At 46.8% G+C, this 71,446-nt stretch overlaps 6 protein-coding genes across 7 annotated transcripts; 4 read left to right on the top strand and 2 right to left on the bottom strand.

Annotated features, from left to right (window-relative positions):
- Positions 1–11,408: 11,408 nt before the first annotated feature.
- LOC112902901 (CCR4-NOT transcription complex subunit 11-like) lies at positions 11,409–25,289 on the bottom strand. 2 transcript variants are annotated; one of them, XM_025972093.1, is made up of 12 exons: positions 24,961–25,289; positions 23,079–23,183; positions 22,011–22,094; positions 20,967–21,020; positions 20,724–20,863; positions 20,488–20,614; positions 20,266–20,403; positions 14,186–14,257; positions 14,036–14,109; positions 13,803–13,944; positions 13,142–13,220; positions 11,409–12,004 (listed from the first exon to the last, which is right to left on the bottom strand). In XM_025972093.1, the coding sequence occupies exons 1-12, from the start codon at positions 25,222–25,224 to the stop codon at positions 11,907–11,909; spliced, it is 1,377 nt and encodes a 458-aa protein (XP_025827878.1). In that variant the 5' UTR covers positions 25,225–25,289; the 3' UTR covers positions 11,409–11,906. The 2 variants fall into 2 exon arrangements, with proteins under 2 accessions (XP_025827878.1, XP_025827879.1); XM_025972094.1 differs by lacking the exon at positions 23,079–23,183.
- A 3,610-nt stretch (positions 25,290–28,899) lies between these two features.
- Positions 28,900–30,350, top strand: LOC112903479 (probable carboxylesterase 18). The gene has a single exon (XM_025972748.1). The coding sequence runs from the start codon at positions 28,997–28,999 to the stop codon at positions 30,035–30,037; it is 1,041 nt and encodes a 346-aa protein (XP_025828533.1). The 5' UTR covers positions 28,900–28,996; the 3' UTR covers positions 30,038–30,350.
- A 1,671-nt stretch (positions 30,351–32,021) lies between these two features.
- Positions 32,022–32,553, top strand: LOC112903572. Its single transcript, XM_025972825.1, has 2 exons — positions 32,022–32,240; positions 32,314–32,553. The coding sequence occupies exons 1-2, from the start codon at positions 32,022–32,024 to the stop codon at positions 32,551–32,553; spliced, it is 459 nt and encodes a 152-aa protein (XP_025828610.1).
- Positions 32,554–39,829: 7,276 nt separating this feature from the next.
- LOC112903009 (probable carboxylesterase 18) lies at positions 39,830–41,130 on the top strand. The gene has a single exon (XM_025972216.1). It carries the CDS (start codon positions 39,849–39,851, stop codon positions 40,908–40,910), a length of 1,062 nt encoding a protein of 353 aa, XP_025828001.1. The 5' UTR covers positions 39,830–39,848; the 3' UTR covers positions 40,911–41,130.
- Positions 41,131–44,323: 3,193 nt separating this feature from the next.
- LOC112903469 (probable carboxylesterase 18) lies at positions 44,324–45,420 on the bottom strand. Its single transcript, XM_025972740.1, has one exon. It carries the CDS (start codon positions 45,418–45,420, stop codon positions 44,392–44,394), a length of 1,029 nt encoding a protein of 342 aa, XP_025828525.1. The 3' UTR covers positions 44,324–44,391.
- An 890-nt stretch (positions 45,421–46,310) lies between these two features.
- Positions 46,311–47,243, top strand: LOC112903573. The gene is made up of 2 exons (XM_025972826.1): positions 46,311–46,946; positions 47,229–47,243. Exons 1-2 carry the CDS (start codon positions 46,311–46,313, stop codon positions 47,241–47,243), a joined length of 651 nt encoding a protein of 216 aa, XP_025828611.1.
- The last annotated feature ends 24,203 nt before the right edge of the window (positions 47,244–71,446 follow it).

Here is a 71,446-nt window from a genome sequence, read left to right on the forward strand (position 1 = left end):
ATGGCCAAATCGGACCGAGAACAATGTATTCAGGACCTTGGATAGGCAGCATACTTGTACATTCATTTTGTTGTCGTGGAACTTCAAGTGAGTACTTTGACTCTATTTTCATCCCTTCAATTTGATAATAAGTATATCCAACATTTAATCTATATATGTGTATCAACAGCTATCACCGGATCTTGCTCAGTATCGAGATTAATTGAGCTCGAGTTGTGGTGTTCGACAGAAAGAGGACGCTAATAACATAATATCAAAACTTCATAGACATCCTCTAGAAGGCATGGGCTCACTTCATCAAAAAGCACATAGGAGTCGTAAACACGCTGTGTGATCTTTATATCAAGACAGGCTTTCCGATATGAATACAATTCGCACATCTAGTGTCATTTCTTTAAACACCATGAATATTTCATAACTCATCTATATATAGTGTATGAGATAGGCGGAAGGAAACAACTTACATGGCTATTACGTATGTGAGTGGATCCACAACTTTACCGGCCTAAAGAAAATGACACAAAAAGATTTCGATGTACGTATCAAATTAATAACAATTTCTTGCATTTAATTACGTACACGTATGAATTTAAAATAATATTGTTTGTATGTGACAGCTTTGGAAAATGAAAGAAAATCTCATCGAACCGGAAAGAGTTAGGGCAATTCAAGAATCACTCAATGGATTTCTAATGGATGAGGTGATAAATTCCGCCGGTGAATTTTATGCCGATTATAGGATAAGCATAGGTTAATTGGATGAAAATAAGAAAGACGATGAACACAATGAACAGGAGTAATATTTAAAGTACTTGTAATGAAATAACTTATGTGGCTACTTGTAATATTTGATCCCAAATGTATATATATTATAATTAATATATATGTTGTCTTTGCTATGCAAGATATGAATACAAATATGAATCAAAACTAAAAAGGAAAAAAATAAGCAAACAATAAAAAAGATGAACTTAGTACCAGCCGGTACTAAACTGCCCCCCCCCCAACCACCCTGCGTGGCGAGCAATTTAGTACTGGCTGGTTTTACCAGCTGATATTAAATGCGGCATTTAGTACCGGGCATTGGGCTCGGTACTAAATGCATGCTACTTTAACCGCTCAAGCTCTACCGGGTGGGGAACCGGTACTAACCCGGATTCCCGCCCGGTACTAATGCTCGGATCTGTAGCTGTGAGCATAAGCATGACAGCAATTAGTTTAAGTACTTATCTCTTATTATACAACCAATCAAGGGCAATGCGATCCACTACATTGGTGGACGGCTACGCGTGCTTCAGTCTTGCATGGCACACACAAAGGGGAAAAAATAAAGGTGAGGACACAACTCAATTGAAGCATCCGTTTCAAGAGGTCATCACAAATGATGTACTTTTGGGCGGAAAACCAATAATAAAGTGCACCATCGATCCTCTCAATTACTCTGAGAAATCTTCTTTTTGCAGTAAAAAAAATCAAATCCTGCTGCTACTCTCTTTTTTGTTCCTGAACAGGGGCATTTTTTGTTCTACACGAAGAGTGAAAATAGAAATTAAAAACATTTTTTCCACAATCTTCCATCTTAGGAATGGGTGGAAATGATATTACCGTGCAAGGGACAGAGAGGAATGGGTGCTGCCTGCTTGCCGCCAGGTTGCCGGTGAAGGACACGACGCCTGTCTGCAAATTAGACGGCATTTCGTTGAGGCCCTTGACCATGTGCCTCCCATGCATGTGAGACGTAATAGCAGGAGCTGATGGAGGCAACTGCGCAGCTAGCGAATGGTTTTGTCGTCACTCGTCACTAATTGAAGGAGCAGAATGCAAACCAAAAATTCGTCAAGCAGGATTAGAAGGCGTAAAGATGATTATGTGTGTTGGTTTTGTGTTGTCCGTCCTCTATATTTTTCTGCTTTTCCTTCTGTAAAAATAGGAAAAGATTCATTTACTACTCTTACCAATTCATTTTGTCCATTTAATTCCACGAATAAAATGTAGACTTATTTTACTCTCTTAAACTATTTCAATTGATCCAATCTATCTCTAATGGATTTCTTCTTTTTATCCGTGTACAAGTTGAGTTTTAAGTTCAAATTTTGCGAGATGATTTGTAACATGATATCCTAGGTATAAAAATACTTTAGAAATTTTTCACGATTACTTTTCATACAATTTTGTATCATTAGCATCAATTTCAGTATTAAATATTGCTAACCTATGAAAATAATTATTTTTCTTTATTCGGAGTAAGTCGAGCCTAAATTTCATTATTAAATATTACTATACTCTTTAGAGTAAGTCAGAGCCTAAATTCGGAGGGTACAGTGAACAAAGTGGATTTTTGAGGGTAATAAAATGGACATGTTCAATAAAAATATAATTGCCAAACGGCGGTGAATAGAAGTAATGATGACATGAAAAATGAAACAAGAGCACTTTTCTTGCTGCCATTGTTGACTCTTATGTTCATGAACAATAAGTGAATTATTCATCTTTACACCTCATATTAGACTTTTGAGATCAACCGGCTAGTAGATGCAGCTTAATATGGAAATGGTTATTGTTGTGATTTTTGTTGCGATTGCCCCTGACACTGATGCTATACTGATGCCGCTATTGCTGCTCTAGAACCAAAGCGAGATGATTGATTGCAATTGTGGCAATGGATGAGGAGTGCGGGTTGAAGGTCACTGTGACCTCCATAAAGTGAGGGTCAAAGTGCACCTCGATAATGGAGGGAAATAGCTTTGCCTACTTCTGCTTGAACCGGGCCACCATCAGGAGCGGATCTAGCACCGGGGCGGATGGGGCTCGAGCCCTTCCTACCGTTGCTTGAAGCATAGAGCCCCTCCAAAGCCTCTCCTACAAATTACGCCATTGAAGCTTGAAAGGAGGGGCTAGAGGTAGAAGATGAAGGGCAGAAGCCCTTCTAATGTTTTTTTCTAGATCCGCCTCCCCCCACGAAGGAAAATATCTCATTTAGGCCGTGCCAAACGCACAAATTATGGTCTCATCTCCTTTCAGGTCTAGTCACATTTATAGTACTAAGGTATCAGACCCACCAACACAGCCCTGTGAATCGCATAGTCGCACATTCACCCATCCTAACAATCTTAGATGACATCCTTTTTTACTACTAGCACAGGCAGATGGCTCATCCATGACCCCACAGATAACCTAGTCATTGGTACCTATGCCGGTTATAGGCAAGGTTTTCATCATCACAATCGCTCTTTTTTCATTATGTAATGACGATTCGGCACTCCTTTGGAGTGCAACCTCATGGTCTAGTAGTGGGAAATCTTGTGTATGGTTACAACTTGATTTTCCTTGTTTAATTTTCTAACACGGTTAGCGAACGGCTTTAAGATCTGTTTGGTTTCTGACCTACGGCGCCACACCGCGCCGCACATTCCGCACCGCAAGTGTGGCGGCTGAATCGGCCGCCGCACCTTAGGCTAAAAAGCAAACACGCCTTTAGATCACCTGATGAAGACGTATGTGTGGAGGTTTTTGTTAGTTAACATCACTTTTTCTAGACCATGAAAATCTTGGACATGATGCTTCAGAATGAGTGGGAGTCAACTGCCACGGAGTATAGTCAAATCTAAGTAGCTCATGCCCCCTTGCTCTTTGAAACCACTCCAAGAGCACAATCCTAACACCTATCAACTCTCTGTGCAGCTCGCCGACCTTCTCCTCGAACTCCGCGACCGCATCCTCCAGCTCGTCGCACCGCCTCCTTGCTGCCGCAGCGACTGTCTCTGGGCATCGCTGCCCGCCGGCGACGGCGCATCTCACCGCCCGCCCCGCGGCCGCCGCGGCGTCGAGCTCGGCCATGCACGGCACGCCCTCCTTCCTCCGCCGGTCGTACTCCTCCTTGACGTGCTTCTGCACCTCCTGGAGCGCGCACTCCCACTGCGCCGCGGCCTTGCCGCCGCCGGCGTGGCCGGACACGTTGCGGCGAGGCCGGAACGTCAGCGCCGCGCCCAGCGCGCCGACGGCGAGCAGCGCGAGAGCGCGCGCGCCGGACAGCGCCTCCTCGCCGCCGGACCGGTGCCCACCGGCGGGCTGCCTGCCGCTCAGCACCGCCCTCTCGCCGAGCTTGCGCAGGTTGGAGCCGCACTTGGCGAGCTCGGCGCCGCACCGCCGCTCCACGGCCTCGCACTCCGCGAACGCCGCCGCGGCGCGGCGCGCGGCCGCCTCGCCGCCGTGGCCTTCGAGCCAGTGCAGCGCGATGCGCGTGGCGGCGACGTAGCCCCTGAGCGCGCCCAGCCGGTCCCGGAGGCCGGCGCACGCGTCGAGCAGCTCCGCGGTGTCGTCGGCGCACTCGTCGATGGTCCTCCGGTCAATGCCGGCGCCGCCACCCAACGCGACGACGAGGCGCCTCTGCGCGGCGACGGCGACGCTGAGCGCGCGGGCGAGCCATGCGGCGCTGGTGCAGGGCGCGAGCGGGTCGGCGCGCAGCTCGTCGAGCTCGGCTGCGAGCCAGCGGTCGTAGGCGGACCGGACCGGCGGCCACGGGGCCACCGCCGGCGACGGCGCGAGCCGCGTGGATAGGCGCGAGGAGAAGGACCGGAGGAGCGTTGCGGGCTTTTTCATGGCTGCTGGCGCGCTGCGGCGACGGCGGCGCGTCTCGCCTTGGCCTCCTTCCGGCCGGCCTTCCTCGGTGAGGTGCTTCAGAGATGTTGATGTGCGTGCTGCTGTAGGAGGGCCTGGTCACCCCTCTTTATATCTGTGCTCTGTGCCTGTGTGCTTGTGGTTCGAATTGTAAATGATTGGAACTTAGAACCTCTCTCGCGCAACATTAGTATCTATGTACTCATACACGTATGTCATGCTCCTCATATCCTTTTGGAAGAGGGATACATGGAAGATGTTTCATATCATAAGACAACAAAAGATAGAACACAGTTCATCTGATACTCTCTTATATCATGTCGTGGGATTCACAGTTAGAAACAAGGGGCTTTACGGAGAATTAGAATGCTTCTACATGGCATATATTGTCCTTGCGGGGGATATGATGATATTTAATTTTCAGATCCACCGTCTGATAAGATCCACTATATCCACAATGATCAGTCAATAGCTCTTTCGACACAGCCACACGACTACACTATGTGCTTATAATTCCTTCACGAGGATATGCGCGCGTGGCTCTACCAAATTCCACCACTGAAGCCCCTCTCCATCGGGATCAGAGCTCAAGATCGTTGCCCCTTGCTGCTCCTAACCCTAGCCGAATAATTGGCGAGGGCGTAGGCCGGGCGTATGTGGAAGGCATGCATGGACGCAGGCTACCTGTGCCTCGCCAAACGGCGGCGTGCCCTGGTGGCGCGAGCTTGCAATGGGAGGCCACCACGAGTGCACGGCCCCGTTGGGCGCGATCTGGCGCCAATCATGACCCCTGCACACGTCGCACAAAAGCTCTACTCGACTGTTCGTCATGTGCCATCAGTGTTTGGACTGAGATGATGGTGTTGGAAATTAGAAAATACTGCAAGGTCCAGATGTAGTAGCTTGCATTATTGGGAGCTTCTCGATCGAGGTAGTACTACCCTTCTTCTTTTTCAGAAAAGAAAAAAAAACATTGTGAGATAGAGTCAGCACAGGTCGATAGGTGTAGGATAGCGATCGATGGATTGTTGGTTTTAAATGTGACGGAGATCTGCATGCATGTGAGCAGGATCCACTGATCAAAAGTTGGTCGATCGTGTTCTTTAGCTCTTTTTCTTAAATTTTTTGAGAGGCTGAGCTCCTGCCTTATGTTCAAGTGGCAGGAAAAAAAACTTGAAGATATCGCCTTTTGTAAGGCTGACTCCTGCCTTGTGTTCATAGCCAGGACGCAGCAGTTGGGCTTCAATGCATGCTAGTCACAATCACTAGATCACGGATTATTGTTGATCCCTGCGTATTTTCTTTTAATTTGCTTCTTTAATTTGGAGTGTGTGATGGGGTCGCGTGAGCGCTCTACTATGCGTGGCGAAATATAGGTGTGTCGAGAACAACTAGGAACATTACACACTCGATCCGTGTGGCATTCAGTATTTGGCATGGCGAAGTTGCCAACTACGTACTTGAGTGCCAAATTTTGGTCTGGAAACCTGAACAGCAAGTGATACTATACGACCAAAATTTTTAGCACTCAAATTTTGGGGAGAATGCCTGTGCTAGCTATAGGCAAACGACGACATTGCAGGACATGGGTCGATGTTTACAGAATGTGGAGCATGACCTGTAGTATTATATATCTTTACTTGGTCCATGAGGATTCAGGAGGGTAGCAAGTGGTGGTAACTTGCTAATAATTAAAGGAACTCAACTAGTGTAAAATAGCCAAGTTCAAAAAACATTTGAACAGCATTTAGCCAAATTACACTTTCCTGAAAACATAATGCAAAGGGCCCTCGATCTACAAATGAAGAAATAAAAAATAAGGATGAGAGGGAAGAGAGGGGTAATGCATAGCATGATTACTTGTGTTTGAGAACTAAAAAATTGTTGGTGTTTGAACAAGGGATCACTCTGATTTTATAAACTTGGAATCGAATTGTCACTATCCAAACAATCTTCAGCGCGCGGGTGCACTTGGAGGCCGGGGCATGTCAAGGAAATGAAAATATCGATTACCCTTACCCATCTCTAACTGAAGCTCTTCATTTAACATATAGTTGTTCCACTGTTGACCCTGTCCCCTCCACTGAAACAAGAACATATGGGAGGACAACTCACCCCATATATAATTAAACTCAGACAGATGCAACCGTAATCAACGTGATCGTTACTTAACACCACCGCGATTAACCTAACATCTCTGCCCTACTTTATTCGACATTAACCACTAACCAGAAGCTATACCACTGCACTTAGCAAGGCATGATTATTATTTTATTTTGCTTCGAGTGCACAACCTTTTCAACACCCTATCATGTGCTTTGGGGATCGGAGCGTGGCGGCAGGATGGTGACCGCTAGATTCTTGGGTGCTCCTTGGTCTCCTGGCAAAGGACCAAGATCAACCCCAGCCACCTTTTTTTGGTTATGTCCCATGCATGCATCCTGCTCTAGAGTGCATCAACAAAGGATGTAATTATGTATGGGATTGCATTGTGATGGTTGTGCGTACATTTGCGATCAATTTGTTGATAGGGTACCGGCACTTTGAGTGAACAACAAGGTGACCACGTATGTCCCTAAGAACTGCACCATTTAGAAATGGAGGTATTCGTTTTGCTGTTCTTCAGTCTCCAAAAGAATCCAACGTGAACAGCAAAGGATGGGAACGCGAGATCTGCAGCAGATTGTCCTAACTGGTGTAGCAGCTGTAGGCGTCTCATCTGACTGGAATTCATGTGGCTGCAAGTTCCAATATTGTTGCGCCAGTTACATCGATCCAAGTGGATGGCTGTTCAATCAAGTTAGTTATACTCGTTATGCATCTCAAGTTGTGCATGGAAAAATGATTCAGTGAATTATTGGTGTATTTTATTCTGCCAAAGCTCAGCTTGATGTATTTTTAACTATTTTGAAAAGGAAGATTAGAAGTTCAATTATTTGAAGAAGAATTTTGATGGTTCAAAAAATAATGGAATTTGTTTAAAAAATCGACGTGGCGGATTCCTGAGCAATTTAGTGGTTATATTGTGCAAGTGTTTCCGTGCCCATACGGCCAAATGTGCCCTTTTCATTTCTTAAGCATCACATCATACAAAAGAGTTGCACCATTCTAGCTAGGCTTGACCAGGTTGGCGATCCAAGATCAAAACGTTTTTTAATATATAAAAAAAGGAAAGGTCATTTCACAACCCAAACAATAGAATTCTTCTTGATGTCCATTCTCAAAAGAGAGAACATTTTTCTTCAACATGAAAAATTATATATAGTTTTATAAAATTAGTATCCGAAGTTGCACGGCTCATTATTGTCATCTCTACTACTTGCATTGTCAATTTCTAACACAAGCAAACTCTATGAGCGCAACCACGATTCCTGCTGGAGTATTCCTTCTAAGCCCTGACATGCCAAGGCAGCCTACCTGTAATGGCCCCTAACAGCGCTAACAATCCAAGACAGTATGCCTACACTGATACTTTCACCATTGCCCAACACCCGGTCTGCAGACGAACAATTCAACATAGAACCAAAACTAGATCAACACTTCTCATCCAAAGGTAGGAACTTAACACCCAACATCCGACAACCAGATAAAGAACAAAAGCACTGATCAAGTAAGTAAAGCAGAGCCGCGAGTATACAACCGCGCTATCGCCTAACAATGGTTAATGTAATTAAGTATTGATGAGTAAATCTAACAGCGAGATTTCTGCAGATGCTGCTGCTGCGCACATGGAGATGGCTGCTTTGTGGTGTTTGACCAACTGTCCTTGGCATCTTTGCTGCCAATTATGCGTTGAACTATGTAATAGTGGCATATCAGCTTATGTGATTAGGAACTAAAGAGATCACTTCCAGAGAAAATTAATGGTGAGGATTTTCATATATCAAATTCCTATAACCATTTCTTCACAGCCAACCAGCAGCGCGAATTCGCCATTTTCACAAAACACGTTGTGCTTGGAAACCAATATATACTTCCAACACAAAGTTCAATCCAAATTTGACTAAATTTTGAGCTAACCATGTCCATGGAAAATATTCCGATTGGAAAAAAAATAAAGTTTGACTTACGGAGGATATTAAAATTCAATTTCTGACAGGAGAACTTGAGAAGCGTGCACTGGAGTTATTGAGCTTCCGGCTGCAACTGAAATTTTAGAACTCCAGGCAAGGGGCGACGGAGAAAATACAATATGGTGTGCGTACTAATAAAGTGAGGATGGAGGCGCAAACAGAATATTAGACTAGAAGAAGATGTAAAGTAGAATGTGAGTCTGAAAAATAAATTCGGCAATGAACATGATAAAAAGGAGATGTGCACGAAGAAATAGGGAACCCTAGAGCCGCAAATTTAGCAGATCAGATAGTGCTAGCAAGTGTCCAGGAGAACCATAACTCACAAACTTGATTTTTCTTTTACGGATTTAATTTTCAGTCTTTGTTGGTTCTCTTCCTGACCTTGTTCACACAATCAAGGTTGTCAAAATTGAAAATTTAAATTGGATCAGAGGACTTTAAGTAGGATCATAATAATAGGATTTTAAACATAAAAGCATTGAAACGTAAATTCTACTGACTAGAATACCAAGCCCCTAAATTCCGGACATATAATTGCATATCGGGAATTGGTAACTAAGCATATAATGGGATCCGACATGTGTGGCCCCACATGTCTGCTCAACTAAACTGTCACATGGGTCCCATTCGGACGTCTTTTTTTCATCATTTTTTTTTGGGCACGGATGGGGCATCCTGTGGTCATTATTCTTAATTCCCCAAACCATTGCAGCCGCATTTCGCCATGTGCCACGCATTAGGATCGATGGTTACTCGCCCTAAATCAAGATCCATTTGATGATCCTGCACCGTACAAGTTCATCATGACTGCATAAAATTAGGCTTGCTTCAACGGACGTTTATCCATGCATTGCCTTTGGGAAGCAACACAAAGAATAATAGATCTGTTTATAACACTTCTTTCTATAATATACTTAAAGTTGTTGTCGAGCGAAAGTAGCAAAAGCCCTGGTCCAAAGGAATTCTTGCTATTCTGTTAACTTTGTTAGGTTTCTTGAACCCAAAGTGCATTCAATAATCAATACTGATTTTTTTGAATTTTTGCTATGGCCACTATTTGGGGAAGATGCAGTATTTTCTTTCTTCTACTAATTCTTATTACTATAAGCTAGTTGCTGAAACAAGCAATGGTGTAGAATTTAAGAACCATAGAAATCATTAATTATTGAGAAGCAACTCGCAGTTTTAAGCAGATGAAAATGTCCAAGGAAGCTTTTTTCTAAAAAAATATATGTATTTCTGGAGAAGTGTAGAACCTCTCTCTTTGATAGTAGGCGCACACTAGTACTTCAAGTAGCAAGTGCAAGTGCAAGCAGCCCAGGCATATGCATGGGAGACATGATACAGTTGATAATGAATTAAGCTACTGAATAAAGCGATAAGATCGATCAAATCCACCTTACCTTTTGGTCGCTACTGGAAGTGCCTGTATTCTGTACCGTCAACTTGCACGCTGATGCATTGAACCCGATCTTAAGCACTGACAGATTAAGCAAGACAGCAATTGGTTTGGGTCATGTTCTGTTGTGTGCTCTCTTGTGTGTTATGCAACTAATCAAGGGGCACTTGTTGGCGGTTATGCTCTGCTTTGGCCTCTTGCAGGGAACACAAAGCATTTCTGCTCTGACGAATTTTGTTGCTGTTCAGGCAGCCAGAAAAGAGCCTGAAACATGCAACCTGTCGCGATGTTTCTCTCCAGTTCTTTGGCGGCCCAACTTGGCCATGTGTGGACCGAACGATGCAAGAGGCCAAGCACTAGATCAGGCGGCATGATGTGCTAGTTCCACTCCTGGACAGAAAATAAGTTACAGCGAGATGTCTTTGTAAAATTGCAGTGAAACATGTCCAACCGGATTGAGTTCTCGATTTGGCACAAGTACTCGTATTTTTCTAGATTTATTCTAGAATTTAACTGATGGTATTCTTTCAGTGGTGAGAGGTGTGCCCGTCGACAAAGCTCCTATAGTAACTCCGTTAATCTTGAGATCTTGTGCAGTCTCTCGAAGATTTTTATATAGGTAGAGTTACATGTATGTATTCGTACGAGTGAGTGTGCGCAAGTATATATAAGCGTCTATATTCCGCAAAAATGCAGTGAAATGTTACCCTCATTCTCCTCTTGAACTGGAGCAGCTCTTTTTGTTATTTTTCAGACGTTTTCACATTCTCGGGGCGAGGCTAGAAAAACATTTCTGTTTTCTCACAAATTTCCGTCTTTGAGGTTTGACTAGAATCTGTGTGACCATAAACGGCAGGAATATTACCGTGCTGCGAAACACAGGGAATGGGTGCTGCCTGCTTGCCGCCCGGGTGCCGGTGAGCGGCACGACGCATGTCTTCGTATCGAACGGCATCTCTGGTGGGTAGCTTCGCCCTGTCTCACCATCCGATGAATGAGTGGAGGTAACTGCGGCGGCGCCAGATCGCCCTAGTCGACTCCAATACCGTTGATCACCGTCCATGTTCTGAAGACCGACCACCGATGTTTTCGAAACTTTGGGACCCATAATTTCAAATTTTGAAGAGCAAGAAACGCATCTCATGAATTACCAATATTGAACCATGGTGATGACCAGATACGGCTTTGCTCTGCATCTGAATCCCTATCACTCCTTCAGCTGGCAGTACTCCAATCACTGTTAACCTGTCTCTCAAACATGTTATGCAGATAATAGCTGCCCCACCTGTATGTAATCTGATCTTGAGTCCATCATGTACTCGGACAGTGATGTTGAAAACTTAAGAGGTATTACGAATTCAAGAGCAAGGTTCAAACAATTTCAATGAGACTAGAAGATGCACGGTGGAGCATGTATAACAGACTAACCTAACCTGGTTGTCTTGAGTTCATCTGACCACTTCCCCATTCCGAGTCAGCTATGGGGCTTCCCCTTGTTGCCTGATACACGAAAAAGGGAAGCCCCCCACAACTTCGCGCCGCATGCATAATACATCACATGACGTCGCAACACCGCCAACAGAACTAGTTCTACCTACGAACCCAACATGTCAAATCCTATGCGATTTTTCCCCGCCTTTCTGAGATGAAGGGACGGCAGCTTGACGACCTGATACATCAAGCGAAAGCTATGCTCTACGAAGTCCAGACCTATGCAATATTAGCAGTTTAGCAACCAAAACACGGCCACGGATGTACACAATGGAAAATTTTGTTTAGAGAACCGAATCCCCCAGCAGATCACACAGCGTTCTTCATTCTAGAGATTTGAGGAGCCTGAACAGCCCCGCCGCCTCTCTTATTCGTGAGAAGGCGATGCAAAATGCTTGCACCTCGACGAAGAGATCTTGCACTGTACAAAATGAAGCATTCAGAAAAGATGTCATTGTCTGCACAGTATGGAATTTCAGTCTCAATCAATAACGGAATAAGTAATGCACAAATGATTAGAAGCCTAACAAATCAATAGTCTCTCAAATGAAGGGAAAAAAACAATGTGTGCAGCATTCTTCTACGTAACAGCTCAAGGAATCAGTTTTCACTGAAAACCGGTTAAACCAGTCATATTCTGTGAGGAGCCAGTTCAGGGCACAAATGATACACTCATCTATCTGTTTTTGTGGAATAGATTTTAGCAAGTCAAATTATCAAAAAGTGAAAAGGAAAATCAAATTTAAATCAGTCGGTTTTGGGGAACAGATTTATAACTGTACTTCTATGATTGTTCCAAAGTTTCAGAAGGTAACATAATTCGCTGTGCATACACTCAGTATAATTTAAAATTTCCACATATAATGAGTATGCACGTTTATATCCTTTTGCAACCTTCCTACATAAGGACCAAAACAACTTCGAATTTCTGGTAAGTGACAACAACCACGAAGCACCTCCTAACTACTCCCTCCATCCTGGAATATAAGGAATGTTGGCACTTAAAATTTGTACACAAATATACAGAATTGTGGGCATATTAGGAAACCACATCTTAACTCATTCTTAAAAAACACCCTTCATGCCTTTTAAGGGCTGGTCTATCCCTTGATTTCAGCCTATTGCTGGTTTAGACTGGATTAAATGAGGGCGCATGAGCCGTCTCTTATTCTCCTTATACCCCAGGATTGAGGGAGTACTAAGTTATATACAGAGAGAAATAAAAAAAATTAAAAATGTTAAATCTGGACACAGGTTTTCAACAGCCATGGAGTTGATTACCAATTTAGAATGAGAAAGGAACCGATGAAAATCAGTTTCATCAAAGAAAAGCTCAGAGTGCTATCTTCATGAAAGCTCGTTATTATTTTTCCCAGTGGACAAAGTATGATGATTCGTGAAGCGTTACCATACTACTAATATAGGTAAAAGTATAGAACTGAGTGGCTTGCAGAGAACATGCAAGTTCTAAATAAAGTACAACTAAAGACATCTTAATCATTTGGTCCTGTACAGCACAAATAGGGGCAGTACAAGAATTGCACATGGATGCACTCACCATTTATTATCTTGTTTCGAATGAGGCTCTGTAGAAAAACACATACTAATCTCACTAGCCTGTTTTGCATATACTTGTCCTGCAAACAATGCCAATTAAGAAGCATTATCAACATTCTAGAAATTAAATAAAGTGCCATGCGGAATTTCAGTTTTCATTCAAATAGCCAACAGAGACAAAAGTGGGCCCTCAAGTTAGCATGTGCAAGAAGAAAATGGTAAATAGGAAAATGAAATACACTGGCATAGTACATTGGAAGGAGCAAATAGATGGCTGTCTCAATAGACAAATTCAAACTTGAAATTAAAATATTAGAGTACCATACAACACTTTGTAGACAGTATCATGAACTTAATTATTTATTCAAAAAATATCATGTTGATTTGGTCCTGAAACCAGAAATTAATGGCATAACTCCACCTGGAGGTGGTTGCACCTGGTATCGTGAGAAGAATGAATATTTCATAATATGCAATACTTTTGATTTGCATAACAAATGAAATTCATGTCCTTGGAGCAATCAGAATTTGATTGAGGACAAGTAGGGATCAATCCGATAATTCTTTTAGCAGTCCCGAACTCATGCTGGAATCATGTTACCATAATTATCGAGAGATACTGATCCACCAGAAAAGATGACATGCATGATTAAGAACCAAACCTTAATGTCTTCACATGATCGAATACAGTTTGAGATGTAGTCATGAATGAATCCTGGCGGTAAAACAACTGCAGTAGTGAGCCTGTTTACTACTTCCATTGAATGCAAACTCATTTCCATATGGACAAGAACATCAAAGTATCTGTCAAACAATAAGGCAAGTATGAAACATGATGTACAGAAAAGCAAAATAGTTACAAAGACAAAGAATAAAAAAAAATAATTATGCATACGCATCCATGTCTGGAGAGTTGATTAGCTTTGAAAGAACTTCGACAGCTATACATGGATTATGTTCAACAAGGTCCTGAAAAAAAGAAATTTGTCAGATCAACAACAAAGCATGCAAAGGATTCAGCATGTTGTCAGAAGCGAGTACATACAGGGAGCTTCTGTGGTGTCATCCCACAGTGATAGACTAGCTTCCAGTCCATTCCCAAATCTAAAACAATTGTCTGCAAGAAGTAATAAATTCATTAGAGATGTAAAATGATCAAAATGGCACAATATAATACAAGTGTATGATTGAGGCCACTATAGAGCATCTGCTGTTACATGCACGCCCAGGTAAAAAATTCAATGATCTACAACAAACCGCACATAGCCAGCTACTACCACTATAGTACAAAAATGTTCAGGTTTATTTATGATTTATTTACTTTGTATTCCATGTTTCCAAAGATAGCACTCATATTTTGTGTTCCAAGTCCTATCACTGACTTTCCTATCTAGAGGTTTCATTTTCAGTTTCCCTTTTTTAGCATCAAAGCTGGTTTCATTTCATCATTCAAGAAACAGTGTAACAAGAAAGCTAATGGTTAACCAATCACTCAAAATGGATGAACAAAGGCTGTAGACATGCTCATAGGCAGCACCTAGGAATGATTAAACACCCAGCGATACACTCATCTGGCACCCAAGAAAGACGGAGATAAGTTCAAGTAGACTTAAAGCTTTTTCTGTATCTTCTTAAGAATCTGCAATTCTCAGTAGCTTAAATAACTATGCAATTAGAGTATCATCATATCTCTAAAAGGGGTAATGGATCTCTAACTGAATATGTTACTGAAATAGATGACAAGAAGTTACTCTTTCAACTTGCTACTGCTGTAAGCGTGGCTCATGAATGCATCTGTACTATTTCTGCCTCCCACGGAGACATCTAGACCTCAAGCTAGAAGTCAAGATGTAGGTGTCCAAACTGTGAACTGACTCCCTCTAATAACCAGCAGCCCTTACCACTAGACCTAATTTCCGCGTTCCCACAGTTCACCAAAGAATGAAGTGACGCACCTCAATCAGTGTTGGAAAAGCCTTGCAAAAGCCGAATTCAACAAATCCAAGAACAAACCTACGAGGTTAACTCCAATCCTGGACTTTGATGGGTATTAATTTCTTTTGTACTTTTGAGTATCTGGAGACTATTGCGGGGTTGAGGCCATACATTGAATTTTAGTTGATTTCTTTTCTTTTGTGTATCTAGTGCAAAGTTGATATTCATGCATGGAGACTTGTCTTTTCTTATGTTGGTAAGTAACAAAAGCTTGCTTTTCATTTAGTAGTCATATAAAACCTTCTACTTTTACCTCCAATCCATTTCGGCTTTCAATATGTATTTGCTTTGTCTTTGCTCAGCCAATCATGGCAATCTCATGACTAAAGTGAGGCCTCATTGCAATAACGATGGCATCACGGAAAGCTGTGAAACAAGAGATGTGTTGGTACCAGCAACGCTCATGAGAAAGCCAATGAATCACATGCATACGGCTCAAGCGGAATGCACAGAGGACAATGAGGCCTGAGGATCCTCCACACACTGACACACATACTATGCAAGAGAGAAAATAGACATCGGCAAATGGTTCTCATAATCCAACTTTTGTTGTAACTTTGTTTGCTAAGTCTAACACCTACAAAAGGTTTTGCAGAATCGTAGATTCTAAATCAAATCAAAGACTCGATGGTCGCATCACAAGTTGGAGGATCAATGTAGAATATAAGACTCAATATGATTCTACCAAAACATACACTTCGCAGTTTATGGTAATATCCCAAGAGTAATTTGGCACCAAGATTAATAAATGTGAACAATTTATCCATGTCTTATGTTGTTGGCTTGATAGTCCACCACCATCAAGCCCACCACCAACCCTTGATGTAATATACCCTAAACTCTTTGTTACACCCAATTCATGAATGTTAATTAGCTTCTTTCCCTAAGTATCTTCACTATTGATCGCCTGTTGTCGGCCACAATGTTGAACTAATGATTAGCAAATTTAGTGGCCCACGCCACCTCATTTGTCAACTCTTTTCTCCTATGCATGAAGACTCTAATGTTGTCCATCTCCCTAATCATATTCTCAAACCATGTGTTTGGTTCATGGGGTGAACTGGGATGGGTCAATCCCACTTTTGCTAGTGTATGGTTAGGGGCGAGGTGGGATAGGTTGATCCTGCATGCCATGCGGGACGTGCCTATCCGCCAAAAATGAGGGATCGGACTCGTCCCACTTGGGACGTGGCGCGATCGAGTGGGAATCTAGCGAGTGTGGCCAGCATGGGCGGCAACGAGCACCAGGGGAGGAAGAGGAGGGCGAGCCCGTGGCAGCATGGGCACGACACGGCAGCACATGGAGCTCGTCGCCGGTACTCGCAAAATGGTCGGAGCTATGGTGCTCAAGGGCGTACAGAAAGCACACGTAGGTAGAGGCGGCGTTCGGCAGCCAAATCCGGCACTGATATCGAGTCCCATCTAAATTCTTTCCTCTCACACCTCTTCACCATCAATTGATTCCATTTGATCCCATTGAAGCATCAATTCATGGGTGAGCTCGCCAAAATTTCAAATCTTGCCACCCTCATGTTGCCAGAATTCCATGTAATGATCAATGCATTTTTTGGATTCTATATTATCTGCATGTCTAGATCCTAGCAAGAAAATATCCCTCATTTTTTAGGTAATTGAAGTGGGATTGACGAATAATTGCCATGGCGACGATACGGGGAGCGGTGGCACAGCTCTCGTGGATTCACCTCAAAAAAGAATTTGGCACAAGCTCATGCAAGTCCCAAGAACACTACGATTGAAGCAATATGTGCATAATCACACCGCCCTTCTCATGTTCTCTAAATCAACCACTTGGATTCACCTCAAAAAGAGTTTAGTGCGGACTCATGCAAGTCCAGCGAAAAACTACGATTGAAGAATATCACGATTCCACCCTATTCTTCGACTTGGAACACAACTCTATTGTGATGTATCAGGTACGACTCGAATCTTTCTAAGGAATGTAGGTCCATTCTCATTTTTCACAAGCCTATCCATCATCTCTCATCTTGTCCCCAGCAAGCTAGTAACATAGACACGGCCAGCGAAATCACAAGTAAAGTTGAAGATGAAGGGCCACTATCCTAGCACCTTCTCATTGTTGAGGACGAGCGATGTACCTACGGAGGAGGCCGGCATGCCAAAGCAAAATCATGGATGGACGTGGGCATCGCAGTGGCGCCGCCAACAAAGGCAAACAAATGCGATGACGGCTTGTAGCACCACCTCCTACATTGGCCCGAGGAGGACCGCATAGATAAAGGGAAGATGATGTAGCAAACATCATGGTTATATGTGACAAATTGACTGGTTTCCATACTATAGATGGCATCCATGATGGCTCTAGAGGCTGCTCCAGTGGACATGGGTTCATGAGGGAATATGGAAGAGGATGTAAGAAGATCAAGAAAATGAGAGGAATTTGTTGGCCCCATTTTTTGGGGAAATTTAAGCACATCAACGATGCAAATAAAGTCTAAGCGATGCCTTGGCTTTGACCATAGTCACAGAAAATAGGGTCGAAGGCACCGTCCTCGATCCGGGAACGTCGATCCCATCCCGAGAACTCGGGGTCATTTTCGTTCCCGCCTTATAAAAACCTCTTGCAAGGAGCGTCCACGTTCCTCAACCTTGTTCCTCAACCCATCGACCCAGCAACTTTTGTGACTATGCCTTTGACCTTGTGTACACAACAGGAAAATGATGCTTCAACGGGAATGAGTTGACCATCTTGGGTTTACATGGAGATATGGATGTGTGCTTGAGGGGACGATGTGGCATTGCAAGAGCTAGCTGAATAGGAAGAAAACAACATGTGTTGACACCGCTCACAAAGAAAGACTACGTTGAGAGCTCATAGGTCTCCACAACATAAAGCCACACACCACATGGATGGAGTAACTATAGGCGACGGGTTATCTTTAACAGCCATGAGAGCATAAGGGATCGATGATTGAGGCATAAGAGGAAGATGACCTAGTGAGATTGACTTGTAGCCCCTTGGTCTTTAAATATATTATCTACCACTAAATGTGAGCTGACATGAAAACATGGCTCCCAAAATGGTAAAGACACTCAACAAACCAGCTTACGAGTGAAAACTATACAATAATGATAGTTTGAGGCTGTATCATGTCCTTTTTAGGGTTAGATGGCCAAAATTGTACTTCAACAGCTATTGTATGGCCAAATCAGACTTCTTCCTATACAAGAGGCTAACTTTTCTCTTATGCGGACCAACCTCAGATTGTCCTGTCTATGAATACCCAACAACTATGCTAAGTAAACAAAATAGAGTATTAAATTTGGTAACAGTAATAAATCACTATAATTATGTCCACAATGTTTATCTTTTGTAAGTTTATTGTTGTTTGGAACCCGATGAATGGGTTGGCCCGCTACCATGTTTCCGATTGCGCCTGCTGTAGACCTTGCCGAGGAATGCACCCTTAGGAGGTATATTTATACATTTCTGTTATGGCATATATACTTAATATTAGCATTAAACAAACTTGAGCACTATAGTATTTCCAATAATATACTGCATAAGATGAGCATTCAAACAATATGTAGTACCATCCTTCAAAATGTGAGTGCAGCATTTGCAACGCAACTTTTAAAAGCCAAGCATAATACAGTGCAACAAGCTCAAACACTTTTCTTGGAGGTTGATTTTGAATAATGCAATAACTTTGATCTTTTTAACCAGAGTTGAGCATCTTGCACCCAAATACCGCATCTATCACTATCTGCTAGCACAAAACTTCACTAACACATTTCAGTGTAAAAACAATGCATCAATGCATTATATGGGATTCAAAGTAAAAAAGCAGGGTGTTTTGCACTTGATATCAAAAGCAAAAACGAAAATGCTATTGTTTAGTCTATTTTCCTACAAGAACATCCATCAAGAGTCCTAGTTGCTTTATGGGAGTCCCTCATTTTTTTATTAATGTGTTTAGGCTTGTATTTCTAAGAGAACTATACAGGCTCATTTTTAAGACTGGTTTCAAGCAGAACTAAGATTCCTGAACTATCAGTTAATGAAAATAAAAAAATATACAGTAAAAAGAAATACATGAAATTCATATGAACTAAACAGTACAAAATATATTTTGAAAAACATGATCTTTTCTGCTTCCTTTATACAAGCAATTCAGTTCCTCCTTTTTAAACAAAGTAGTTAATAGGATCAAATCAACAAATTATATACTTCCATAATTTGGCATAATTGAGCTGGGATGGGGAATCACCACATCACCTTCTATACTCTTGTAGAGAAAAATATGCAATTAGATCTAGAGACCTAACCTCTTGCGTGCAATCAACCATTTGACATTCCCTACTGTCCTTGTGCCCAGACTGCTCCAGTTGCCCCTCATATCATCACAAGTCACCTCGGGTTGAGACTAGTTGCATTGGCCAACCATTGGTTGCCCTAAGTGTTTGGTTGCCAAGTTGCCTAGGTGTACAATGCATTTGCACACCGTTACTTGTCTTCTTAGCAATCACACACTACCATATTACACTAGCAGCTCCCTTGGTGGCATTCACCGTCCATAACCAACACTTACACAACCAACATTCAGCAACACCTCAATAGTTAGTGCTTTCACCAACCATGACCACCAATTAAACAACCAACAGTCAGCAACACCTCGATAGTTAGTGAAGGGCTTGGGATTATAGCAACAACGACAGCTTACTATGAGAGCCTCTAGGAGAGATGGAGAATGGACCGCAGCAAGAAAGAAGAGAAAAACAGTGAGGAAAAAAAAGGAATATAACAAATTTGTTGACATGTGTGACCCTATGCTCATTGTATCTTTATCCTAAACATATCAAAGCACTTGGTACCTCAAAAGCCAAAACAAGTGAGCCAAGGGATAAGTAACATCAGCATTGACAAGTATTCAGGGTAGACTTACATTGCAAGGATAGTTGCAGGGCACATATAAGACCTTTCCCAAATAAAAAGGGATCTACTAAAGAAATAGTTTTACGGGCTTAGTTCTATTTTTCTAAAAAAATATAAACAAAGGGATGAAACAAGGCACAGAACAAAAATTCAATGGTAAAATATTCAGATCTCTAACAAATGCACGCTTTTGAGAATAAGATTGCAGAAAGAACCTCTTGTTGGGAAGGTGCAAGTGGACCTTTGCAAGCTTTTTCAACCAACTCTCTGATCACAGCCCCTCGGCTAGTGTCTGCACACATGCTACCATCCCATAGCAGTTCATGGTTGTTGTCTTGGTTCAGCCACTGTAACTGTACATTCATAGATAAATGCATATATATGTTCAGAAATAAAAATGGCATATGAATAAACAACTCTTATGTGTGCAACCTTACCTCCCCTTCAAGAATTTCAAGTCTTGGTGGAGGGGGTCGTATCCATTGAGGAGTCAATCCTTTGAGTGATGTTTGTTGAAGTAAACTAGCAATCATGTTATCTCTATTTGGTTTGATTGGTGACATCCTATAAATAATGAAAAAGTTTTGGTTCATAACCAAACCAATAGAAGTAAAATGAACTCCAAGCTATGGCCCTCAAAAGTCATTGCAAGAAGGTAGTTGAGTATACATACTCTGCTGAACTCCCACAGCTTTGAAAAACATCTGGGTCAGGAATAGCACTTCTGACAGTGGCATCTCTGAAACTACTCTGCAGGGATGATGCAGCATCACGGGAGCAATGCTTCTCAAGCTGCTCTCTTGGCAATAAAACCTATAAAATAGATGCCCCTCTGAACAATTAGTCCAACATGCACTGGACATAATTTGCGTGTATCCACTAGGTTTCATAATTATATGAAGGTACAACCATTTACCTGAGATGCATAATCAGATCCATTCAAGTAATCTACAGCAGACTGCTTCAGAACCTGTACATAGGCAGAGTTATTATACAGTGCCATGTGTAGAATGTATAAAATGAGAATTACCTTACAAACTTGTGGAAGTACATCTTTCAGTAAAGTACGAATTGAGAACTACCTCATAAACTTAGCGAAGCAGATCTACCATTTTCTGATGTATCTCAGCAAGGTGACAAGAAACTAATGCTTAATCGTTTAGTATCTAAGTCCACTTACAAACCCCATAACATAGAAACCAAACATCCTAACCCCTAAGCTTCTAATGCCAGAATACCTCAATCCCAAACATAGGAAGTCTTGCCAACTGGACTGTAATATTATCTGGTTTTTTGCTACAGGCAATAAAATGTGGATAACTCAAGAAGAGGCTAGCAGAGCAATATAGCAAAACAGCTCTCAGTTCTAAAACCAATCAGGAATTGGCAGCTGCAACTGTGAGCCATCCAATACAGCATGATACCATTACCATCAATTATGTAATCAAACATATCTATTCCTTGATATGTCCTGAGCATCTCAGTACTCCATTCAAAGTTATAAGGCACGCGTGCATTTCAATATTTGCTTGTTTTGACAAACAATTGGACAAATTATGCATAAGTTTTGTGATACAGAAATATAACACTAGATTTTCATAATCAATCTAAATTTGTAACACCATGGTTTTATATTTAGTGACAATTATTGCAAGGAATAATCTTCACCAATGTTCAATTTAATGCCTTACAAAAATGGAAGGAGGGCATAACCTCCTAACTGGATTTCATCTTAAAGGTCCTACATCATGAAACTTTCAAAATATATATGAAAACAAGATGAATTATTTACATATGCATATCAGAGCACAACTATATTTTAGGGAAGGAAGGCATATCGCCGTGTTCCATCACTATCCTGCGCTATATCTCAGCACTTATGCAGCCTAATTTCATGTAAAGTTTCCAAAATAAGCACAAGTAATTTGACAATTACACAAGACTTATAACAAGAAAATACCTCATTACTGTCCCCATTAGTCGAACTTAACAAAAGTTGGAGAAACACCCGTTCTGCTTTCTCAGAGGTTTCATCACATGCAGCCTGCAAGAAACAAAGAAAAAAAGGTCTTGAACGACTCCAAATATTATATGCTTTATGTAACACTTAAGAAAGCAGATAGATATGCAAAACGTTGGATCATGCTATTGCTGTTGTACATGAGAAACACAGCAACGGTAACTTGACTTCTTATGGGCAAAAGATCATAATCATAAAAGCATGATGATAAACAAAAGGATGACATAGCCAATTTTCAGAACTGCGGTAAGATATTATGCCAATCCGTGTACCATTACATCACACCTCTAAACTTAAGACACTCTAACAGGTTCACCTAGCTAAAGATAAAGTGTGTACCACAGTACCATACACATCATGAAAGTAAGGTAACAAGTTTATAGAAGGCCCTATGAGAAGGAAGGCAAATACTAAGTAAATTGCAAGACATCGACCCTTTGGATAGTGATACCAATCAACAGAACATAAAAGAAGAGTGATCTTTTTTATTACTAATTTACGGTAAGACCCTGGATTCCCTTGTTGCCCAGCCCTCTATTCCTTTTAAGCTGTTAGGAAGAATTATTTTGCTATGAAAAAACTGGATGGCATTCACTTGCGCGTATGTTATTTCGATAGATAAGAATAAATGAGACTACAGCTTAGACCTGGGTCTGTTAAAACTTTAGCTCAACTGCCAATTGCAACTGGCCAAATATAATGTACTGAAAAAACAATAACTGAATGTAAGATTACAATGTCAGCTATTTTTCATCAGAATATCAGCAAGGATTCAGTAATCTCTTGGTTAAGCAAGATTAAAGTTAGGCCTGGAGTTATTAGACACAAAATGGAATATCATGGGCAACTGAAAAGTGGGTGATTTATGGAGTAGTTTACAGATAATTTTTCGCTGTTGAATGTTTGGCAATGATTTTTCCCATTTAGTTAGCTTTAGTTAATGCAGATGGCAAAGAATTTTACAACTTGAAAATGAATCACAAAGGAATAGACAAGTTTACAGCTTACATTTAGTAAAAGAGGAACAAATGGATTTGCCAACTGTGAGGAATAACCTTGATGTAGAATTGCAAATGCAATTAAACGCTCAGCTGGTTGAAGCATCATCTTGTCCTGATAAGAGGAAAAAAACTAACATAATTGAAGCCTGGTTTTTTCTTGCTAAGAGAATAAACCCAAGAAAGAATAGAGCATCAAATGGAATAATGAACTGCCTGCCTGCATATTTTATGGTAAGTTCAGTGATAGATGAACAAAATGTTCCTTCAGGAGAACAAATATCGAGCAAAAATGCTTGCTGAGCCTATCCTTAACACTAAACACGTTAGTTAAGCCTGGACTGTGGAATCATATATACAGTACAAACAAATCTATAACGACAAGCCTTAAGCATGGTGAAATGACAAATGTCATCAAACCTATCTACTCTGGAAGCCTCTTATGTGTGTGCCTTTCTATTTATAGTTCTCCAAAAACAGAAAAATTAAAGACTCGATTATGAAATAGATGAGACAAAATTCAATGTTTTGCCATTTTTTCATAGAATTGTATAAATGTAACAAAGGTTTCAAAAACAAAACTTACAGAACACATTTGCTCTATGTAAATCGCCTGCATTTCACTAGCCTTTATTCTATTGAAGCTAAAAGACACATGCAACAATATTCATACCTCTAATGACCTTTAGTGGAATATGAGAATATAATAAAAAACCCGAAGGTATACTTCCAGTAAAAATTATCCAAACAGCAGAGGAAATCTCAGCTCTGCCCATTGATTATCCCAACAAACAGGTAAGAACATACCATTATGTGTGTCTATAATTTCATGCCTAGCTAAAAAAAGGATTATTTTCTTGTTCCCAAATCCCAACTTCTCAGGACAAGACCCTGAAGGATCTCGTGCACTGGGGTCATTGGAGGTTTGGCTTGGGCACAGTATTGCTGAGGCACTGGCCCTAACTCCGTTGACACCAGAGCATTGCACTGGTAACTTGAGGACAAGGATCATAGTAAGAGCACTAGACAAGCTAAAACAGTAAAAGATTCAAGCTACAGACACCAAACAACCTCATCGGCACCTGATACTTTTTCATTTCTGAGAAGTAATTGACCTACAGACAATCCATTGCTCTGCTCCAAACCAAACTCCTACATAACCTCAGCTGTAACCGAAGCAGCAAACTAAGTGCAAAATTTGAAAGGGGCGTACAATTAAATTGTCGTACCTAGAGTTCGCAGCCAACCACAATTCAGAAACCCACTGAAGCCTACCCAACCCAAGAAGCCAACTAAATTCGGAAAAAAGGAAGGAAACTAAGTTTAAATTTCCAACCGTAGTGTTCACCACGAGCCAAAATTCCCCAATCCACCTAAGGCTTTGTTTGGATAAACTCATTCCCTCCCAATACGTATGGATTGGAGGGGAAAATGAACTAAATTTCCACCTCAATCCCTCCCAATACATATGGATTGGAGGGGATTAGTATGTATCCAAACAAGACCTAAGCAAAAACTTTCACTAATTCTTACCTTGGGGATTTCGTAGAAGCAAAGCAGCCAGAATTACAGACATCACGGACTGCCCGCCAAGAGAAGAGTAAACATTCACTGAATCCCCACTTGAGACCATCCAAAGAAACACAAAATTCACCAATCAAACAAACAATAGGATTAGCCAGGCCCAGCCATTGCCTCAGAAACTAACTGTCCCCAAATCAACCCGGTGCACAGACCTCCACCCAACGTTACGCCCACTTGCTCGGCCCAAGCACCCCTAAAATTAAAAACCCGAGCACCCAACAATCCAATTTTCGCGGCTCCAAGCAACAGCGCCTGAAACAAGGCATCGGCGGCGGGGAGGGTCTCGGGGATCTCGAGAACGCACGCACCTCGAGGACGAAGCTTACAGCGGAGCCGAACCGGAGTCGGCGTTCGGGGGCGACGCGGGCGCGGAAGTCCGCGACGGCGTCCTCGAGCGGGCGCGTGACGGCGGCGACCAGCGCCAGGAGGTCGGCGCACTCGCCGCCCCGCAGCGCGCCCATGGGCACGTAGGTAGAGGGCTTCGGGACCGCAGCCGGGACGGGGGCTGCATCCGCCGCCGCCGACGGCGGCGGCGGCGAGGCGCCGCCCGCGTCGTCCTCGTTGGGAGACATGGTCGGGTGGGGAAGCGGGGGAGGAGAGGGGTTAGAACGAGACGCCGAATGGGTTTATTGGCTTCGATGGGCGCGTGAGGTTTTAATGGTTTGGACGGTTTTGCCCTCGCCGTTTGGGGCAGTGTATAATGACCAGTGAGCGTTCACACGGCAACACGTCCCTTTTGTTCTCAATCCTAGCGATTTCTATCCTAGAGCTAGAGTTTTTCTACGTTAGAGCTGGATTTGATTATGTATAAAAGAACTGAACGTGATAGGTATCATATCCAATAGATAAATCATAATTTACAGTGATTTAAGAAATATAGTTTTTCAATCTGAATATCTTCCACATTAGAGTCTAATATGGTTTTGTGATAGTTTAGATAGATTTCCACACTAAAGCAGAATTTTTTTACATTAGAGCTAGAGTTGATTATTAAAAAAGACTTGCCCGTGAAAGATATTGTATCCAATGGATAAATTATATCTTAGAGCAGTCTAGTGAGGGTTCACACATCAGAAAATATGATTTTCAAGCATCTTCCACACTGGAATCAACAATTGTCTCTAAAAAACTTACATGTCAGTTAAAGATACACATGGTAGATATCATATCCAATGGATCAATTGCGGTTTTGGGATAGCTTAGTTATAGATCAGATTGGGAGATATAGTTTTTCAATCCAAATGTCTTCCATGCTAGAGCTAAGGGTTGTCTACAAGAAATTTAACATGTCACTTGGTAAAAAAAGATATATGAAAGAGACCATATCCAATGGATTAATCTCGGCTTGGGCATCTAGCGGTGAGGGTTCACATTAGGAATACACAAGTCTTCAATCTTAGCATCTTCCATGTCAGAGTCCACAATTTTCTATAAAAAACATACATGTCACCTAAAGATAACATGAAAGATATCATATCCAATGGATTTATCAGACACTCTGGTAAGGGTTCACTCTGGGATAATTTTTCAATCCTAGCATTTTCCATACTAGAGTCAACGTTTATCTTTAAGAAACTCACATGTCATATAAAAGATAGCATGGTAGATATCATATCCAATTAATAAATTGATGTTTGGGACAGTCTAATAATGAAGGTTCACATTGGGTAACATGGGTTTTCAATATGAGTAAATCCCAAGCTGGAGTCACGATTGTCTCTAAAAAAATTTGCATGTTACCTTAAGATGGCATGGTAGATACCGTATCCAATGTATTAATATAATCATGGTTTGGGTGAAGGATTGCATTGGGGAAACATGATTTTTCAATCAAATATCTTCATAGTAGAGTTAATGTTTTTCTATAAAAAACTTACATGACACTGCCTTAAAAATAGCATGATAGATATTGCATTCAAGGATCAGTGTTTTTTCCAGAATCAACCGGATGTGTCGCACTAGAGAGAGAGAGAGAGAAGCATTGGCCGTGTCCTCCAGTTGTCCTCATGCGGCAGGGAGCCGAGATACACAAAGTACAAGGGGCACGTACCACAAAGTCCACTATAGCATTAGCAGCATTGCACATCACACAAACAAGCTATTTGGTCTGTTAAGTTAAACCAATATTTTTTTTGAAAAGGAACTTTCCTTCTATTAACCAGAACCACATGCCAGATCACTTGCCACCAGGTGATTCATACAATTTGGAATACTGTCAGCAAAGGGAGCAGTACCCAGGACACCCTGCGCCCCCACTGTTGCTCGAGGAAATCTATATGACACTAAATAAAAATCCGATTCTTCATGTGACACTACAAAAATTTATCTCCCTTATTTGACACTGAGATTTAATTTTCATTACTTTCTTGACACTTCAGTTAGATCTGTTAGGAACTTTTATCAAATTCACTCTCAATATGTCAGATATTTAGTTCGTAGACAAAAATGCCCCTGATATGACCTTTTCCTCCCAATGTGATTGGTTCCCATACACATACATGATAGCTCATAGGAAAAAATTATTTTTCTATAGAGAGGACACCGATCCTATAATATTCATTTTCAAGTATGCATATTCGTGGTCAGTTCTGGAACGGGAGGACCATTAATCTCTATTTTATCCGAATGGAAGGATCATTAATCATTAGATTAGATGAAGGATAAAAATATCTTTTAGGTGGGATATACCAGCCAAACATGAAAATGTCAAGAAAGGAATGAAAAATATATCCCGGTGTCAAATAAGGAACAAAAGTGTAGAGAAAGGAATGAAAAATAAATTTTAAATAAAAAAGATGAGGTAAAATGTTGTAGTGTTATATAGGGAACGAGAGTTTTATATAATGCCATATGGGAAATTTTGTCTTACAACTAGCTTGTGAGCTACTTTATTATAACTTTTAGGAGCAAAGTGAAATGATCCGTTGCCTAGTGGTTACGAGAATCTCAGTAGCACCTCAGGTTCTGAGTTCGATTTTTCGTGGGAGCGAATTTTTTAGAATTTAATGGCATGTGCTTTCTGTGGTATGCTACGTTTCCATCGACAGTGAAGATGCTTAAATCAATAGAGTTTGCTTACGTTGTAAGTGTCTTTAGTATGTAACCTCAAAAAACTCGTATGAGCAGAACCGAAGGAGGCACTTGAGAAGTATGAGAATACTAGATCGTTGATCTCCCATATCAGGCCGCTCGCAAAAGTAAGTCGGAAGAGGTCGTCTCCATAGCTTGTCTCACCATGGACTTAAGTTAAACTAATCTTGTTCCCACATATTAAGGAAGGGCATCGATTATCCTATCAATATCATCATCATTACAATACGTCCCCAAATTGCTTTAAACTCTGTTATAATTCTTCGAATGACCTCCGGCCCCGATCTAGAGACCCTGGGCTGCCACCCCAGGCCCGAAGTCTCGGCCTGATAGAACCATCTTCTTGCGTAGCTCTCAGCCCAAACGAAGAACCGGGAGGCCAGGTCCCCTTTCATATCAACTGGACCCCCTGCAAATGTGCGGCCCATCAGACTGGGCCATACTGATGCAAGAGCAATCCATCTCCCTGCCTCTCTATCCCTGCTGCGTAGCTCAGCCCACCAAGCGAAGCTGGCCAGGCCTCGTACCAACTGGAGCACATTCCCAACGAGTTTCCTTCTACCGCGGCACCTTCTAGAAGAGGACCGGGGGTGCCAAAGAGAGAACTTCAAGGTCCTGTCTGTACACAACACTGCTCATCCATGTTGCGTGGTCGCCGATACCCTTAACTTCCCGGCGACGGGATCCGCCTCCGGCACGTGAGATGCCGCCGTGCGCGGCCGGGACGGCGCATTCGTTCGATGCTGGGCGCCTGTTGCCAGGGGCCATGGCCATTACTTCCCGCCACGGAACTCTGCGGACCCGCAACCACCCACCGCCAACTAGAAAACCAACCCGCCGGCGGTGGGGTGGGCAAGGCGAGCGCTCCGGCCGCCCCGGCCCGGCCTTCTCCGTGACCACTCCCTGACGCCTCGGCCCCACCACGAGCCGGGCATGCCCGCTCTGCTCGCCGTGAATCCCACGGCTGAAACCCGGGGCGACGACCTGGGACCGCGCGACCCGAGCCCACTGACAGCTCGCCGCACCCGGGCGGACCCACCTGCCAGGGAGAGTGGGCAACTACCCGCGCCACGTAAGGACGCCAGGATCGTGCGCGTCTCCGTCTCCGCTTATTTTTAAGCGCAGGCGGATCTGGAGAGGAGACGGCGACGGCGGAGTCGGCGAACACCACTCGGACACAGAGCCTTGTCGTGTCCTCCCACTCGAAGAGTCCGGCACCACGCGAACTCCTCCGCGCGGCTGGCGCTCGCAGCAATGGGGGAGGCTGCGGACCCGGCGCCGGCGGTGGAGGCGGCCGCCAAGGGCCGCGTGGCGCCGCCGATGCCGTGGCGGACGCGGCTCGCGGTGCTGGCCGCGGGGTACGTCACGGACGCCACCCGCCGCGCGGACGGCACCGTCAACCGCCGCCTGCTCGGCGTGCTCGACAAGGGCGTCGCGGCGTCGGCGACCCCGCGGAACGGCGTCGCGTCCCGGGACGTCGTCATCGACCCGGCCGTGCCCCTCCGCGCGCGCCTCTTCCACCCCGCCGCCGGCGGAGCGGAGGACCGCCGGCCGCTCCCCGTGATCGTGTTCTTCCACGGCGGCGGGTTCGCGTACCTCTCCGCGGCGTCCCCGGCCTACGACGCCGCCTGCCGCCGCATCGCCCGGCACGCAGGCGCCGCGGTGCTGTCCGTCGACTACCGCCGCGCGCCCGAGCACCGCTTCCCCGCCGCTTACGACGACGGCCTCGCCGCGCTCCGCTTCCTCGACGACCCCGCTAACACCGCCCGCGACCCGCCGCTCGACCCCTCGCGCTGCTTCCTCACCGGGGACAGCGCGGGCGGCAACATCGCGCACCACGTCGCGCGCCGCTACGCGCTGGACCCGTCGGCCTTCGCCGCCGTCCGCCTCGCAGGGCTCGTCGCCATCCAGCCCTTCTTCGGCGGTGAGGAGCGCACCCCCGCCGAGCTCCGCCTCGACGGCGCGCCCATCGTCAGCGTCCCGCGCACAGACTGGATGTGGCGCGCGTTCCTGCCCCCCGGCGCCGACCGCACCCACGAGGCGTGCTCGCCCGACGCCGCGGTGGCCGGCATCGAGTCCGCCCCCGCGTTCCCGCCGGCCACGGTGGTCGTCGGCGGGTACGACCCGCTGCAGGACTGGCAGCGCCGGTACTGCGATGCGCTGCGCGCCAAGGGGAAGGAGGTGCGGCTGCTCGAGTACCCCGGCGCCATCCACGCCTTCTACGTGTTCCCGGAGTTCGCGGACGCCAAGGACCTCATGCTAAGGATCAAGGACATCGTCGCCGGCAGCGAGTGATGATGGCGGGCGGCGCGGCGCGGCGCGGCACGGCACGTGTGGCGTGGCCGCGCGCAGCTTTCGCCGCCGAGCTTCTGGTTGGGGTAGCCGAGGATTAGGTTGGTGGATGTGTGATTGTGTCGGGTGAGTGACTGGGGTCAGTGACGTGGACTGGGACGGTGGGATGTTGTGTGACGTGGACCTCATCACACAAAACGTGTGGGATACGCGTCATCACAAGTTTACTAGTGTGTGGGATCATGGCGATAATGAGTGATGCAAATTAATGTTAATTTTCGTGTTTCATTATGATGAGTGTTTTTCCTTGATGAAACACGAATATCTCACCAGATTCTGTCAAAATCAAAGCTGGCGAGAGGCGAGTTCTTGCAGAATCTAGAAACTTCGGGAAATTGGCAGTGCCAACACTGGATTGGACAAGCTGGATTTGGAGTTTACACATACATTCTCTCACTGACTGGTGGGTCCCACTGACGTAAGCAGGGAAGAGTGGAAGACTCACCCCACCACATACAGGCTGGAAAGTGTAGTAAAAAAGGACCGAGACTGTTTGAATATACTTTTCGTGCATATAAGGTGCAGTAGGGTGCATCCACCAGTGCTGTGGCTTTTTGGAAGCCTATGTTGGATTCTGAAATCTCAGATTTTGGTTGGATTCAGAAAATCTGGATTATAAACAAAATCTGAATAGTGCTGTTTGGTTCCTTGGATTCTAGAATCAGATTTTATGATTTTTTTTCATACATCCTTTTATTGCCACAAAATGCAGCACTACTTGCTTGCTAGCAAGCATCATACGGTGAAACTACATGACCATTGCAGCCATTGTGTCGTAGCTGAACCACTCGTCTTCGCACCCCCGTCCCGTTTCCATTTTGGTGGTTGCCTAGGCAGGGACACGGCGTGGACGGGCATGGACAACGCGGTGAAGTCCGGCGGGGACGAGCGGCGCGGCCGCTGGCGGGGAGTGGTGGCGGCGTGGCGGCCGCAGCGGGGAGCGGCGGTGCTGGTAAGGCTGCGGGAGCCTCGTGGCCGGTCGCGGTGGAGAGCATGCAGCAGGATTTGTGGGGCGGTGAGGTGGAAATAGCCAATGCTTGCAGGTGGGGTCTGCAAAGCGCACACGGCTGCTGCTGCTACAATCTGTTTGACAACTTTCAGGGATCCATGATCCGAGCAGGTACTCGCCACGATCTGTCCCAGGTCAAGCAGGAGATGAATGGACCCTGAGATCCTACACCTGGCGTTTATTCGAGATGCGAGCCACCATCGCCAACATCACCGATGAGGACATTATCCTGCTGCTTCCAAAACGGCCTCTTCTCGAAGCACACATACCACGACTTCGGATGCAACTGCCCGACTACTGCCGTGGAACTGCGCGACATGATGGCACAGTGGGCTGATCAGGAGGACGAGGAGAATGATCGCTTCCCCAAGCGGACAAGCAGGGCAACGGTAACAACCACTTCGACAAGGGCTAGCGGAACAACTAGGGGAATCCCCAAAAGCGCAAGCCAGATCAAAAAGTCGCGGCTGTTGAGCGCAATCCGCGGGGCAAGAAGCCGGGGAGCAATCAAGCTTAGTTTGAAAAAGTTCTGCACAAACGATGCTAGATGCACTCGAAGGCCCAGCATAAACTCTTCGAGTGCGTCAGCCTCCGCAAGTCACTCAACGCTCCACTCCGAAAAGCGGAAGGATCAAGAGGACAACGATGAGGGTGACAAGTCGGGGGCTCAAGATTTCCAAGACCCGAAGAATGTCGTCAACATCATCTTTGGTGGAGATGACGGCTTCCCTTCCAAGCGCGCGCAGAAGCTGACCCTGCATGAAACCGTCTCTGTCGAGCCCGCCATACAAAAGCCTCTGAGATACAGCGAAAATTCCCGCTCGTCCTAAATCCTGTCGTGGCGGGCTCAGAGCTGACCCGAATACTCATCGACTGCGGAACAGCTTCAACCTGCTCTTTGCGAGTACTTTGAAGAAGATGGGGCTGAACATTTCCAACATGCTCACCCCTAGCAGAGCTCCATTCTACGGTATCGTCCTGGGAAATGCGGCTACACCACTTGGTTCAGCGGTCCTGCCAGACTCCTTTGGGACGAAGGACAACTACCACACGGAGTACATAAAGTTCGAGATGGCTGTCTTCGAGTCGTCATACCACGCCATCCTCGGCAGACCAGCATTGGCCAAATTCATAGCCGTGCCTCACTATGTTTACCTACTACTCAAGATGCCAGGCAAGACAGGCGTACTCACATTCCGTGGCGACTTAGTACGACTGCGACCAAGAGGCGATCGAGTACACCGCGATATCACGCATGCTAGAACCTTCTGCGGAAGTTTTCGCGGCTGCGCAAAAGCTCACCGACTCAGAGATGGAGATCTCCAGCCAGAGGCTTAGCCAGTCGAGGGTAAAACCCAACAACAACAACGTCAACATCAAGGACATCCAGCTGGAAGAAGGCGACTCATCCAAAACTGCTTTAATTAGAGGCAGCTTAAGTGATAAATAGGAAAGCGCACTCATCAGCTTTCTTAGAGCTAACTGTGACATATTTGCGTGGAAACCAGTGGATATGCCAGAGGTGACCAAGGAGTTGATCGGGCATTGCCTAAAAGTCAACCCCAATGCCACTCCGAAGAAGCAACGACTACGACGTTTTGCTCCTGACAAGAGGGAGGCCATCAAGAAGGAGCTAGCAAAACTACTTGCGGCTGGTTTTATTAAAGAAATCTACCATCCCGAGTGGTTAGCCAACACTGTACTAGTCCTGAAAAAGAAAAATAATGAATGGAGGATGTGTATGGATTACATAGATCTCAACAAACACTGCCCGAAGGATTCATTCGCTCTCCCACACATCGACTCTATGGCTGGCTGCGTCCTGCTCTCTTTCCTCAACTGCTACTCGGGATACCACCAGATCGCTCTTAAGGAAGAAGACCAGATCAGATAGCATTCATCACCCCCTTTGGAGCATATGCCTACACGACCATGCCCTTCGGGTTGAAAGAATGCAGGAGCAACCTATCAGCGGGCCATCCAATTATGCCTTGCTGATCAGCTACTATCGGTGTTTTTATCGTCGGACTATCTAGGGATACTCTAAGGTAGGTGATTATTTGGTGAGGGATCGCCGGATCTGGAACTTGAAGGTGAATGCAAGGACACAAGATATAAATTTAGATAGGTTCGGGCCGCTAGAGTAGCATAATACCCTACGTCCTATTTTGGGGTGTTGTATATTGCGCCCTGCGCTTGGGTGTTGAGTTGCCTGTTGGCTGCTCTCTGTTGGTTCTCTGCCTATCTAGGTATCTCTGCCCTCCTTTATATATCCCAGGGGACGGAGTTCCTAGTAGGATTACAAGGTAGGAGTCCTAGTAGGATTACAAGGTATGAGTCCTAATAGGATTACAGTGGAATCCTAGTAGGAATCAGGCTTCTTTTTCCTCACGGGTAGTTTCCTTGCGGTAACCAGCGGATCTATCCCTGACACCTACATCGCAATGTTGAAGACTACGTGGACGATGTGGTCATCAAGACCAGATCCCACGACGAGTTCATCCCTGATCTTGAGGAAACCTTCAACAGCTTGTGCAAGTTTTGATGGAAGCTTAACCAAATCAAGTGCGTCTTCGGCGTGCCACAAGGAAAACTACTCAATTTCATCATCAATCACCGAGAAATTGAGGCAAACCCGGAGAAAATCACTGCCATCATAGACATGGAAGCTCCATGGACGATCAAGGATGTCTAGAAGCTCACAGGCTGTAAGGTGGTCCTGAACAAATTTATCTCGCGACTTGGAGAACGGGGATTACCCTTCTTCAAATTGCTCAAGTGCCACAACAAGCCCTCGGAGAACTCGATGGCATCATTCAACTTCACCATCGCTGTGCTTGATGTGGGCACGATGTTCACCTTCAGCTCCTGGTTCTGCAGCACCAACGATCATGGTGGTTTCAACAGCCACCTCGCCGACACCAGGGAGCCGACGGGCATATGCTCCAGCATCCTGCCGCGACATCGACGATCTCGCCGATGATCTCGACAGAATTTGACTTGCCGATCTAATCGGGAACCGTAAGGACGAGTCTGGATCCAACCCGGATCCTACTCGTGATCGACTCGACTTCAACTTGTGCCACAACGTCGCCGCACTGTTGCCGCCGACCCTGATGACGTGGCTCGACTTCAGCCAGCGCCGCAGCGCCGATGCGCTGCTGCCACCGGCCTCGACTACTCCGCCTGGCTTTAGCTCACAACATCAACACGCTGCAGCGGTGACCTCAACTACTCGGCTCGTGCCGTGGCTACGACTACTTCGACAAATCGGCAGCGCCAACGATTACTTCAACTATTCGTCTCGACTAGAAACTAGTCGGGGACAAGCCTTAAACTACTTGGCGACTAGCTCTGCACGGTCAACAACTAGTCGGAATCAACTCTGACTAGTTGGCTTCATCAACAAACCATCATAGCTCCATCGACGATGCTGCGACTTTGTCGACAATCATCCACGAATCAAGCTAAGTCACTTATACCTTTTTGTGCAACGCACATTCTCTTCACAGGCCATGTCATGCTTGTTCCTGATTGGCTGCACGGTCCACCCTGCATCACGGGTGATCGGGTTACACCCTATAAGTACGCTCCACGAGCATTCTCTTTTTTTCGCGCAGCGCCGACTGCTCTAGTTTTCTCTTAACAGTTGCTACAATACCTAGGTAGCACACGCTTTAATTCGTGAAACTTAGACTCTTTTGTAAGCCTATACTCCTACGCGTCCATGCGACCACACTCTTTGTGCTATGGTCTACCGCTGTTCGGGATCAGGTGCCTAAACGTAATAGGCTACCTCCCGGAAAATTATGTGACCCAGCAAGAGTACAACGCGAAAACTTTACATGCATTTTACAATGCTGGGATTTGCTCCCAACACGATATCATGCATATCGGTTACAATATACTTTTATATTTATCTTGCAAGGGACCTAACTTGGACCTTGCTGCTGGGCGAGTCAAAGTCAACTCCGACTAGTTGGCTTCATCAACAATCGCTAACGACTACTTCGACTTCGCGAGAACGCTCGACTACACGTCGCTGACTACAACGACTACTCGGCAAAACTTCACCTTGCGTCACTTGCTACATCGACTACTCAAATGCTTGGTGACAAGCTGGTGACTACGTCGACTACTCATCTCGCCTACAAATCCAGTCGGAATCGTCTCCGACTAATCGGCTTCATCGATAGTTCATCGGCAGCACCAACAACTACTCCAACTACTCGTCTCGACTAGAAACTAGTTAGGGATTAGTCTTAAACTACTCGGCGGCTCGCTCTGCACGGTCAACAACTAGTCGGATTCGACTCCGACTAGTCGGCTTTATTGACAGTTCAAGATCAAGCGGCAATTTGGCCGATGCCTAGGCTCAGGTGCTAGTGCCACCGACTACTAGGCATATCTCGTGCGACTCATCTGGCTCCCATGCTCAGGGGCTGGATATGACACGGCTCTCAGCGAGCAATGTTTGATTTGAGTGGTAATTTAGCGCGCTTGTTAGAGAAGTAATTTGTTTAACCTTTTTTTAGGAAAGTCATTACGAAAAAAGCGGTTTTTGAATTTTTGAACCAATTTGCCCATCTTAACCATCAAATCTTTACCGTCACATATTGCATGCCATGATTCTTCAGATCCTTTATTCGAAACCACTCGGGATTTGGATTTAAGGCTTGGGGGCTGTAGGGATACGTGTCATCAGTGATTTATTTTTCAAATCTTTTGGAAGATAAGGACAGAAGACTCAATACTAAATTGACCCACAGCCTAATTCTATGAGTCAATCTAAGCCTCGGGGGCTACTCCATATAGAGTGCGAGTTCAATCAAACCCCATATAAAAGAAGACATCTACTCAGAGCATGAGCACCTCACAGCCTCGATGCAGCCAAGGAAGTTCTTGGAAGACACCTTCAAGATGGAGTCTGGGAGAACTCGAAGATGCCTTCAGAAGTACTTGGAAGCCTGCGGTACTCGACTACGAAGAGCTCGGGGGCTTGTCAGACCCAGACCTACGGGACTGCGCACATTTCCTACATCTTACACGATAAGGGGTGGGATATGGCCTACACTCTACACTAGTTGTAACTACTCGTAGCGTGGTAGAACTAGTCATACAGTAGTGAAACTAGTCGGAACAGAAGGAAACTACCTAAAAACTACTCGGGTAGGACTCCTAGGCTCGTATCCGACTAGGATTTTTATGTAACTCTGTCCCCAGACTATATAAGGGTGGCCAGGGACCCCCTCCAAATAGGAGCATGAGCATGAGGGACAACTCATACCTCATGTAGGGGATCACCTAGGAGATCACCTGATTACCGCCTAAGGCAATACAAATCACACATAGGACGTAGGGTATTATGCTCTCGGCGGCCCGAACCTATCTAAACTTTGTGTTCCTTGCACCTTCGAGTTTCTGATCTCGGCGACACCCTACCTACAAACTCACCACCTTGGGGGTATCCCTCGGTGGGCGTGGCGGTAAAACACCGACAATCTTCAATTTTGCTAAATGGGGTACCCGGTAAGACCTTTTACTGCAAAAGAGGGTTAGGCAAGGAGATCCACTTTCTCCACTTCCGTTCATCCTAGCAGCAGATTTCTTGCAAACTCTAGTCAACAAGGCTGCACAACAAGGCCCCTTAAGGTTGCCAATACCATCCAATTCAGATAAAATTTTCCAATAGTTCAATATGCAGAAGATACTCTTATCATAATGGAGGGTTGCAGTGAACAACTCAGAATCTTGAAAGATATTCTCAATGTTTTTCACTTTGGCAAGTGGTCTGAAAGTCAATTTTAACAAGTCGCAAATGGTACCAGTAAATGTCTCTTAGGAAAAGCTACAGATTTTGTTAACAAGTTTCAGTTGTACAACAGGCAGCTTACCATTCACCTACTTGGGTCTGCCTTTAGGAACAACAAAATCAATAATAGAAGATTTTCTTCCTCTAGTTACCAAATGTGAGAGAAGGCTGCTAGCTCCATTTTTCGCTCACAAATAGGAAGGCTTCAAATGACAAACGCAGTTCTGTCAGCTTTGCCGATGTATCATATGGGTACTTTTCTCTTGTCACATACAGAAAATAGACAAATACAGAAAATATTGTTTGTGGAGAGGCTCAGACATTAATGCAAGAAGTTCCCCAAAGGCTGCATGGAGTATGGTTTGTCTACCTAAAGCAGAAGGAGGCTTAGGTGTACTTAATCTCAAAACCCAGAATGAAGCTCTCTTGCTGAAAAATCTGCACAAATTTTACAAAAAGATGGATACACACCCTGGGTACACCTTGTCTGGGATAAATACTATCAGAATGGCAAACTCCCTAGTCACATTAAAAAAGGATCTTTCTGGTGGAGAGATAATCTTAAACTTCTGGATAAATTCTAAGGTTTGGCTATGTGTAATATTTAGGATGGGTCCACTTGCTTCTTCTGGACAGACCTCTGGGGAGGTCAAGTGCAAAGTCAAGCTTACCCAGAGCTTTTCTCCTTTGCTAAGAACAGATTACTGAGTTTTCAGAAGGCCACGACAATGGAACCTATTAACCGATTGTTCCACCTTCTACTTTTAGAGGAAGCCTATGCACAATTAGAGGAGCGGCGGCGGCGGCGGTGCAGGGGGGGGGGGGATCAGGGGGCGGCGGCGGCGCTGGGGGGGGGAGCAGGGAGGGGAGGGGGCAGGAGGCGACGAGATGAGGGAAGGAGTAGGAGATCGAACCGGTACGTTGTAACCAGTGGTATGGTGAATAATTACCTCGCAACTCCATGAGTTGGTACGAAACTAGTATTTTTGGAGCACCTCTTGAGGTACTCCACAAAAAACGTGGATCTGGCCCTCAACTCCACTTTTTTTCTGGAGCTGGAGTTGGTGGAGCTGTACATGTTTGCATGGCAATTTTATAGAGTTGGTGGAGTTGAGCAATTTTTTGTGGAGTGGAGTGCTCCCAAACATGCCCTTAATAACCAAAATGTGAACACTGATATGGACTGGTGGAGCTACATTTGGGGTAACCCCTTTTTCTCTTCAAGTAAAGCTTACACGAATCTAATTTGTCATGCACAAGTACATCAAAGCTTTTCACTGGACTTGGAACTCAAGCTGTCAAAATAAGTACAAGATTTTCTTCTGGCTTATACTCAAAGACAGGTTGAGTACAAGGAACATTCTTAGATGGAAAACAATATTTTTGCCCTCTTATGACTGCGCTCTCTGCACCAGCAACACAGAGGAAACCTTGGAGCATCTCTTTTTACATTGTCCATTTGCTGTAACTTGCTGGGGGCTTGTAGGATTGCAAATACCTCATCAGGCAGACATCTTCATGGCAGTTGACATATTCAATCCTAGCTACGTACACCATTTTTTATGAACATTGTCATACTGCTTTGCTGGAGTATTTGGCTCTCAAGGAACGATCTCATTTTTCAAGGCTTGCAGCCATCAACAGCCAATTGTCGATTTGTCTTCTAGAAGGAACTCGTGTTGCTTATGCACCGGGTTAAAAACAAGCATAAAACTCTGTTAGAAGAATGGATACCCCTCTTTTGATAGTTGCTCAGATCTTTTTTATTTCATTCTTTGTTTCTTAAGCTGCTTTCGTAAAACTCTGTTCTTTTTTTTTTTCATATATATAAATATATAATCAGTAGGGGGATCTTAATCCCCTCCTGTTTCATAAAAAAAAACTGTAGCTCTCAGCCTTAAAGATACCATCCAAATAAGCAAGAAAATACTGGATACTTGATAAAAGCATACGGCACATGTATAGTCATTTCTGTCATCCAATAACATGACATAAGCAGTCGACTACAGTAGTAGAATTTTTGTTGTGTCTTATTGAATGACATTTCCTTTTATGAAGCTGTGCTAGAAAGCTATCATTGATTGTACATTCACATTGATTTTTGAGCCGTTCTCGGACGATATTTGTGCGATTCCTATCAAAGTGATCATGGAGTGGCCTTGTGCATATTGCTCGTTGGCCTATCAACCATTCGTGAAACTGTTTGGAACCCGTGGGTTGAAACATTTGCAACCGAACCAATAAAATACATCTTAAAGTGCGAACCGAGTGTATATAGCTCATTATGTTAAACCTGCTTATTCGGGTTCGAGTTATTTGCTCGGTATATTCTAGATTTATTTTAAAAATTAACAGTACTATTCTTTCGTTGATAAAGCAAGACAACTGTGCACCCTATAAAGTATCTAATAAGAAACTAGGCTAACAGATCTTGATATTTGACGAAATGCTGCATGTATCTCACAAGAATAATCATCCTGCAAATAGGAGAAACCAATAATGAGTTGGAGACTCTCCCCATACATGCGTGTTCCACGAAAAGAAAACCTACAAACTGCACTAGTACTAGACTCGCAAAACATACCGTTTGTTGGGTCAGCCCATTGGCAACCAACCAAAACAGGCCCAGAGCAAAACACAGTCCGTTGAAAATCATTTTAGCTACTGCTACAAGAGTAGCAGAACTCGAGCATGTAGTCGCTCCACCATTTTTTTCCCCACATTTTAATTGCACGAGATACTTGGTTTGATGTGGCTTTCGTGCCTACCTTCCAGAAGGACCAGAAGTTCGACAAAACTAGTAAACCAGCCAACCGAAAAAGCAGAGCTCAGTAGCTCACGCAGCCAATCGTCCACGCTCACGGCCCGGCCCGGCCCGTATAAATATAGCCACAAGGGAGTAGGGACCGATCGCATCAACCCCCGCGGCGGCCATGGCGGAGGCTCCCACTCCCACGACGCTGGCGCGGAAGCCGAGGCCGCCGATGTCGCGCCTCATGCGGCTCTCCCTCAAGGTCGTGGACCGCGTCGCCGACGCCACCCGCCGCGCCGACGGCACGCTGAACCGCTGCGCGCTGTCGCTGCTGGACCCGCGCGTCCCGGCCATCTCCTCCCCGTGCCGCGGTGTCGCGTCCCGGGACGTCGTCCTCGACCGCGCCTCCCGCCTCCGCGCGCGCCTCTTCCACCCGGCGGCCGCGACGGCGAAAGCCAGCGCGGCGGGCCTCCCAGTGATCGTCTTCTTCCACGGCGGCGGGTTCGCGTTCCTCTCCGCGGCGTCCCCGGCCTACGACGCGGCCTGCCGCCGCATCGCGCGGTACGCCTCCGTGGCGGTGCTCTCCGTCGACTACCGCCGCGCCCCCGAGCACCGGTTCCCGGCGCCCTACGACGACGGCCTCGCCGCGCTCCGCTTCCTCGACGACCCCAAGAACCACCCGCTCCCGCTGGACGTCACCCGCTGCTACGTCGCGGGCGACAGCGCCGGCGGCAACATCGCGCACCACGTCGCGCGTCGCTACGCGCTGGACCCGTCGTCCTTCAGGAACGTCCGCCTCGCCGGCCTCGTCGCCATCCAGCCCTTCTTCGGCGGCGAGGAGCGCACCGACTCCGAGCTCCGCCTCGACGGCGCCGCGCCCATCGTGTCCATCGACCGCGCCGACTGGATGTGGCGCGCGTTCCTGCCAGCCGGCGCCGACCGCACGCACGAGGCCGCCAACTTCGCGCACCCGGCCGCCGCGGCCGGGCTCGAGTCCCCGGCGTTCCCGCCCGTGCTGCTCGCCATCGGCGGCTTCGACCCGCTGCAGGACTGGCAGCGCCGGTACGCCGAGACGCTCAAGGGCATGGGCAAGGACGTGCGCGTGGCCGAGTACCCGGACGCCATCCACGCGTTCTACGTCTTCCCCGTGTTCGACGACGCCCGGGACTTCATCATACGCATGGCCCAGTTCGTCGCCGAAAGCGCCCCTGCCGCCGCAGCGGCGGCGAGTGACCAACCGTAACGGGTTCTCGCCCTCGCCGTCGTTGTCAAGTGTTGTGTGCCGTGCAGTGTTTCGTCGGAGTGTCTGCTTGCATCGCGGCGTTTGGGAGGATTGGGCCAGGTGTGGTTGCGTGGGCGAGAGAGTAGAAAAATGTGTGTGATTTTGTAATGCTACTTTGGTAAGTTTGGTATATGAGTGATGTAAATTAATTAATTTATTAATCCAGTGATTTTCTGATGTATGGTGAAAAGATGTATGATGGTGACTGAAGCCTACTGGCCAGGGGATTAGTGAGTAGTGGGGCGTGACGTTTGGGCCGTGGGTTTTTTCTTAAAGGCAGCATTAGCCGTAAAAATCGGACCGTGAGATTTGGAAGTTCTGCTTATCTCCAATGCACAAATCCTGTAAATTGGTTTCAGAGCGTACTGATAATTAGCAAGGAAAAAGAAATTTAATCAGTAAAACGATAAGAAATGTATGGGATTCCGAATAGTTCCAACAAACGCATCGGTCAGAACGTCCGAGGCATAATCCTGGCTACAAAGCTGATTTCGCGATGAAATACGATTAAGAGTAAAAATCTCACAACTAAACACATAAATTTAATTAAGCTAAATTTATTGTCACCATTAGTCGGACCAAACCGACACAGGCTAACAACAGCCACAAGTCGAACATAATTAACCAATGCATCTAATTAATTATAATTTACGCTTACCGTTGAGTCAGAATCGGCAAAGAAAGCCGATTGACACTACCGAACAACCACCATTATGCCACCGCTAACCAGTAAACAAATCCAGCCGATAAGACTCGACTTAGCATCATTACTCAAGGATCATACTTAACCGAGACAGCCTGAGATAACGACGACAAGGCAAGCAAATCGTCCGGTCAGCATACACGCAGCGAAGTACAAGATCGTAGATGATCCGGTAGTAGAAATGATAGTCATAGAATGAATCAGCTGTAAAATAACTGCATAAAAAGATTGGACAAAGCTGTAAATTGTGAAATCTATTGAGAACTAGCAAGAGATTAAACGATGTAGGCTTAAAAAATTTTGATAGAAATCGATAACTTGTAGATTGAACTAGACAAAACTACAGCGATGCGCCAATAGCTAAAGCCAAGAAAATCTGATAAATACGAACTTACCAACAAGCTGGCCGGAGATCGGTTCAATGCAGCCCTACTTGTTGAAGAATTTGCTGAGAAAGTACTCTACTCCTACGCCTAGGGTTCTGGCGAAGTGCCGAAAAGAGTTGTATTGATTGATGAGTGTCCTTTACAAAACACTAAGGTATGCTATTTATAGCATGAGGCTATGACTCCTAACTTATCACGACTTAACAAACTTGTTACAAGATTTCTCTCAAAAGGGATCGGCCTCCCAGATCTTCTGATGATGTCATCTTCTAGTCCGTTTCGAACTCTTCTAGTCCGATTCGAACTCTTCCTAACTGCTCCTTCGCTGAGTCAGCGTCAGCCTTGACTAACCGCCACGTCATCTTTGACCGGGACCCTTAACATATTTGACCTGAATAAATCTTCCCATAATCCTATCGACTTTTATAAATAACTCTGCAAATTTTTTGCGTTAACAATATTATTATATGAAACCAACCATTCATTACAAAGTACGGCCCTCATCGTCTCCGTAGGCTCATTAAACCAAACAAAACCATTGCGCTGATCGGCTAGTTTAGCTATAAGATGAGTTACCTTATCACGCCATCTACTTATTACAACATTGGTAAAGATTCTAGAGAAAAATTCCTTATATGCTATCCAAAATTATACCCATCTCTTCTGTGCCATGAGATTCTCTTCATTGCCACTGTTTTAGTTTCTTCGGTCCCCTGTGCCGTCCGGTCAGTTAAGTCATTGTTAGGGGCTCGGAGTTGAGGATGATATGTGCGCCTAAATGTTTTCCAAGTTCTAATAGAGTAACAACCAGTGGTGGAGCTAGGAATTAGACATTGAGAGCCGACCAGACAAGAAAAAGAGCTAGGAATTTAATTTAGATATAGGGGACCGACCAAACAAGAAAAACATCTTATTGAAAATCAACATGCCTAAGAATCTATTAAATACTGATTTTTTCACCCCTTTTGTATGTATTGAGCACCCGAAAGCAAATTATTAGATCACCATCAGTTTGTAGTATTTCTGTGTTGCAAAAAAAAACAAACAACTGTATTGTCCCTGTCTATTTTGCTATTAGAAAGTGAGTATAAGTAGGGATATATGTCGGCACCCTCAGCACCTAATTTTTTGAAAGCTGCGTGATCATGGCAGCATTTTGGTATTTATATGGATTTCATATTCATCGTTCCATCAGAATATTTGTTGATCGAGATGCAATCCAGCATTATTGATCTTGCTAATTTCGCAATAGCAAAATATTCAGGTATGGACAGTTTGCAATTCCGTTGTTGCGGTGATGGTATTAGGTGCCACGTAATTGAAAACAGAAACACCAAACATTCAACTACCTATATTGCAGAGAAAAAGAACATTAACTACCTGATAGAGGTGCATTTGATTCTGACGAAAGTGACAAGCAGAAATGGTCCAAGTTGCCCGCTAAACAGCACGTGCATGCGAAACAAGCCACATGAGTAGTTTTGCAACAATGACAGAATATACATTTCTTTCTGAAACCTAGTTAAATACTTTTGAAACTAACGGGGATTGCTATTTGTCATCGGCATGAATGCATTTTTATAGTGGATCTAATTGTTAGAAAATTAGCCCTCCTGACGACGAGCCGTCTACTAATCTCCACTAGCGGAAGCGAAGATTGAATCTACCGAAACGAACTTGCAAGATCACAGACGACACCGACGACACCGGAGACACGATCTTTGTTGACGAGGTTCAGCCAAAGCCTACATCCCCGGGGTATGACTATGGCCGCTCCTCCCCAATACCGCAACACCGGCCGCTTTAGGGTCTCGGCATCATACCGCCTCCCACTTGCGAGCCTGTCGCTATGTCATTATGGTTACAACGATAGCCCTCCTCTCATATTTATAAGGAGATTCATGTTACAGAGTTTAACACAAACTCTATTCTATACTGCTAAATACAACTCAAGTGCTATAACCGGACTCGTACAAATATTCAACACATATTCAATACTAATGAACAATAACGGTTCTCTTTCGACATCGTAAATATTATTGTTTTTTCTATAAAACACGGTTGAGCACGGAATGCTTTTGGACTTATGACAAACTCGGAATCCTCTAAGTATATTTTTATTGAAAATATACATATTTGCACTATGTAGTTTATTTTAGGTAAATGAGAGAAGCATTGTTTCATTTGTTTACAGATCTGAATGTAAGAAGCTGCAATTTTGTATACATCCTTCGTAGAGTACTACAGGTTTCACACATCATTTTTTTTTATCAAAAATGCATGGACTTCATAGCAATGTGGTACTTCGCTCAATGCAAACAAACGCCTCAATGCTCCGGCTCGGCAGCTCCGTTCACTGGCTGCGGCCACCGCCGCTCTCGGCGACGAACTCGGCGATGCGTATGATCAGGTCACGCGCGTCGTCGAACATGGGAATGGTGTAGAACCCGTGGATGGCGTCTGGGTACTCGACCACCCGCACGTCCTTGCCTCTGGTCCTGAGCATCTCGCCGTAGCGCCGCTGCCAGTCCTGCAGCGGGTCATAGCCGCCGATGGCAATCAGCACCGGCGGGAACGCCGGGGAGTCGAGACCCGCGGCGGCCGCCGGCGACGCGAAGTTGGCGGCCTCGTGGGTGCGGTCGGCGCCGGGCGGCAGGAACGCGCGCCACATCCAGTCGGTGCGGGTGATGGACACGATGGGCGCGGCGCCGTCGAGGCGGAGCTCGGAGGGCGTCCTCTCCTCGCCGCCGAAGAAGGGCTGGATGGCGACGAGGCCGGCGAGGCGGACGTTCGTGAAGAGCGAAGGGTTCGCGGCATAGCGGCGCGTGACGTGGTGGGCGACGTTGCCGCCGGCGCTGTCGCCGGCGAGGAAGCAGCGGGAGACGTCGAGCGGGACGGGGTGCTTTTTCGGGTCGTCGAGGAATTGCAGCGCCGCGAGCCCGTCCTCGTAGGGCGCCGGGAAGCGGTGCTCGGGGGCGCGGCGGTAGTCCACGGAGAGCACCGCCGCGGAGGCGCACCGCGCGATACTGCGGCAGGCCACGTCGAAGGCCAGCGACGCCGCGGAGAAGAACGCGAACCCGCCGCCGTGGAAGAAGACGATCACGGGGAGCGGCCTCCCGTCGGCGGCGGCCGCCGCCGGGAGGAAGAGGCGCGCGCGGAGGCGGAGGGCGCGGTCGACGACGACGTCGCGGGTGGCGACGCCGCACCACGGGGAGGGGACGGCCGGGACGGGCGGGTCGAGCAGCGAGAGCACGCCGCGGTTCAGCGTGCCGTCGGCGCGGCGGGTGGCGTCGATGACGAAGTCGGCGGCCATGAGGGTGAGCCGCGTGAGGCGCGACACCGGTGGCTCCGGCTTGCGCGGCGCCCGAGGCATCTCCGCCATGGCCGTCGCGTGGTTGACGGGATGGGTCGCTCCGGACACGATCGAGTGGCGGTGCTCTGCTGTATTTATAGTGGCCAGGGGCTCAGCGCTCAGTGCTGAGGTTGGCTCGTTTTGTAGCTCCAACTTTTTCATTCCTTGTTTGAATTTCCTCGATATTCTGCTGAATAATAAAACGTTCGGAATTGACTCTTTCATCGGAGAAGTACCCAATGAAATTTGAAAAGAAATACTAACATTTTTTCTGCGAAGTCCTGAAAACAAAGGACCACCATATCAGAGTAAATTGCAGCGTTGGCACTGCAACTTGGATGATGGGTGCCAACAACTTGCATTGCATGATGGGTGTAGATAAGCTATAGATCTTGTGAAATGATAAATAAAATAGGTCACCAATCTTGATTTGGACTGACTGCATGTAGGAATGAGGCATCCAGAAAGATGAGATCTTGCAAACCCTGTATAATCCTGATCGATCGGGAGCCTAAACCATGCAAAATTTTGTCTGTCTCGATGATGATCCTATTGTCGATTCATGGTCTCTCGTGGTAGAGCATCCCCATTGCCGACCCGGTTATTTATCAATCCTCCACAACGTGTGTGTCAAAGTGGCTAGCTACGGCTCAGTGTATAGCTGGTTGGATAGGCTAGACTGTTAGCTGAGATAAGGTTGAGTCCGAGTCTCTCGCCTGTGCTCCGCTTCCTCCGGCCACGACGCACGCATTGAGTGGCATTGGTTGAGCTCAAGTGGCTGCCTGGCCTTGTATATGTACCCCTGTAAAGGTCAATACGAACTGCGCGTTGCATTCCACTCTCGTTCATGGTACCATTCGCCATTAGATCCTAATTCGCTTCCGCTCCTTCTCCTCTAATTCATCTTCCTCCTTCTCGCCATGGCGCTGAGCTCCACCTCCTCCGATGACTCCAACCCCTTCGCTACAGAATCTGTGGCCATCTCGGCGGCGACATTACAACTGATCAACATCAAGTCTCACGTTCCCGTGACTCTTGATCTCGGTGACTCCAACTTTGGCACCTGGCGCACCTTCTTCAACATCGCGTTCCGCAAGTTCGGCCTCGTGGATCACGTCGATGGCACAATTGACGCCCGCGCCATGCTCGCCGACGCCGAGTGGACGCAGATCGACACCTGCATAGTCTCCTGGCTCAACACCACCCTCTCCTATGACATCCTCTCGGCGGTCATCCAGCCCAACGACAACGCCTACGCCACCTGGACCGCCATCGGCTCCCAGTTCCTCGACAACATCGTACAGTGCACTGTCCAAGCGCGGCAGGCATTCCACGCCCTTAGCCAGGGCGACATGACGGTGACTGAGTACTGCGGAAAGATCAAGACCCTGGCGGACACGCTACACGACGTCGGCTCTCCTCTGACCGACCAGGAGCTCGTCATCAACCTCTTGAGCGGGATGAATGACAAGTTCGCCCACTGCATCCCCACCATCTTGGCTTCGCGGCCGCCCATGACGTTTCTTCAAGCGTGGTCCTTTCTCCTCCTAGAGGGGGTATGGGCCGCCAATCAGGCGCAGAAGGCTGCGTCTACTGCTCTTCTCGCTGCCTCTAGATCCACAGGTGCCTCCAACAACGCGCTCGTCGCCGGATCCACGACTTCCTCCCTGTCGGTGTTTTATCACCATGCCCACCGAGGGATACCCCCGAGGTGGTGAGTTTGTAGGTAAGATGTCGCTGAGATCAGAAACTTGAAGGTGCAAGGAACACAAGATTTAGACAGGTTCGGACGCCAAGAGCGTAATACCCTGCATCCTGTGTGGTTTGTATTGCCTTAGGTGGTGATCGGGTGATCTCCTGTATGGAGGGGGGTCCCTATCCGCTCTTATATAGTACGGGGGGATAGGTTTACATGGAAGTCTTAGTCGGGTACAAGCCCAGGAGTCCTACTCGAGTACTTTTGGGTAGTTTCCTACCGTGTCTGACTAGTTTTACTACTGTATGAGTAGTCCTACGACGCTATAAGTAATTACAACAGATATAGGGCGTGGGCCATATCCCATTCCTTATCCTAGGAAAAGTACGCCATGTGCGCAATCCTGTATGACCGGTTCTAACAAGCCCCCGAGCTCCTCGTATTCACGTACTGCAGGCATCTGAGTACTTCTGAAGACGTATTCGAGTTCTTCCGAACTTCATCTTGAAGGTTTCCTCTGAATACTTCCTTGGTGCATCGAGGCTGTGAGGTGCTCATGCCCCGAGTAGTTGTCAAGTCTTCTTTTATATAGAGTAGCCTCCGAGCTTTAAGTTGACTCTAGAATCAGGCTGAGGATCAATTTAATCTTGAGTCTTCTGTTCTTATCTTCCAATAGATTTAAAAAATAAGTCGCTGATGACACGTGTCTCGCAGTCCCCAAGCCTTGAATCCAAATCTCCAAGATTTGGAATAAAGGATCCAAAGAATCGTGGCATGCAATATATGACAGTAAAGATTTGATGGTTAGGATGAGCAAATCGGTTAAGTAAATTTGAAAACCTCTTGTTTCGGGATGAATTCCCTTAAAAAATGGTTAAACAAATAACTTCCCCAAAAACTATCCGAAATTATCTCTTAAATTAGATCTTGTTCCCTGAGTCAATAACTAAATAAGATCTCTGGGTAATAATCTGAAAAAACCCCTTATTTCGGAATAAAATATCTAAAATAATGGTTAACAATCATCTACTCAAGATAAATCTTTAAAAGCCTCTTGAATCGGGTACATTCGAGTAGGTCTACAGCATCCAACGTTAAAAACATCAGATCTATTCCTGGAAGCACGCTGAGTGCCTTGTCATATCCAGCCCCCGAGCCCAGGAGCTAGATGAGTAGCATAGAATATATCCAGCAGTCGGTGGCGCCAGCTCCCGAGCCTAGGCATCGGCCAAGGAGCCACTGGATCTTGAACAGTCGATGGAGCCGTCTATTCGGAGTCGATCCTGACTAGAGTTGTAGGCGAGACGAGTAGTCGAAATAGTCAAACAGGTGTAGAACTAGTCGTAAACTAGTAAACCCCTTGCCATGCAAGCGGAGCCCCTTCAGTAACAAAGTGTACTAGTCGGAAACTAGTAATATGTTACTAGAAGTATGAGAGCAAGGTCCCTTCAGCAAACTTGCATGTAAGACCGGTCATAAACCGGTAAAATGGAGTTATACTGGAAGTATGAGCACGAGGCCCCTTCAATAACACAGGATACTAGTCGGAAACTAGTAATCTGTTTCTGAAAGTATGGGAGCGAGGCCCCTTCAGCAAACTTGCGTGTAATAGCAGTTGTAAACCAGTAAAATAGAGTTGTTCTGGAAGTATTATTCTCGAGGCACCAGTGGAAGATGTCCTGGTTGATCAAGGATGAAAACGATGTAGATGCTCAATACTTTAGGAATTAGGAACCTCCTGGCCATCAGGGTACTGTAAGCAACATGATCCAGGGCCTGTAACCTTATGGACGATGAAAGGCCCTTCCCATAGTGAGTTAATCTTGTGTAACCTGGTTCTAGATTCGTCGAAGAACCATATCTCCAACATTGAAAGAGCGTCGTTGAACATTCCGATCATGATAACGATGGACTTCTTGTAAGTAGAGGGCCGACTGGACCAAGACGTTGCATCTGATTTCCTCAGCTGAGTCAAACTCGAGATGTCTTGCGGTGTCAGCCTCGCCTTCTTCAAACATCTCCAGTCGAAGAGACTTCCACATCACGTCAGCTGGTAATATAGTTGCAGACCCGTATATGAGGAAGAAAGGTGAATGTCCTGTGGCTTTGCTTGGTTGTGTGCGAAGCCCCAGGCTATTGATGAGATCTCATTGATCCACTTGCCGCCCTTTTTGCTGTTCTCTTCATAGAGTCTTTTCTTCAATCCATCAAGAATTAAGCTGTTGGCACGCTCAACCTGGCCTTAGCCCGCGGGTGTACCACTGAAATGTATTTGACTTCAATGGAACTGCATTCACAGAAATCTCAGAACTGATGTGATTAGAAATTGGATCCCATATCCGTAATGATAGTGTTGGGGAAGCCAAAATGGTGTAGGATGTCACAGATGAAAGTAACCACTCGATCTGCAGAGAGCGTTGTAATTTGCTTCTACACGATCCACTTGATAAACTTGTCGATAGCCACCAACACATGTGTAAAACCACCTGGCGCGGTAGTCAGAAGCCCTATCATGTTCAGGCCCCAGCATGCAAACGGCCTGAAGGTGGTGATGAGATTGTGAGCCGGAACGTGGGGCTTTTTGCTGAAGAACTGGCAGTTTGTACACCAATGAACGAGTGCTTTGGTGTCTGCCAAAGCAGTCAACCAGTAGAAACCAGATCTAAAACCTTGCCGACTAGTTTGCGAGAAGCCACGTGGTTCCCGCACACGCCTTCATGAATCTCTTGGAGTATCTCTTTGCCCTCCTCCGTGCAGACACACTTCATGAGTATGCCTGACGCTGATCCACGCTTGTACAGGTTACCCCCAACTAGAACGTACCTTTAGCTGTGCCTCAGGATGCGAGTAGCTTCACCGCTTTTTGGGTCGACGCTGGAGGGTAGTTTGTGCTCCTGGATGTAGTCGATGAAGGTCACCCTCCAGTCAACCTCGATCATCAAGACCTCTCGATCGGGTTCCTTTGGACCCTGAGTGATGGAACTTGAGTCTAGTGCCTTGATGGAAGGGTGATGCAACTCATGAACGAAAACTCTCGGTGGGACGTTAGCTCGATCAGAACCCAGTTTGGAGAGCACATCCGCTCCCACGTTGTTGTCGCAAATCACATGGTGGATTTCCAACCTCGAGAACTTGTTCTCAAGTTCGCGTATCTCCATAACGTATGCGTCCATGGTGTCCTTGTTGATGTCCCACTCCTTTTTGACTTGTTGGACTACCAGTAAGGAGTCACCGTAGATGAGTAGTCGCTTGATGTCCAGAGAGACTGCCAGGCATAGCCCGTGCAATAATGCCTCATACTCGGCTTCATTGTTACAGACCTCGAATAGTATTTGGAAGATATACTTGAGTTGTTCTCCTCTTGGACTGATGAAGAGTACTCGCGCGCCACCACCGCTGAGCTTGAGTGAGCTATCAAAGTACGTGACCCAATGCTCTAGCTGGTTGGCTGGGGCTTCCACTTGATTTTCTCGCCACTCCGCCATAAAATCCACTAGTGCCTGCGACTTGATGGCAATCCGGGGCTTAAAGTCGAGGGTGAGGGCTCCCAGCTCCACTGCCCACTTGGAGATGTGCTTGGTGGCGTCCCGATTTTGGAGGATATCCACCAATGGGAAGTCGGAGACCACCAAGATGCTGTATGCATCGAAATAATGGCGAAACTTTCTGGAGGTGATGAGTATACCGTAAAGTTATTTCTGAATTGTCGGGTAATGAACCTTGGATTCAGAAAGGACTTCGCTGATGAAGTAGACTGGTCGCTGCACCCCGAAGGCGTGGCCTTTCTCCTGGCGTTTCCGCCATGATTGCCGTACTGATGACGTGAGTAGTCACGGAGTTGTAGTCTGGTTGGGGAGCCGTCAGGATGGGAAGCGACTGCAAATGGTGCTTGAGATCTTGCAGCGCCTGCTTTGCCTCTTCGGTCCACTGGAATTTGTCATGGTGCTTGAGCAATTTGAAGAAGGGTAGTTCCCGTTCTCCAAGTCAGGAGATGAATCTATTCAAGGCTGCCATGCAACCTGTGAGATTCTAGACGTCCTTGATAGTCCATGGAGCATCCATGGCTGTGATGGCGGTGATCTTCTCCAAGTTTGCTTCAATTCTTCAGTGACCAACAATGAAACCGAGTAGTTTTCCTTGTGCCACGCTGAAGACGCACTTCGTCGGGTTAAGCTTCCATCAAAACTTCCGCAAGCTATTGAATGTTTCCTCGAGATCAGCGATGAACTCATCGTGGGATCTGGTCTTGATGACCACGTCATCCACGTAAGCTTCAGCGTTGCGATGTAGCTGGTCCGCAAGGCACAGTTGGATGGCCCATTGATAGGTGGCTGCTGCATTCTTCAACCCGAATGACATTGTTGTGTATGCGTATGCTCCAAAAGGGGTGATAAATGCCATTTTGATCTGATCTTCTTCCTTGAGAGCTATTTGGTGGTAGCCCGAATAGCAGTCGAGGAAGGAGAGCAGGACGCAGCCAGCCGTAGAGTCGATGACTTGATCGATGCGTGGGAGCACGAAGGGATCCTTCGGGCAATGTTTGTTGAGATCAGTATAATCCACACATATCCTCCATTCATTATTATTCTTTTTCAAGACTAGTACAGGGTTAGCTAACCACTCGGGGTGGTACACTTCTTGAATAAGACTAGCTGCGAATAGTTCTGCTAGCTCTTTCTTGATAGCCTCCCTCTTGTCGGGGGCGAAGCGTCGTAGTCGTTGCTTCTTCGGAGTGGCTTTAGGGTCAACTTTTAGGCAATGCTCAATCAACTCCTTGGGCACCCTGGCATATCTGCTGGTTTTCACGTGAATATATCTCAGTTAGCCCTAAGGAAGCTGACGAGCGCGCTTTCCTATTTGTCGTTCAAGCCGCCTCCGATCAAAGCAGTCTTGGACGGGTCGCCTTCTTGTGGCTGGATGGCCTTAATGCCGATGTCACTGGGGTTGAGTTTAACCCTCGATTTGCTAGGCCGCTGGTTGGAGATCTCTATCTCTGAGTCGGTGAGTTTTTGCGCAGCCGCGAGTACTTCTACAGATGGCTCTGGCACACGTGATGTTGTGGCGTGCTCGATCGCCTCCTGGTCGGAGTCGTATGACTTTTTCAGGTCACCACGGAGAGTGAGTACACATGTCTTGCCTAGCATCTTGAATAGCAGGTAGACGTAGTGGGGCATGGCCATGAACATGGCCAGTGCCGGTCTGCCAAGGATGGCATGATATGACGAGTCGATTTCACCCACCTCGAACTTGATGTACTCGGTGCGGTAGTTATCTTTCATCCCAAAAATAACTAGCAAAACCACTGAGCCGAGTGGTGTAGCCGTGTTTCCCGGGATGATGCCGTAGAAAGGAGCTCTACTAGGGGTGAACATCTTGGAGATGTCCAGGCCCATCTTCTTCAGAGTACTCACGAAGAGCAGGTTGAGGCCGTTGCCGCCATCGATTAAGACTTGGGTCAGCTGTGAGCCCACCATGACAGGATCTAGAATGAGCGAAAATTTCTCGGCTCGGAGAAGCTGGTCCATTGATTGTCCCTGGAGAAGCAGATCAGAACCTCGTTGTATCTCAGAGGCTTTTGCGTGGCGAGATCTACAAAGAGGATTTCGCGCAGGGTCAGCTTCTATGCGCGCTTGGAGGGGAATCCGCCATCTCTGCCGAAGACGACGTTGATGACATTCTTCGGATCCTGGATGTCTTGAGCCCCGACTTTTCACCCTCCTCCTCGTCTTCCTGGTCCTTTCACTTTCCTGCTTGAGGGAGGGGTGTGGCATTGAGTGACTTGCGGAGGCTGACGCAATCGAAGAGCGTGTGTCGCGACTTCGGGTGCATCGGGCATTGTTTGTGCAAGACTTTCTCAAATTGTGTGTCATTATTCCCCGACTTCTTACCATGCGGATTGTGCTCAACAACCGCGACTTCTTGGTCTGGCTTCCACTTTCGGGGTAGTGGTTCTGCTGGCTCTTGTTGAAGTGGTCGTTGCCATTGCCCTGCTTATCGTTGTTGCGCTTGGGGAAGCGGTTGTTCTCCTCGTCTTCCTAGTCATCCCACTATTCCATCATGTCACGTAGCTCCACAGTAGTACTCGGGTGATTGTGTCCGAAGTTGTGGTACGTGTGCTTCGAGAAGAGCCCGTTCTGGAAGCAGCGGATGACGTTCTCGCCGGTGATGTTGGCGATGGTGGCGCACATCTCGAAAAAATTCTGGGTGTAGGATCTCAGGGTCTCATTCATCTCTTGCTTCACCTGGGATAGATCGTGGCGAGTGCCCGCTCTGATCAGGGATCCTTGGAAGTTGTCGATGAAGGCCCGCTTTAGGTCCGCCCAGGAGTCGATGGAGTTTGGCTTGAGGCTTTCAAGCCAAGTGAGGGGTGCAGATTCCAAAGCTACCGGGAAATAGAGAGCTTTGGTGGAGTTGGATCCCCCTGAAAACTCGATGGCAACGGAGTAGCATCGGATCCACTGGCGCGGGTCCTGCTTGCCGTCGTACTTGGGGATTCCGACTGGTTTGAACTCCTTGGGATCGGATTTGTCGGTGATGTTGGAGGTGAAGGTGGGGGAAGCGGTCATTCTCATCGTCGTCGTGATAATTATGGATATAGTCTCTTCTCCTTGCTTCGATAACACGCCGCACGTCGCGGCTGTCGTTGATCTTCTGCCTGAGGTCGATTGTGGGGGTGTCGTGAAGGCTAGCCTCGAGCGGAGCTTGGCCTTGAGGACTTGCACCACGCTGGTTGTGAGGTTGGCGAGTAGATTGTTGTACTTTTTGTTCCTCATTGCCACGCGTAGACGGGTGACCCTCGTTGCGCTGGCGGCTGTCGTTCCTCCGGTATCCAGGGCCTCCTTCGGAGGTACAACTGATTAGCATAGTTTCGCAATGGCGCTCAGACCTCGAGGGCAGATTCCGAGTGGAAGACACTGAATGTTGCCCGTCGAGTTGCACGAGTGCGCGTTGGGTCAGATACTGCAGCATTTGTATCTGAGGGTTGGGTGGTAGTTGTTGGGCTAGTAGAGCTGATTTTGCGATAGCGCCAATCGGTGTACCGTACTCCCGATCCGCGGCTGCTGCAAAAGCATTGTTGAGGTTCTTTTGGTACATTGGATTGCGAGCGCGATTTTCCACGTTTCGCCTGCGCTGGACGCGCTTGGCGTTCTTCACCCACTGGATCCTTCAGTGCTCCTCGTTCTAATCCTGGGGGATACCTGGCGCGCCAGTTGTTAGTGTTTTACCGCCACACCCACCGAGGGATACCCCGAGGTGGTGAGTTTGTAGGTAGGATGTTGCGAAAATCAGGAACTCGAAAGTGCAAAGAACACAAGGTTTAGATAGGTTTGGGCCACCGAGAGCGTAATACACTATGTACTATGTGGTTTGTATTATCTTAGGTGGTGATTAGGTGATCTCCTGTTTGGAGGGGTTCTTTGTCCGCCCTTATATAGTCTTGGAGGATAGGTTTACATGGAAGTATAGTCGGGTACAAGCCCAGGAGTCCTACACGAGCACTTTTCGGCTAGTTTTCTAACCGACTAGTTTCACCACTATACGAGTAGTTCTACTACGCTACGAGTAGTTACAATATGTGTAGAGCGTGATTTATGTCCCATCCTTTTATCCTAAGAAAAGTACGTCACGTGTACAGTCCCGTGTGCCCAGATCTAGCACTCGACCGCTCCTACCGGTGGCAACGCCGGCATCTTTGACCGCCGGCGCAAGCTCAAGAAGCGCGCCATCCGCACCGTTTGCCAGCAACCCGGCATGCGACCCGCGATGTGCGCCGATGGCATCTTGGTTCAATCCCTGAACGGGCGTCATCCAGGCTTGGCCCCTCGGTCAGCTGCCCAACAACCCGCCCACAGCCGGCGTCCTCGGCTCCCATCCTGGCGCCGCTCCTCAGCAGTCGATGACTTCACAGCACGCTCCAGCCGGTGCACTTCCCCCGGCGCTCTACGAGGCCCTCACCGGCCTCACCCTTCAGTCGACTCCACCAAGCGCTACCAACTGGCTCTTCGACACCGGGGCTTCGTCGCACATGGTTGGCAACTCCGGTATGCTCTCCTCCACTGCTCCCTCTTCTTCTCGCATCATCATCGGTAACGGTGCCTCATTGCCTGTGCAATGCGCCGGTACTGCCACCATTCCCACTTCTTCCTCACCTCTTCTTCTCCGTGATGTCCTTGTCTCTCCTTCTTTGAGCAAGAACTTAATTTCTGTGCGTCGGCTCACACGCGATAATTCCGTTTCAATTGAATTTGACCCTTTTAGCTTTTCCATCAAGGATCTACACAGCAAGATGGTTCTCCTCCGCAGTGATAGCACCGGCGATTTGTACCCGCTGCGTTCTCCTTTTGCGGCTTCTGCATCCCACTACTTCCACGTCTCTGTCGACCTCTGGCATGCGCGGCTGGGACATCCAGGACGACCGGCTCTCTCCAGCATTTTGAATTCATTTGATTTCGCTTGTGAGCCCACGCATAATCATTCATGTACTGCCTGTCGCATTGGCAAACATGTTCGACAACTCTTTAATGAATCTTCCACAGTTTCTCCCTATCCCTTCTGTCGCTTGCACTGTGATGTGTGGACCTCGCCGGTGCTGAGCAACTCCGGTTTCCAGTACTATCTCGTCGTGCTCGATGACTACTCTCACTACGTGTGGACCTTCCCCTTGCGTCGTAAGTCCGACGTTCTACCCACTCTGGTTTCCTTCCATGTGTTCGTGCAGACACAATTCGGCAGGCTGGTCTTGGCGTTCCAGATGGACAATGGTCGCGAATTCGACAATGCCGCCTTCCGCTTGTTCGTAGCAGTGCGTGGAATCGTCTTATGTCTCACCTGTCCATACACCTCTTAGCAGAATGGTCGCGCCGAGCGCATTCTGCGAACCCTCAACAACAGCGTACGCACCATGCTCCTTCATGCTGCCATGCCGCCAACGTTCTGGCCCGATGCACTGCACACCGCGACCTACTTGCTCCACCGCCGGCCGTGCACTCCTCGCAGCCATGCCACACCATTTCTGCTGCTCTTTGGACAGGACCCTGACTACACAAACCTCCGTGTCTTCGGCTATCAGTGCTTTCCCAACTCCACTGCGACTGCACCGCACAAGCTCGCACCGCGTTCCGTTCCATGCATCTTCCTTGGCTATCCAGATAACACCAAAGGCTACCCGTGCTATAATCCTTCAACACGGCGTGTACTAACCTCCAGACACGTTGTATTCGACGAGCTGGTTTTTCCTTTTCGCCAGGTACCCTCACCGCCGCCTGCTCCGCAGACAGTGCCTTCTGTTCGTGTCGAGCAGGTCCCGGTCGCCGCGGCTCCACGGCGTCGCGTAGGCGCTGTGCCACCCGCGGCCACCACCTTGTCATCCACGTCGTCAGCTCCTTCCTCGGGCGACTTGCCACCTCCGGCTTCGCCGCGTCCGCAGCCACCTGCGGCCACGTCGACATCACCCGCAGCCACAAGCTCGTCGTCCACGTCGTCAGCTCCCTCCTCGGGTGATTTGCCACCCGCGGCCACGCCACCTCCGTCTTCGTCGAGTCCGCAGCCACCTGCGGCCACGTCGACATCAGCTCGCCATCCCACGACGGCCGCGACACCGGCATCAACGCAGGACCTTCCAGAGCGTGCTCCATCTGGGCGGGAACCTGCACCTCCGCCGTCTCTCGGCGGCCATCCCATGGTGACGCGCAGGAAAGCTGGAGTTGTTCTGCCTAACCCCCACTACGCCCACGTCGCCACCGCCGACGATGTGCCGCGCACGGTGCGCTCCGCTCTGCGAGATCCAGCATGGCTAGCGGCTATGCAGGACGAGCACCACGCACTGAAGCAGAATGGCACGTGGGAGCTTGTGGCTTGGCCTCGTGACGCACATGTCATCAGCGGCAAATGGATTTTCAAAAACAAATACAATGCCGATGGATCCTTGGAGCGCCGCAAAGAAAGATGGGTCGTGCGTGGTTTCTCACAACGCCCCGGGCTCGACTTCGACCAGACCTTCTCTCCGGTCGTCAAACCGGTGACAACTCGGACGGTTCTTCACCTTGCGGCGGCGCGGGATTGGCCAGTGCACCAGCTCGATGTCAAGAACGCCTTCCTCCGTGGTGATCTGACGGAGAAGGTGTACTGCCAACAGCCGGCGGGCTTCGTCGACCCTGCGCACCCCGACAACGTCTGCTTGCTGCGCAAGTCGCTGTATGGCCTCAAGCAAGCACCCGTGCCTTGTTAGGAATAAACCCGGCGCTGTGTGTGTGCACGACGCTGGTGTGTGCGTGTGTGCGTTGTTCGTTCGTGCATGTGTGTGCATGCAAGTAGGTGTGTTGTGTGTATGCCACGGCAACATGCGTGCGTGCGTGTGTTGGGTGGTGTACATTGCTTGCTGCGTGCGTTGAGTCAGTCGGTGCGGTGCCACGTATGCTGCGCGGGTAATAGTTGCTGATGAGAGTTTGTTAGGCAAGAGCGTCACGATCTGTTGGAGTGGGCTGTGCCGGTTTGGTCAAGCGCGTATGGCGCGCGTGACGCCGCCGGGCCAAGCGGATCGTGGCGGGAGACCAGGGTGAGTGGAGTGTGTGCTCTAGTGCTGCCTGTGTCTATATATTCTTGTATGCTCTCTGTTTGTTAAAAAGATGAAGGCAATAGAGAAAAACGGCAGCGTGTGGGCGTTGCCGGGTGTTTGTGCGCCATTGCTTTGTTCCTCTCTGTTCTTCGTGTGTTTCTTTGTGTGTGAGTGCTTAGAGATTTCCAACATTTGGTGTCAGAGCCATAAACAGTGAATGCCCAAGATCCTGCGCTACTACCTCGAGCAAGAAGCAATGGCGGTGTTTCCACACGGCGCTATGGGAGGCACGGTGTCCATGTCGTATCCGGTGCTGTCGCCGGCGAGGTACACGGCGTGGGCAATCAAGGTGGAGGCGATCCTCGACGCGCAGGGCCTCTGGGAGGCCGTGTCTCCATCGGGTGATGCTGCGGTGGACGCGCAAAAGAACAAGATGGCGCGGGCGCAACTTCTCCAAGCACTGCCAGAGGACATCCTCATGCAGATGTCGACGAAGAAGACGGCGAAGGAAGTCTGGGAGAGCCTCAAGACAAGGTTCATCGGCGCGGATCGAGTCAAGATGGCGCGCCTCGCCACGCTCGAGGGGGAGTTTGACAAGCTGTGCATGGTGGACGGCGACGTGTTGGATGACTACGCCGGGAAGATCAGCGGCATGGCCGCAAAGTTCGCCGGTCTCGGGTCCACGCTCGACGATGTCACCATGGTGAAGAAGCTGCTCGACACCGTGCCTGATCACCTGTACCCGGTGGTGGCTGGCATTGAGCAGTTCTGCGACGTCGAGACGATGGCGTTCGAGGAGGCGCTTGGCAGGCTGAAGGCGTTCGATGAGCGTTCACGACGGCGCGCGCAGATCATCGGCGCGCAGGTGGCGAACGAGGTTCAGGCCGGCGGCGACAAGCTTCTGCTCGCGGATGCGGACAAGAAGGATCGGAAGAAGTCCACCATCGGCAAGTGCTTCAACTGCGGGATTTGGGGTCATTTTGCCCGGGATTGCCGCAAGCCGAAGAAGGAGGAGGCATTGCTTGCCAAAGCCGAGAGGAGGCGTCGCTGCTTTGAGCAGGCATACGGCGCCGTGTTTAGGGGGAGATTGTTAGGAATAAACCCGACGTTGTGTGTGTGCACGACGCTGGTGTGTGCGTGTGTGCGTTGTTCGTTCGTGCATGTGTGTGCATGCAAGTAGGTGTGTTGTGTGTATGCCACGGCAACATGCGTGCATGCGTGTGTTGGGTGGTGTACATTGCTTGCTACGTGCGTTGAGTCAGTCGGTGCGGTGCCGCGTATGCTGCGCAGGTAATCGTTGCTGACGAGAGTTTGTTAGGCAAGAGCGTCACGATCTGTTGGAGTGGGCTGTGCCGGTTTGGTCAAGCGTGTATGGCGCGCGTGATGCCGCCGGGCCAAGCGGATCATGGCGGGAGACCAGGGTGAGTGGAGTGTGTGCTCTAGTGCTGCCTGTGTCTATATATTCTTGTATGCTCTCTGTTTGTTAAAAAGATGAAGGCAATAGAGAAAAACGGCAGCGTGTGGGCGTTGTCGGGTGTTTGTGCGCCATTGCTTTGTTCCTCTCTGTTCTTCGTGTGTTTCTTTGTGTGTGAGTGCTTAGAGATTTCCAACATGCCTGGTTTCAGCGCTTCGCCAAGCATCTACACCGCCTCGGCTTCGTCTCCTCCAAGTCCGACAGCTCGCTGTTCGTGCTGCGTCGCGGCTCCGTAGCGCACCTTCTCTTGTACGTCAACGGTATTGTGCTGCTTCTTCGACTACGGCCCTTCTCCAACGCATCATTGCCTAACTCTGCCTTGAGTTCATGATGAAGGACCTTGGACCGGTACACTTCTTCCTCGACATTCAAGTACAGCGGACTGCGGACGGATTCTTCCTCTCGCAGAACAGTACGCCGACGACGTCCTCCACCATGCGGGCATGACGGACTGCAAACCGGCGTCAACTCCGGTCGACACCAAGGCGAAACTCTCGAGCTCGGCGGGCCAGCTTGTCACCGACCCTACGTTCTACCGCAGCATCGTCGGCGCCCTACAGTACGTGACATTGACGCGCCGGGACCTGGCATATGCCGTGCAACAAGCCTGCCTCCACATGCATGATCCGCGGGATGTTCACTGGTTGTTTTTCAAGCGAATTCTTCAGTACGTTCGTGGCAGTGCTCAGAAGGGACTGCAGCTGCGGCGCTCTACATCGCCAACCCTTGTCGCCTACTCGGACGCAGACTGGGTAGGCTGCCCAGACACACGACGATCAACTTCACGGTTCTGTGTGTTCCTCGGTGACTCATTGGTCTCCTGGTCATCCAAACGCCAGGCCATCGTGTCCTGCTCAAGCGCGGAGGCTGAGGATCGCGGTGTGGCCAATGTCGCGGCCGAGTGCTGTTGGCTGCGCCATCTACTCGACGAGCTACATGTCCCCATCGGCAAGGCAACGATTGTGTACTGCGACAACGTTTCTGCCGTCTACCTCTCGGAGAATTCCGTCCACCATGGCCGCACCAAGCATGTGGAACTCGATGTTCACTTCGTCAGAGAGAAGGTAGCTGTTGGCGCCATACGAGTCGTGCATGTCCCGACTCAACAGCAGCTTGCCGACATCATGACCAAAGGGCTGCCGGCGGCACAGTTTGAAGACTTTCGTTCCAGTTTGTGCATTGTAGACGATGCCCGAACTGCGCGGGGGGGGGGGGGGTGTTGTCAAAGTGGCTAGCTACGGCTCAGTGTATAGCTGGTAGGATAGGCTAGACTGTTAGCTGAGATAAGGTTGAGTCCGAGTCTCTCGCCTGTGCTCCTCTTCCTCCGGCCACGACGCACGCATTGAGCGGCATAGGTTGAGCTCGAGTGGCTGCCTGGCCTTGTATATGTACCCCTGTAAAGGTCACTACGAACTGCATTCCACTCTCGTTCAGTGTGTGCTAGTGCTTCTCGCCATGGTCGAACTCATCAATCACCAAACATGCATTCCTTCGTGCCCAACGCTACACTGCACCATTAGTCACCCTGGCCTGATCCATGTCACTAATGCAACCACCCAAAACAAGCTTAGTGACTCATTTGAGCATTTCACGAGACATGTGACTTACTTGCATCCACACTGCAAGTTGCATACGGTGCAATTTAATCCAAGGATCATTACAGGATCTATCCCGAAGATCATGTGACGGGACATCAGCATCGAGCCCATGCCTGACCATCAGAGAGGGAAGGCCAACCAAGATGGCACATGAAACACATGCACAGATACTGGTTATTTGCTGATGATGTTGATACGTGCGCCGGCTAACCAACTCTCATTAAAAGGGAAGGATATAGCCATATATTAGTGTTACATAGTCTAGCCATATACTAGTGTTATTTGAGGCCCATGCGCCAGTTTAGCTCGAGGCATGTGTAATTGTGCATGAAATAAATAGAAAACGATGCGGCAGTTTGAGAGGCACGCGAAAAAAAAAGTCTTGTGTTCTTCCTTCTCTATTCAAGTGTGAGTTGTTAGTACAGGACGGACCTACAAACCATCTATTTTTTCGCCAGTTAATCGAAATCGAATCCTATCTCTCCGTTAATTTCGTCTTCCCATCAGATACATCTATGTACCACGAACCCAAAACTCAAGAAAAGACACCTTTTTGCTATCAAGATAAATTCATCAACTACTACCAAAGAGCAAGGGGCAATTTCCACGACGATCATGAGCTGGAACTATGAAAGGACCGCGTTTTGCACTGTTTCAACTGTTTTCTTACACATGCGTCAATCAATCAATTATTTATTATCCCGGGCCTCCACTTGATTACTCATCTCGTAACAGGAGAATATAATTGATCGCATCCGAAAATTAAAGAAAAAACCAAATCCCTTCCTTGCTGGTAAAGGCGATCGATCCATCCATGGCCCTCATATCATGGCTAATTTGTTCTCGTAAATTCAGTAAAAGACTTGAAAATTGGGCACATGGAATTTCACCATCCCAAACCAGTTGTGCTGTACAAGGTTGACCCATCAACCAGTCACGGACGAAGGCGAAAATTAAGAGAGACGAAAATTGTTTTCCTGCCTATCTACCTCTCACACAGCAATAGGGCTGGAAAAAAAGCTCGTGGCTCGAAGCTCGGCTCGGACTCGGAGCGGCTCGGCTCGGCTCGGAGCGGCCAGCGAGCCTAGAACGAGCCGAGCCGAGCCTCTTTTCTCGGCTCGCTAAAACGCTGAGCCGAGCCGAGCTGGCTCGCGAGCTGAGGCCAAACCAATAAAAGCCTACGTGTAGCTGTTGCCTGTTATGAACTTATGATGTACTTTATGTATTTTTTTCTTGCTGTTAAACACTTAAGAGTCAGAAGTAAGTTAAACTAAGAGAACCTTGCTGTGGTCCTGTTGAAACCTTGCTGAGTTACTGTTATGAATGCTTCTTATTGAAACCTTGCTGTTTTCTTCAAAACTTGATCTGTGATGCAATAACTAGTTGTGGCTCGCGAGCTGGCTCAAGCCGGCTTGCGAGCCGATAATGAGCCGAGCCGAGCCTCTTCCACCAGCTCGTGAAATTACCGAGCCGAGCCAGGCTCGGCTCGCTAGATGACCGAGCCAAGGCGAGCCGAGCCGAGTCGTTTCCAGCCCTACACAGCATGGAAGTGGGTACTTATATTTTTGGTACTATGTGGAAGGCTTCAATAAATTCATCAAACTACAAAGCACTCACCTCATCTAATAACTACAAGGTTCCCATGTCCCGTCTGTCCAAACCCAGCGACAATGCGCATGCCACTAGTCATATATGCTCTAAAGACATTTGGTTTGCAAGCTAAACCCTCATGTTGTTTCTGACGGGAGACCTTGTGACACCTTCTATATGTACACCTTCTCGTAACAACCATACTCCTTCGGACAAAGCTCCTTTGTTTCAACTTCAAGAGCATAGGCCTGAAGCAAACTGTAAGGAGAATGAGGGAATCAAATACCACCACATACATCTGTAGTAGATAAGAAGTGACATTAATAGGAAATGGAGGCACTAGGAATTTTCCTCCAAGCAGCTTTTAAACATTTTTAGTTCGCTGTCCTTGGACTGCGGGGAGGAAACATGATAGAGCAGCTGCAATCCAGAGCGTCGGAGAGTGTCTTAGCACACAAACTAACTTTACACTAGGTGAGGCCTTGCAGAGTGGCAGTATGTAATACCCGTGGTCCTCAACAAGATATTGAGGCGGGATAAAATCATAGAGATCACGTAATTCGTAAAGGTCTTACGAATACCTAGGAAAGTAGTGATTTTGACAGCAATATAAAATCATGAGGTGATAGTATCGAAAGACAGCAAGTCTATTTTCTTGGACAGTCAATTGAACCGAACTGTATCCCTCCATTAATTTCATCATTTTAGATACATAATATACCACAAACACAAAAGAAAAGATCTCTTTTGCTATCAAGATAAATTCATTGACTTCCAAAGAACAAGGCATGCAAAATTCGTTTTAGCAATTTCCATGACCACCATGGGCTGGGATTATGAAAGGACCGCGTTTTGCACTGTTTCAACTGTTTTCTTACACATGCGTCAATCGATCTCTTATTTATTATCCATCCACGTGATTACTCATTTCATAACAGGAGAATATAATTGATCACATTCACAAATTAAAGAAAAATCAATTTACTTCCTTGCTGGTAAAGGCGATCGATAGATCCATCCATGACCCTCATATATCATGGCTAATCTGTTCTCACAAATTCAGTAAAAAAGTTAAAATTATTTGGCACATTGAATTTCATAATCCCAATAACCACGTAAGTCGACATCCAGTTGTGCTAATAAAAAAGTTGACCCATCAACTAGTCACGGATGAAGGCGAAAATTTTAAGAGAGACGAAAAGCCTAGGCCATTAACAACGCGTGGTTAGCGGGAGAACACGAGGCGGGTCTGTATCTTGGTAATATAATCTATTTATTTGGACAATATAATGAGCCATTTTTCACTCAAACTGTTTTCATGTCTATCTACCTCTCACACAGCATGGAAGTGGGTACTTATATTTTTGGTAAGATGAGGAAGGCTTCAATAAATTCACCAAACTACAAAGCACTCACCTCATCTATTAACTATAAGGTTGCAAAAAAAAGTCTGTCCAAACCCATGAACAATGCACATGTCACTAGTCATATATGCTCTATATAACATTTGGTTTGCAACCTAAAGTGCCAATGTAGTTTCTGATACGGGATACCTTGTGGGTGACAAGGGAGCCAATATTTCTATATGTGCACCTTCTCGTTACTCCAATTGATTTACTACCATACTCCTTCAGACCAAACTCCTCTTTTTCAAGAGCATAGGCCTGAAGCAAACTGTAAGGAGATGAGAGAATCTAATACCACCACATACATCTGTAGTAGATGAGAACTGTCAGTATAGGAAATGGAGGTACTGGGAATTTTCCTTCGACCACTTGTGCACACCTTTCTAGTTCACCGTCTGTGGATTGCGTGGAGGAAACATGATAGAGCAGGTGTACTGCAGAGTGTCTTAGCACAAAATCAAACTTTTCACGAGCCGAGGCCTTATAGAGTGGTAGTATGTAATACCCATGGCCGTTAATGAGATGTGGAGGCGTGAGAAAATCATAGAGATCACAGAACTGTTCAAGGAACGTAGACAGGTTATCCTCTTCCGAATACCCAGTAAAAGTAGGGATTTTGACAATAAAACAAAATCATGAGGTGAAAGTATCCAGATACAGCAAGTCTATCTATTTTCCTGGACAGTCAATTGAATCGAACCATATCCCTCCGTTAATTTCGTCATTTCAGATAGATAATCGACCACAACCCAAAAGAAAAGATCTCCTTTTGCTAACAGGATCAATCATCGACTACTGAACAACAAGCAAGGCAGAAATATTTTTTAGCAATTTTCACGAATGTCATGAGCAGGAACTATGAAAGGACTGTGTTTTGTACTGTTTTAACTGTTTCTTCCACATGCATCAATCAATTGCTTATTCATTACTCATCTCGTAACCGGAGAACATAATAATTAACCACGTGCACAATAAAAAACGAATTCCTTCCTCGCAGATAGAGGCGATCGATCTGTTTAGAACCAAATTACAAAAGTAATTGTGAGGCAGGAAAAAGTATTTCTTTATTCATTGATCACTGTTATTTATACATGTATGAAGGGGTGGAGGGGTGGAGGAGATGTCTGTTCAAAGATGATCATGACCATTGATTAGGCAACCGCTGTAATCAACGTCTGTGATTATGTTACTCCTAATGATCAACTGATCATATATCGTAACACTCCCCCTTGAGCAGTTGTCCACCATGTATAATCTTCAGAGATCCTGTGAAATAAAGGCTTACAATATATATACATATATACTGCGTAAAACTCCAGAAAAACCCAGTGGGAAAAATTTTGGAGAAAAGAACGGTATATATCCTTAGTATCTCTATTGAAAATCCCTGAAGGGAAAAACAAGAGATAGACATTTACTTGTGTTGACATTGCCTCATTAAAAACCTAATATGAGAAAAACTTATGTAGCAAAACTCATATATAGGAAAAGAGTACAATGTGATGTGTAAGAATAGTTAAATCAAAGAGATGCTCCCCCTGATGCAAGCAAATCTCTAAGTCGGCGCATACCAATGCCCTTAACACATTTGTTAAATGTAGAATAAGGTAGCGACTTAGTGAATAAGTCTGCGAGGTTATCACAAGACTTAGCTTGCATGACATTTATCTCACCACTTTGTTGGAGTTGGTGAGGATAAAATAGCTTAGGAGAGATATGCTTCGTCGCATCACTCTTGATATAACCTTGTTGCATCTGTGCAACACAAGCTGCATTATCTTCGTAGATAATGGTGGGTAACTCAATAGGTTGAATTCCACAAGATGATTGTATATGATTAATCACCCTTCTTAGCCATACACATTCACGTGAGGCTTCATATAGTGCAATGATCTCCGAGTGATTTGTGGACGTTGCTACTAGAGTCTGTTTAGAAGACTTCCATGACATAGCAGTTCCACCGTGTAGAAAAACGTATCCTGTTTGTGATCTTGCATTATGAGGATCTGAAAGATATCCTGCATCTGTATATCCCATGAGGCTATGATCCTGATTTCTTTCGTAAAATAGACCAAGATCTGCCGTGCCTTGAAGATATCGGAGAATATTCTTAATCCCATTCCAATGGTGTTTAGTAGGAGCAGCACTGTGTCTAGCAAGTAGATTTACTGCAAATGCAATATCGGGTCTGGTATTGTTTGCTAGATACATAAGTGCTCCAATTGCACTAAGGTATGGGTATTCAGGACCTAAAACCTCTTCTCCATCTTCACGTGGTCGGAAAGGATCTTTATCCCTCTCAAGGGACCGAACGATCATCGGAGTTTTGGATGGATATGCATTGACCATATTGAATTTACTCAATACTTTCTGGACATATGCAGATTGGTGAATGAGAATTCCCGTTTGAAGGTGCTCAAGTTGCAAACCCAAGCAAAATTTGGTTTTACCCAAATCCTTCATTTCAAATTCTGTTTTTAGAAGATTACATGCTTCATCAATATCACGTTTATGACCAATGATATTTAAATCATCTACATAAACTGATATAATACAGAAGCCTGTAGAAGATTTCCTAATGAATACACATGGGCAATCATCACTGTTAGAATAACCCTTATCCATAAGGAATTCTTTAAGTCGATTGTACCACATTCTCCCAGACTGTTTTAAGCCGTAGAGAGATTTGTTAAGTTTAACACAAAACAAGTTACGATTTTTGCCATTATTCGGTACAGATATTCCATCAGGAACTTTCATGTAGATGTCCGAATCTAGTGACCCATAAAGATATGCGGTCATGACGTCCATCAATTGCAAAAATAGACGTTTTTATACTGCCAATGATATTAAATATCGGAAAGTTATTCCATTCATAACAGGAGAGTATGTCTCATTGTAATCAATGCCAGGCCTTTGAGTAAACCCTTGCGCAACTAATCTCGCTTTATACCTCACAACCTCATTATTTTCATTTCGTTTCCGAGTAAAAACCCATTTGAATCCAACAGGATGAACTTTATGAGGTATAGGTATCACTGAGGTGAATACCTGTCTTTTCGCTAGTGAGGATAATTCGGAGTTAATTGCTTCCTTCCATTTGTTCCAGTCCGAGCGTTGTTGACACTCTACCATGGATTTAGGATCTGGATCAGATAGAAGGTTATTGGCTATGATCGATGAGAAACATGCGTTGACGACCGTATTCTTACGATCATACAGTTCTCCAGAACTAGTATAATTAATGGAAATTTCTTGTACCCCGTGTAATTCTTCTTGATTCATAGGAAGAATGGGTTCAGGGTGTTCCGATGTGCCAGCAATATCTGAATTGTGCACTATAGTGATGGTTTGTGGATGTACTGTATCCACTCGGTGTCCATCAACCGGAAGTTGATTTTCGTTTACTGATTTAGAGGATTGTGTGTTCCTCCCTTTCCTTTGTCGCTTATTAGAAGCATTATCCTGCTTAGCAACCCTCCCCCTAATCGGTTGAGAAGGGGGTTGAATGGTTTTTCGAGGTACCTCCACTCGGCTGGGCGCATTGACAGCAGGATTCAAGGATTTTGTGACACCATTATAGTCAGTAAACGCATCAGGCAGATTGTTAGCAAAGTGTTGCATTTCTATAATTTTCTGAACTTGAAGTTCAGTTTCCTGAGTACGAGGGTCTGAGTATAGGATGGAGTTGTCATCCCAATTGATTTCCTGGCATTCGTTAGGATACTTAAATTCTCCCCCTAATGCCGGGAAATGATCTTCGTTAAAGATGCAATCAGCGAACCGGGCTGTGAATAAATCACCGGTTAGGGGCTCTAGGTATTTGATTATCGATGGGGATTGGTATCCCACATAGATACCCAATTTCCTATGAGGTCCCATAGCTGTTCGTTGAGGCGGTGAAACAGGGATATACACCGCACATCCAAATTTCTGAAGATGGGAAATACTTGGAGGGTTTCCTCGCACTAGGTGCAACGGTGAAGTGCTATGATATGCAGTTGGGCGAAGTTGAATGAGATCAGCAGCATGTAAAACTGCGTGACCCCAACAAGAAGTAGGTAAATTGCATTCATGAAGTAAAGGTCTCGCAATGAGTTTAATTCTCTTAATGAGAGATTCAGCTAAACCATTTTGAGTATGTACATAAGGTACTGAATGTTCAACGTGTATTCCTTGGGCCATACAATAATCATTGAATGCTCGAGAAGCAAATTCAGCCGCATTATCCAGGCGGATCTTCTGGATTTGATGTTCAGGATAAGATGCTTTCAATCGAATGACTTGCGTCATGATTTTAGCGAAGGCATGGTTTCGTGTGGATAAGAGACACACGTGTGACCATCGTGTAGATGCGTCAATCAAAACCATGAAATATCTGAACGGTCCAGATAATGGTTGTATGGGGCCACAAATGTCGCCTTGAATGCGTTCAAGGAATTTAAGTGGCTCAGCATGAATCTTAAGCGGAGATGGTTTTAAGATTAGCTTTCCCGTTGCACAAGATGTACATATAAAATCAGAAGGTTTAGGAAATTTAGCAGACTTTAAATCATGACCAATGCAATTACCTGTGATTTTCCGTAACATCCCTATTCCAGGATGGCCAAGGCGTGCATGCCAAGTCTTGAATGCGTCAACATTCTGAAAAATCACCTTGTACGTAACATGAGGTACAGGTTTTATGTATGTGTAGTACAATCCAGATGGAAATGAAAGTATTCTCTCCAGAACGTTAGAGCCATATTCAGAAAGTTTGGTAATGAGAAGAAATTCCTCATTATTTTCTGTATGTGTAGAAATATGTAAACCACTTTTCCGAATATCTCGAAAACTCAATAAGGTACGAGTTGAATCAGGATACAATAAAGCATCCTCAATTGTAATTTGTGTACCCATAGGGAGCGTAATAGTGGCTCGTCCAGAACCAACTATTGTTGCATCGCGTCCAGCGATTGTCAAAACATTTCCTGTTCTCTTAGTGAGAGTTTGGAAATATTTTGCTTCCCTAAGTATAGAGTTAGTGGTACAACTATCTACTAAGCACAATTCTTCCTCCATCGGATTGACTCCCGCAAATCTAGATAATTAAAGAATTATAAGAACTCAATTAATTATGCATAGAATTACATACATAATTATACAATAGAGTATGAAGTGTACACACACTTATAGTCGATGTATCGAGACTTATTACAATACATATGTCCCATACACACACATGGACAATAGAGAACAAATTTCTTATGGATCCTAGTTGAGGTCTCCAAAGGCGTCATCCAAACTATATTCGACGATGACGTTGTCTATGTCCATAGGCTCAGTGTAGGTCAGGAGTGGAAGGTTGGAAGTGCATGGTTCCTTTTGACCCATGCTTGGATTTCCAGTATTATCCTTCAAGTTTGATGGAGTGGCGAAGTGAGCTTCGTATTCCTTTCCTTCTGCAGCCTTGCCTTTGAGAGCTTGCTGGTACAGAGCCACTAAGTGGCGAGGAGTGCGACACTTGTTGGTGGGATGGTTGTAGCATCCACACTTCTTACACTTCTCATCCTTGGAAGTAGTAGTGTCTTTCCTCGGAGCCTTTGTGTTTTTCTTACCCTTACGTTTGTTGCGTTTGCGCTTCTTTGAATTATCAGAAAATTTGGAATGGTTTTTGAAACTATTCCCTTTCTTCTCATCTTTCATAGCATGATGTATTTCAGGCATAGGGGCAGCCCCAACTCGACGTTGCTTATGATTTTTCATCGTAAGCTCATCGTGCTTTTCTGCCTGAAGTAGATCATGTATGAGTTCAGAGTAAGTCTGATAATTGCGAGCACGGTATTGATGTTGCAAGACCCTATCAGATGGGAGCATAGTTTGGAGTGTCTTTTCAATCTTATCCGCATCTGAAGGTTCCTTGCCACAAAAACGCAAACGAGCACAGATTTTATGTATAGCATGGTTGTAATCACCTATGGACTTGTAGTCCTGGAGACGAATATGAGTCCAATCATGATTCGCCTCAGGTAAGATTACAGCCTTCTGTTGCTCGTACCTGTCTTTAAGGGATAACCATAGTACATTTGGCTCTTCTTCCATCATGTATTCTGCTTTCAGATCAGGATGGAGGTGATGCCTGAGAATGTACAATGCGTTGTACTTGTAGGCATCATGCAGTGGCTCAGTCCTCTCTGCAGGAGGTAGCAATGCACTCAGAATGTTCTTTGAGGCAAGGCTGATCTTGATATCCAGCGCCCAAGTAGGATAGTTATGTCCATCGAGAGCGAGTTCTTCAAACTCTTTGGCCATTGATCCTACACACGTAACCAGAGATTTTCTGTTTAGGAAATCATCATGGGTGTGTTGTAGTATGTGTAGTGGCACAACATATTGTATGCTTGCTCGTATTGAGTTGTAAGAAATAACCCAATTGAGATGAATAATATGCCATTTTGCATGAAATAATGATAATTTAAGATCTCAATTGCAAATAATGCAAGAGGTCAAAAATCGTCATGGCAAGGTTAATGATGCAGCTTATATAGTATTCAGAAAAATTAAGAACACGTGATAACTTAATTTTATGAATAATGTGGCATCAATTGTGGAAGGATTAAATATATTCTTGCTTGTATTAAATCACTTGGATTTAATTAAGATGAATTAAATTTTTGAATATGCATTGGAAGGAATGCAAATAAAACATATGTCAATATATGGAATATTGAAGAAAATATTCATTGACATATTCTCCAAGTTATAAAACCTTGGAAAAATCCTAACACAATATGCTACTTGAAAAATCATAAGCTGAGGGGTTAAAATTAACATTTAAATCCCTAAACATCATCAACTCAAATTGCTGGAGATTAGAAAAATTAAATAACAAATGTAGCTAGGTTTGCTATACAGCCCATGCGCGAATAGCAGCCCATGCGCGAATATCGGTCCAGCACGCGAGCCGGCCCAACGCCTCGTGGTGCGCTGCGGGTGGGCGGTCTGACCTGCGCGCGCGGCCCATAGGCCAGCGCGGCCCACCGGCGTGCGCGGCCAGCGCGGCCCGCAGGCGTGCGCGGCCGGCGTGGCCCAGCGCCGCGAGCGTCGGCCCGCAGGCGCGCGCGGCCGGCGTGGCCCAGCGCCGCGAGCGGCCCAGCGCGGCCAGCGCGGCCAGCGCTGCGGCCAGCTCGGCCAGCGCGGCCCGCAGGCGCACGCGGCCAGCGGGGCCAGCGCTGCGGCCAGCTCGGCCTGGCGTGCGAGCGGCCCGTCGAGGGCGGAGGCGGCGGCCCAGAACCGCCATAAAAGAGACCGAGCGGTTAGGGTTTGGAACCCTAACCGCCCATCCCGCCCACCACCAGCCGCCGCTCCTGTGGGGGGACGCGCCGCCGCGCGTCGCCGCACGCCGCCCGGGGCACGCGCCGCCGGGGCACGCGCCGCCGCGCCACGCGGGGCCGTGCCTCGCAGGGCCGCACCGCGCGGGGCCGTGCCTCGCAGATTGGCGCCACGCCAGGCGGGGCCGTGCCGCCCAGGGGCCGGTCCGCGTGGAGCGCCGCCGCGCCAGGCGGGGCCGCGCCGCCCAGGGGCCGGTCCGCGTGGAGCGCCGCCGCGCCAGGCGGGGCCGCGCCGCCCAGGGGCTGGTCAGAGGCGGCGACGAGGGGGGGAGCGCGAGCGCTCTCGACCGGCATCCACCACAGGTGGATGTGCTGTCAAGGCCCACGATCCCGGCTGGCGAGGGCGCGGGGATAGATGGTGCGCCAA

Source organism: Panicum hallii, chromosome 8, assembly GCF_002211085.1.
Source record: "Panicum hallii strain FIL2 chromosome 8, PHallii_v3.1, whole genome shotgun sequence".
NCBI lineage: Eukaryota > Viridiplantae > Streptophyta > Magnoliopsida > Poales > Poaceae > Panicum > Panicum hallii.

Coding starts and splice junctions, on each gene's coding strand:
- LOC112902901 (XM_025972093.1), bottom strand. CDS start 25,224: ATGTCTCCCAACGAGGACGACGCGGGCGGCGCCTCGCCGCCGCCGCCG. Junction 20,615..20,723: donor AGCTGTGGGAGTTCAGCAGA/GTATGTATACTC, acceptor CATTATTTATAG/GATGTCACCAATCAAACCAA. Junction 14,110..14,185: donor TGACACCACAGAAGCTCCCT/GTATGTACTCGC, acceptor TCTTTTTTTCAG/GACCTTGTTGAACATAATCC.
- LOC112903479 (XM_025972748.1), top strand. CDS start 28,997: ATGGGGGAGGCTGCGGACCCGGCGCCGGCGGTGGAGGCGGCCGCCAAG.
- LOC112903572 (XM_025972825.1), top strand. CDS start 32,022: ATGGGGCTGAACATTTCCAACATGCTCACCCCTAGCAGAGCTCCATTC. Junction 32,241..32,313: donor CATTGGCCAAATTCATAGCC/GTGCCTCACTAT, acceptor GTGGCGACTTAG/TACGACTGCGACCAAGAGGC.
- LOC112903009 (XM_025972216.1), top strand. CDS start 39,849: ATGGCGGAGGCTCCCACTCCCACGACGCTGGCGCGGAAGCCGAGGCCG.
- LOC112903469 (XM_025972740.1), bottom strand. CDS start 45,420: ATGGCGGAGATGCCTCGGGCGCCGCGCAAGCCGGAGCCACCGGTGTCG.
- LOC112903573 (XM_025972826.1), top strand. CDS start 46,311: ATGGCGCTGAGCTCCACCTCCTCCGATGACTCCAACCCCTTCGCTACA.